At 47.1% G+C, this 72,089-nt stretch overlaps 1 protein-coding gene and 2 long non-coding RNA genes across 3 annotated transcripts; all 3 read left to right on the top strand.

Annotated features, from left to right (window-relative positions):
* Nucleotides 1–26,388: 26,388 nt before the first annotated feature.
* LOC123113170 (elongation factor-like GTPase 1) lies at nt 26,389–29,910 on the top strand. Its single transcript, XM_044534326.1, has one exon. The coding sequence runs from the start codon at nt 26,618–26,620 to the stop codon at nt 29,753–29,755; it is 3,138 nt and encodes a 1,045-aa protein (XP_044390261.1). The 5' UTR covers nt 26,389–26,617; the 3' UTR covers nt 29,756–29,910.
* Nucleotides 29,911–33,404: 3,494 nt separating this feature from the next.
* LOC123113169 (uncharacterized) lies at nt 33,405–36,803 on the top strand. Its single transcript, XR_006455967.1, has 3 exons — nt 33,405–33,692; nt 33,806–33,987; nt 36,415–36,803. It is a non-coding gene; the product is annotated as an uncharacterized lncRNA (long non-coding RNA).
* A 4,290-nt stretch (nt 36,804–41,093) lies between these two features.
* On the top strand, nt 41,094–44,249 carry LOC123116901 (uncharacterized). The gene is made up of 3 exons (XR_006457228.1): nt 41,094–41,632; nt 41,733–42,469; nt 43,207–44,249. It is a non-coding gene; the product is annotated as an uncharacterized lncRNA (long non-coding RNA).
* The last annotated feature ends 27,840 nt before the right edge of the window (nt 44,250–72,089 follow it).

Below are 72,089 nucleotides of genomic sequence, written 5' to 3'. Positions count from 1 at the left end.
TGCAAAGCTCGACTTGTCGCAAAAGGTTTTTGACAAGTTCAAGGAGTTGACTACGATGAGACTTTCTCATCTGTAGCGATGCTTAATTCTGTCTGAATCATGTTAGCAATTACCGCATTTTATGATTATGAAATTTGGCAAATGGATGTCAAAACTGCATTCCTGAATGGATTTCTGGAAGAAAGGTTGTATATGATGCACCCAGAAGGTTTTGTCAATCCAAAGGGTGCTAACAAAGTGTGCAAGCTCCAGTGATCCAGTTATGGACTGGTGCAAGCCTCTCGGAGTTGGAATAAATGCTTTGATAGTGTGATCAAAGCATATGGTTTCATACAGACTTTTGGAGAAGCCTGTATTTACAAGAAAGTGAGTGGGAGCTCTGTAGCATTTCTAATATTATATGTGGATGACATATTGTTGATTGGAAATGATATAGAATTTTTGGATAGCATAAAGGGATACCTGAATAAGAGTTTTTCTATGAAAGACCTCGAAGAAGTTGCTTACATATTGGGCATCAAGATCTATAGAGATAGATCAAGACGCTTAATTGGACTTTCAGAAAGCACATACCTTGATAAAGTTTTGAAGAAGTTCAAAATGGATCAGTCAAAGAAAGGGTTCTTGCATGTGTTACAAGGTGTGAAGTTGAGTCAGACTCAATGCCCCGCCACAACAGAAGATAGAGAGAAAATGAAAGTCATTCCCTATGCTTCAACCATAGTTTCTATCATGTATGCAATGCTGTGTACCAGACCTGATGTGTGCCTTGCTATAAGCATAGCAGGGAGGTACCAAAGTAATACCGGAGTGGAGCACTGGATAGCGGTCAAGAACATCCTGAAATACCTGAAAAGGACTAAGGATATGTTTCTCGTTTATGGAGGTAAAAACGAGCTCGTCGTAAATGGTTACGTCGACGCAAGCTTTGACAATGATCTGGATGACTCTAAGTCACAAACCGGATACATATTTTTATTAAATGGAGGAGCTGTCAGTTGGTGCAGTTCCAAGCAGAGCGTCGTGGAGGGATCTACATGTGAAGTGGAGTACATTGCTGCTTCAAAAGCAGCAAATGAAGGAGTTTGTATGGAGTTCATACCGATCTAGATGTCATACCTAGTGCATCGGGTCCAATGAAAATCTTTTGTGACAATACTGGTGCAATTGCCTTGGCAAAGGAATCCAGATTTCACAAGAGAACCAAGCACATCAAGAGACGCTTCAATTCCATCTGTCATCAAGTGTCGAAAGGGTACATAGAGATTTGCAAGATACATACAGATCTGAATGTTGCAGACTCGTTGACTAAGCCTCTTCCACGAGCAAAACATGATCAGCACCAAAGCTCCATGGGTGTTAGAATCATTAGTATGTAATCTAGATTATTGACTCTAGTGGAAGTGGGAGACTGAAGGAAATATGCCCTAGAGGCAATAATAAAGTTATTATTTATTTCCTTATTTCGTGATAAATGTTTATTATTCATGCTAGAATTGTATTAACCGGAAACTTAGTACATGTGTGAATACATAGACAAAACATAGTGTCCCTAGTATGCCTCTACTTGACTAGCTCATTAATCAAAGATGGTTATGTTTCCTAACCATAGACATGTGTTGTCATTTGACGAACGAGATCACATCATTAGGAGAATGATGTGATGGACATGACCCATCCATTAGCTTAGCATTATGATCATTACATTTTCATTGCTACTGCTTTCTTCATGACTTATACATGTTCCTCAGACTATGAGATTATGCAACTCCCGAATACCGGAGGAACACTTTGTGTGCTACCAAACATCACAACGTAAATGGGTGATTATAAAGGTGCTCTACATGTGTCTCCGAAGGTGTTTGTTGGGTAGGCATAGATCAAGATTAGGATTTGTCACTCTGTGTTTCGGAGAGGTGTCTATGGGCCCTCTCGGTAATACTCATCACTATAAGCCTTGCAAGCATTGTGACTAATGAGTTAGTTGCGGGATGAAGTATTACGGAACGAGTAAAGAGACTTGCCGGTAACGAGATTGAACTAGGTATGATGATACCGACGATCGAATCTCGGGCAAGTAACATACTGATGACAAAGGGAACAACATATGTTGTTATGCGGTTTGACCGAGAAAGATCTTCGTAGAATATGTAGGAGCCAATATAAGCATCTAGGTTCCGCTATTGGTTATTGACCAGAGATGTGTCTCGGTCATGTCTACATAGTTCTCGAACCCGTAGGGTCCACACGCTTAACGTTTGATGACGATTAGTATTATGAGTTATGTGTTTTATGACCAAAGTTTGTTCGAAGTCCCTGTAGCAACCAGACCTCAAACAGTCTGATCTTTGTGCATCAGTGTCATCCCTAGATCGGTAATGATGACACGCACAGTACTCGAGGATTTATAACAGAGTAGTAATCACACACTTATTACATCGAATGTCTCAAAAGAGAACTTATTACAATAATATGGCTTAAGGCTATCTAAGAACGATAACAACGAAAGGCTTGGAAGAATAAGTGAGTCCATCAAACTCCAACAGCATCACTGAGTGAAAGATCACGACCTAAGTCACCTTACTCGTCGTCTGAAAAGTCTGTAACATGAAGGTTGCAGCCCGAAAACGGGTCAGCACATGGAATATGCTGGCAATGTAACACATAGAGTAATGAACAGAATAATTACTATCGCTACATGCAATATGGCTGATGGAAAGCTCTACGGTTACAATTTTGCATAAACCCAATTTTTTCCTACAACAAAGGAATAAATTTTATTTAACTATCATGGTAGTTGTTAAACATTGAGAAGGTTCACCCAACTCAATCCCAATTAAGCATCATCATTAAACCCAAACAAATTATATTAAGTAACATGTTGAGATCCATATGATAATCCAAGAACTAGATACTCAAGATGTCCATAACCGGGGATACGGCTAACCATGATTAGTTTGTACACTCTGTAGAGTTTTGTGCACTTTTCCCCACAAGACACAATCTCCTCCATTGGATTTCTCGCACTACATGGTGTTTGAGAAACGGATGACCGAGACACAGTCTTTCAGAAGCGTTAGCACCTTACGATGGGTAGACAGTTACACCTACTTTCCCCTAAATCTGCTAGCCTACCACAGTAAGAGTTCACACGACTTAATTAACTATGCTAGAGCCCATAATAGCTTGTGGTTGCACACGAAAGTTTCGAGCATGAAAAATCTTATGATCCCTTTGAGCCTGGGTGGCGGTCCATAGGAGAATCACACGGTACCCCAGGATTTCCAAAAAAACAGACAACACCGGGTTCCCCAGGTGTCCCAATCCACCCAAATGTGTATTTAAGTAGCCACCTTAAGTAAACAATTAATTAACGATACTCACATCTGTCATGGATACACTCACCCAATCCATGTCTACTAGCATAGCATAGCATAATAAGTAATACGTAGAAGTAACTCCCAAAGGTTTGATAAATAAACAGGTGAATAGGTACTACCTCATCTACTTCCCAAAACCCACATATTAATCAGATCCTAATCATGCAATGTGTGAGAATTGATCTAATGTAATAAAACTGGGTAGTAAAGAGGTATGATCAAAGTGTTACTTGCCTTGATGATGATCCGTGAAACCTAGAGACTCGTAGTAGCACGCTTCGCACTCCGGGTACTCTATCGCAAACAAACAAACAAGCATAGAATAAGCACTCATCTAGAAGTACAGGTAAGACTCAAATAAGAGATCTAACTAGAAAGTTCAACTTAAGAACTCCGGTTTGCAAAAAGAATCAAATCGAACGAAGCAACGAAACTCAAATTGCAAAAGAAACAAGATCCGTTTACTAATCTGGACCTGGGTCAAATTTTATAGTACTAAAATCTTGTTCAAGTTGGTTAAACAGAAAGAGGGCTTAGAAATGAAGATCTAGGCGCTTGAATCGTCTGATTCCAATAAGCGAGCGAAAAGATAAACTGAAACTAAGATTCGAGCTGAAATCGCGATCGAAAATAATCGCGGAAAAACCCTGGACAAAGAAAACTGACGAACAGGCTAATGAACGGACGTTCGCTATCTGCGACTAACGAGTGAACAGTGTACGTTAAAACGAATGAATGGGCGGACGCTCTCTAAATAACTAAACCGAAGAAAAAACTAAAATCGATCTAATAAAAAAACAAACTAGGGTTTAAACTAAAACCGATCGGTTTTACCTAAACCGAAAAAAAACCGGGGATCCCGGTCGGATCGGCGGCAGCTCCGGCGACGCGGCGGTGCTACGGGCAGCGTGCGGGCGGTGTGCAGCGCGCGAGGCGGTGGCGGCGACGGCGGCGTGCAGGCGGCGCGAGCGGCGGCGACGGCGTGCGGGCGGCAGTGGCTACTGCTACTGCGGCTGCGGTGGCGGGTGGGTTGAGGCGGCAGGGGGGCGGCATATAAAAGGGGGGGCGGCTCAGCTTGGGCAGGGGGCCAAGCGGCGGCGGTGTGCTCTCGGACTCCGGCCGGAGTCCGGCTCGGTCACGACGCCGGGCGCGGGAAGGCGACGCGCAGCCGGGCCGGCGGGGCTTCGGCCCAGTTCGGTCCGCGAAGAGTTTTTTTAAAAAAAATCGGTTCCGCCGAAACTTAAATAAATACTAGAAAAATAAATAAAAACCTAAAAATGCCAAAAAAAATTCACCGTCTAAATAAAATATTTAGAACGAGATGAACATTTTCTTGGCCCTAAAATGCAATTTTGAAAACATGCAATTTTTCTTATTCAAATAAAATTGCAATAAAACTTCCAAATAAAATACTTATTTGATTTTAAATATTTTCTCTCCAGTATTTCATTTATTTTGGGAAATTCATTTTATTCTCTCTCTTTTATTTTGCAAATGAAATATACGGAGAGAAAAATAATTAAAACCAAACGATCCTCTTTTCAAAATTTGAGAAAACTCAAATATGAACATAACGAAATCCCCAACTCTCTCCGCGGGTCCTTGAGTTGCGTAGAATTTCGAGGATCAAACAAAATGCAATAAAATATCATATGCAGTTATGATCTAAGATATAACATGCCAAATTGAAAATTTGGGATGTTAGAAACCTACCCCCCTTAAGGTGAATCTCACCCTCGAGATTCGGGTTGGCTAGAAAATAGGTGAGGGTGGTCCTTCTGTAGGTCTTCCTCTTGTTCCCAGGTTGCTTCCTCCTCAGTATGGTGGCTCCACTGAACTTTGCAGAACTTGATCACCTTGCTGTGTGTGACTCGGCTGGCAAACTCGAGAATCCTCACTGGTTTCTCCTCGTAGGTCAAATCGCTATCCAACTGAATCGCTTCCAGTGGCATTGTATCTCTTAGAGGAATATCGGCCATCTCTGCGTGGCACTTCTTCAACTGGGAAACGTGGAACACATCGTGAACTTCTGACAATCCTTCGGGCAACTCCAACTTGTAGCAACTTCTCCCATACGTTCCAAAACTTTGTATGGTCCCACAAATGTGGTGCTAATTTTCCCTTGACTCCAAAACGCTTAACTCCTCGAAGAGGGGACACTCGAAGATAAACTCTATCTCCGACTTCGTAAACTATCTCCTTGCATTTAGAATCTGCATAGCTCATTTTGCCTGGACTGGGCTATTTTGAGTCTATCGCGTATCAACTTAACCTTCTCTTCAGACTATTTGATCAAATCTGGTCCAAACAACTAACGGTCTCCAACCTCATCCCACAACAATGGCGTCCTGCACCTCCTTCTGTACAAGGCTTTGAAAGGGGCCATCTTCAAACTAGCTTGGTAGCTGTTACTGTAAGAGAATTCTGCATATGGCAAATTGTCGTCCCAACTAGATCCATAGTCTAGTGCACAAGCTCTCAACATGTCCTCCAGAATTTGATTGACTCTCTCGGTCTGTCCATCTGTCTGCGGGTGAAAGGTTGTACTGAACTCTAGCCTAGTACCCAAAGTTTCGTGCAACTGATTCCAGAACTTTGAGGTAAATTGGGTTCCTCTATCTGATACAATGGTCCTCGAAACTCCATGCAAACATACGATCCTGGTCATATATATCTTTGCCAACTTAGCACTGGTGTAAGTGGTCTTCACTTAGATGAAATGGGCTACCTTCGTCAAACGATCGACTACAACCCATATCGAGTCATAGCCTGAACGTGTCCGGGGCAATCCCGTGATAAAGTCCATGCCTAGCTTATCCCACTTACATTCGGGTATCGGCAAGGGCTGTAGCAATCCTGCTGGCTTCTGATGCTTTGCCTTCACTCTCTGACAAACATCACAAACTACTACATACTCCGCAATATCCTTCTTCATACCGGTCCACCAGAAACTGTCCTTCAAATCCAGGTACATCTTGGTGTTTCCTGGGTGAATCGAGTACAGCGAATCATGGGCCTCCTGCAGTATCAACTTCCTGATCTCCGGATCATTGGGCACATATACGCGGTCCTCAAACCATAAGGTATCGTGTTCGTCCTCATGAAATCCCTTGGTTTTTCCTTTGCTCATCCTTTCCTTTATCTCGGCAATCTCCTTGTCCGTCTTCTGAGCTTCTCTGATCTTTGCCATCAAAGTAGACTGAACTTCCAATGCTGCTATATAGCCTCTCGGAACTATCTCCAAACATAGCTCACGAAGATCCTCGGCTAACTCCCTGGGTAACTCTCCGGTCAAGAGTGTATTAACATGGCTCTTGCGACTCAACGCATCCGCTACTACGTTAGCCTTTCTGGGGTGATAATGCAGCTTCATATCATAATCTTTGATGAGCTCCAACCATCTCCTTTGCCTAAGATTCATCTCCTTCTGCGTGAATATATACTTCAGACTCTTGTGATCCGTGTACACCTCACAGTGATTTCCGATGAGAAAATGTCTCCACGTCTTCAAGGCATGCACTACGGCTGCTAACTCCAAATCGTGTGTAGCATAATTTAGCTCATGTGGTTTAAGCTGTCGTGAGACATATGAAACCACTCTTCCATCCTGCATAAGTACTGCTCCAAGTCCTCGACGAGAAGCATCGCAATACACCTAATAATCCTTGCGTTGATCTTGAAGAACCAACACTGGGGCTTTAACCAAGTGTTTCTTCAACTCCTGAAAACTGGCCTCACATTCCTCAGTCCAATTGAACTTGGTATCCTTCTTCAACAATTCTGTCATGGGTTTTGCAATCTTGGAGAAATTCTCAATGAACCTCCTGTAGTATCCTACGAGTCCAAGAAAACTCCGGATCTCTCCAACTGTCGTGCGTGCTTCCCAATTTGTCACAGTGACAACCTTGGTGGGGTCTACTGCTATTCCTTCTCCGGATATAACATGTCCGAGGAATCCAACTTCCTTCAACCAAAATTCACACTTGCTGAACTTAGCATATAGTTGATGTTCTCTGAGGTTTCCAAGTACCAAACGCAAATGCTCCTTATGCTCTTCTTCATTCTTTGAGTAGACCAGAATATCATGAATGAACACCATGACGAACTTATCCAAGAACTCCATAAATACTTTGTTCATCATGTTCATGAAATAGGCTGCTGTGTTAGTCAGACCAAATGACATAACGGTATACTCATATAGCCCGTACCTTGTGCTAAAAGCTGTCTTAGGTATATCCTGCTCTCGAATCTTCGGCTGGTGATATCCTGACCGCAGATCGATCTTGGAAAATACTTTAGCTCCTTGCAACTGGTCAAACAAATCATTGATCATCGGCAGCGGTTACTTGTTCTTGATCGTCACCTAATTCAATTCACGATAATCAACAACCATCCTTAATGATCCATCCTTCTTCTCCACTAGAAACACTGGTGATCCCCAAGGTGACGAACTTGGACGAATATAGCATTTATCCAGTAACTCCTTAATCTGCTTCTTAATTTCCTACGAATCCTTTGCGGGCATCCTGTACGGTCTCTTAGATATTGGCCCTGTGCCTGGCAAAAGTTCAATCAAAAACTCAATGTCTCTATTCGGTGGCATGCCTGGCAACTCCTTGGGAAATACGTCAGGGAAATTCTTCACCACCGGTACTTCCTCCTGTACAACTCCTGATAAGGAATTCACTTGAGTCCTCTTAGGCATATACCTGGATACATACCTAATCCTTCTTCCTTCTAGGGTGGTGAGCAAAATTGACTTACTGGCGTAGTCAATGTTTCCTCCATACATCGATAGCCAATCCATACCCAGAATCACATCCAATCCTTGTGACTCCAGAATTATCAGATCCGGGGGGAAACATGCCTACCTATGGTCAAGGGTATCTGAAAACATCCTTGACTTGCCATATGTTCCGCTCCCGGTGAAGTTACTAACATAGGTGTTCTAAGGACTTTGGTGGGCAACTTATACTTATCCACAAATCCCCTTGATATGTATGAATGCGATGCACCAGTATCAAAAAAGAACAATTGCAGTAAATGTCTTAACCAAAAACTTACCTATTATTGCATCTGGTTGTGCTTCAACCTCCTCCACGCTAACGTGGTTCACTTGTCCCATGTTGAAAGGGTTGGGCTTCTTCCCAGAGCTTTCATTGCCATTTCCACTCTTAGCTTCAGGGCATTCATTGGCATAATGTCCAGTCTTCTGGCACTTGTAGCAAGTGACTTGACTTAAATCCTTCTTGGCGGGCGTTCCTGGGTTGAAACGATTCTGAGCGTTGCTTCCTCCATTCCCATTCCCATTCTTGGGACCACTATGGTTATGCGGAATCCCTCCATTGGAATTATGACCTCCATGGTTATGGTGAATGTGTCCTCCCGAGTTCGGGGTAAAATGGGGTTTCTGCTGAGCTCCTGAATTGTACTTCCCTTGTCCATACTTCCTCTTGCGGTTGTCTATCTGCTGCTGCTTTCCTTCAATCATGAGCGCACTATATACCAACTCCTGGTAGTTGTTGAAGTTTTCCACCATCAACTGCATGCTCAGCTCATCATTCAGTCCTTCCAGAAACTTCTCTTGCTTAGCGGCATCTGTAGCAACGTCATCAGGGGCATAACGTGCTAACTTACTAAAGTCATCCACATACTAGCCTACTGTGCGTCCTCCTTGGCGCAAGTTGCGAAACTCGCGCTTCTTCATGGCCATAGCTCCTGCTGAAACATCGGCAGTGTAAAACGCCTACTGAAACTGATCCCATGTGACAGTGTCGATGGGGTAAGTGGTTGTGAAATTCTCCCACCATGATGTTGCGGGTCCATCAAGCTGGTGTGCGGCAAAATGCACTCTCTCCGTATTTGTGCATCTTGCAGTGGTCAACTCCCTCCCAATCTTGCGGAGCCAATCATCTGCAACAATCGGCTCGGTGTTACTGGAATACACCGGCGGATTCAGCCTTAGGAAATGGGCTAAGTGATCAACAGGTGGTGGTGGTGGTGGGTTGTTGTTGTTGTTGTTGTTGCCTTGGTTCTGATTCTGGACTAGCAGCTGCATCAGGGCATTCTGCTGCTGGATCAACTGGGTGAGCTCCGGTTGGAAAGCAAATCCATTATCACGTCTCGGAGGCATCTGATGGGTTTAGAAAAGGTGAGAAAACAGAATAGAATGAGGTCTAGAGGGAAAACACTACCCATATGCTCATGAGACAAACACAATCAATATCACTTCAAACAATTCAAACAAGGGAATACAATCGGTCTAACTATCGTTACAAAAGTGCTCGGACTATACTATATACATGGGGGAATACTACTGCTGATATGGTGGTCAACTAGAAAGCTTGATCGGTGGAAGACTCCATGATATCTGCTCCAGCTTCATCAACATAGTCTTCATTGCTATCGTCGGGATCTGAGTCGGTGTCATCGATGATGATGTAGTTCTCTGGACAAGTGGAATCATCGTCTTCTCCTCCTGGCGCGGGGTCTCCCATGAACACTCCTAGTTTCCTTGTCAGATCGTCATTCTTCTCCACGAGTATCGTCATTTCCTCCTCGTATCCATCTCGTGTAGACTTGAGTTCTTCTTCCAGCTCCATGATCCTGGTCATTGCCTTCTTCAGATCTATCATGTCTGCGCACATATGATTCTTCTAGCGATGAATGTGCTGGTTTAACTCCTGGATAAAAGCTGCAATGGACCTGTCCTTCCTGGTGCTGATCATCTCCCATTACTCATCTCGGCGTCCACAAATCTGGTAGATAGTATCCTTGAGATCCTAGTGGTAAACTTCTCCAATGCGTCCTATGGTGATGTGGGCTGCCATGCTTTTTCCTAGACTCCAGGTTGGTGCATCAAAGGAAAACTCTATGGACTCAGTGACTGGCATGAACGTCCTTCCTCGAATTTGAACTTGAATCATCCAACGCTCCTCTTCTGGTAAAGTGGCGATGTAGGTCCCGGTGAAGCTTGGTATTCCTATGCTCAGGTACCTAGTGACTTCCTTCAAGTGTCGTCCAAAAGGTGTATCATCATTCGATTGCGCGAACTTGTTCCTTGCATCCTCCATCCTATAGAGTAGAAAAGGAAGAGAAGTCAAAAATGAGAAGAGAGTAGTGATCTAGGGCTTTTAGCTTAGTTGTCGTGTCCTACAGTCAGCATGTGCTCTGATACCATCTTGTAGCGACCAGACCTCAAACAGTCTGATCTTTGTGCATCAGTGTCATCCCTAGATCGGTAATGCTGACACGCACAGTACCCGAGGATTTATAACAGAGTAGCAATCACACACTTATTACATCGAATATCTCAAAAGAGAACTTATTACAATAACATGGCTTAAGGCCATCTAAGAACGATAACAGTGGAAGGCTTGAAAGAATAAGTGAGTCCATCAAACTCCAACGAACATCACTGAGTGAAAGATCACGACCTAAGGCACATTACTCGTTGTCTGAAAAGTCTGCAACATGAACGTTGCAGCCCGAAAACAGGTCAGCACATGGAATATGCTGGAATGTAACACATAGAGTAATGAACAGAATAATTGCTATCGCTACATGCAATATGGCTGATGGAAAGCTCTACGGTTACAATTTTGCATAAAGCCAATTTTTCCCTATAACAAAGGAATAAATTTTATTTAACTATCATGGTAGTTGTTAAACATTGAGAAGGTTCACCCAACTCAATCCCGATTAAGCATCATCATTAAACCCAAACAAATTATATTAAGTAACATGTTGAGATCCATATGATAAACCAGATACTCAAGACATCCATAACCGGGGACACGGCAAACCATGATTAGTTTGTACACTCTATAGAGTTTTGCGCACTTTTTCCCACAAGACACGATCTCCCTCGTTGGATTTCTCGCACTACATGATGTTTGAGAAACGGATCACCAAGACACGGTCTTTCAGAAGTGTTAGCACCTTACGATGGGTAGACAGTTACACCTACTTTCCCCTACATCTGCTAGTCTACCACTGTAAGAGTTCACACGACTTAATCAACTATGCTAGAGCCCATAATAGCTTGTGGTTGCACACGGAAGTTTCTAGCATGAAAAATCTTATGATCCCTTTGAGCCTAGGTGGCAGTCCATAGGAGAATCACACGGTACCCCGGGATTTCCAAAAAATTAGACAACACTGGGTTCCCCAGGTGTCTCAATCCACCTAGATGTGTATTTAAGTAGCCACCTTAAGTAAACCATTAATTAACAATACTCACATATGTCATGGATACACTCACCCAATCCACGTCTACTAGCATAGCATAGCATGATAAGTAATACGTAGAAGTAACTCCCAAAGGTTTGATAAATAAACAGGTGAATAGGTACTACCTCATCTACTTCCCCAAACCCACATATTAATCAGATCCTAATCATGCAATGTGTGAGAATTGATCTAATGCCATAAAACTGGGTAGTAAAGAGGTATGATCAAAGTGTTACTTGCCTTGCTGATGATCCGTGAAACCTAAAGACTCGTAGTAGTACTCTTCGCCCTCCGGGTACTCTATCGTAAACAAACAAGCATACAATAAGCACTCATCTAGAAGCACGGGTAAGACTCAAATAAGAGATCTAACCAGAAAGTTCAACTTAAGAACTCTGTTTTGCAAAAAGAATCAAATCGAACGAAGCAACGAAACTCAAACTGCAAAAGAAACAAGATCCATTTACTAATCTGGACCTGGGTCAAATTTTATAGTACCAAAATCTTGTTCAAGTTGGTTAACCAAAAAGAGGGCTTCGAAACGAAGATCTAGGCGCTTGAATCACCTGATTCCGATAAGCGAGCGAAAAGATAAACTAAAACTAAGATTTGGGCTGAAATCGCGATCGAAAATAATCGTGGAAAAACCCTGGAAAAAGAAAACTGACGAACAGGCTAACAAATGGACGTTCGCTGTCTGCAACTAACAAGTGAACAGTGTTCGTTAAAACGAACGAACGCGCGGACGCTCGCTAAATAACTAAACCGAAGAAAAAAATAAAACCAACCTAATAAAAAAACAAACTAGGGTTTAAACTAAAACCGATCGGTTTCACCTAAACCGAAAAAATAGGGGATCTGGGTCGGATCAGTGACGGCTTCAGCGAGGCGGCGGTGCTGCAGGGCGGCGGTGCTGCAGGTGGCGTGCAGCGCGCGAGGCGGCGGCGGCGGCGTGCAGGCGGTGCAAGCGCCGGCGGCGGCATGCGGGCGACGGCGGCGGCTACTGCTGCTCTGCGGTGGCGGGGTGGGTTGAGGTGGCAGGGGGCGGCATATAAAAGGGGGGCAACTCGGCTTGGGCAGGGGGCCAAGCGGCAGCAGCGTGCTCCCGGACTCCGGCCGGAGTCCGGCTCAATCATGGCGTCGGGCGCGGGAAGGCGGCGGCGCTGCCGGGCCGGCTGGGCTTCGGTCCAGTTCGGTCCACGAAGAGTTCTTTTTAAATGGTTCCACGGAAACTTAAATAAATCCTAGAAAAATAAATAAAAACCCAAAAATGCCAAAACAAAATTTCACCGTCTAAATAAAATATTTAGAACAAGATGAACATTTTCTTGGCCCTAAAATGCAATTTTGAAAACATGCAATTTTTCTAATTCAAATAAAATTGCAATAAAACTTCCAAATAAAATACTTATTTGATTTTAAATATTTTCCCTCTAGTATATCATTTATTTTGGGAAAGTCATTTTATTCCCTCTCTTTTATTTTACAAACGAAATATACGAAGAGAAAAATAATTAAAACCAAACGATCCTCTTTTCAAAATTTGAGAAAACTCAAATATGAAAACAACGAAATCCCCAACTCTCTCCGTGGGTCCTTGAGTTGCGTAGAATTTTGAGGATCAACCAAAATGCAATAAAATATGATATGCAGTTATGATCTAAGATATAACATGCCAAATTGAAAATTTGGGATGTTACAGTCTCGGATGAGATCACGGACATGACGAGGAGTCTCGAAATGATCAATACATAAATATTGATATATTGCATGGCTATATTCGGACACCGGAAGTGTTCCAGAGAAGTTTCGGATAAAACCGGAGTGCCGGAGGGTTATCGGAACCCCTGGGGGAACTAATGGGCCTCGATGGGCCTTAGTGGAGAAAGAAAGGGGCGGCCTGGGCAGACCGCGCCCCCCTCCCCCTTGAGTCCGAATTGGACTAGGACGGGGGCGGCGCCCCCCTTTCCTTCTCCCTCTTCCTCTCCTTCCTTCCCCCTCTCTCCTTCCTGGTGGAAACCTACTAGGACTTGGAGTCCTAGTAGGATTCCCTTCTTGGGGGCGCGCCTAGGAGGGCCGGCCGGCCTCCCCTTGCTCCTTTATATACGGGGGTAGGGGGGACCCTAGAACACACAAGTCGATCTTTTAGTCGTGTGCGGTGCCCCCCTCCACAGTTACACACCTCGGTCATATCGCTGTAGTGCTTAGGCGAAGCCCTGTGCCGGTCACTTCATCATCACCGTCGCCACACCATCATGCTGACAAAACTCTCCCTCGGCCTCAACTGGATCAAGGGTACGAGGGACGTCATCGAGTTGAACGTGTACTGAACACGGAGGTGCCGTACGTTCGGTGCTTGGATCGGTTGGATCGCGAAGACATTCGACTACATCAACCACGTTAACTAAATGCTTCTGCTTTCGGTCTACGAGGGTACGTGTACACACTCTCCCCTCTCATTTCTATGCATCACCTATATAGATCTTGATTGATCGTAGGAAGTTTTTTGAAACTACTGTGTTACCCAACAGTCCGGTGTCGGTAAGGCGTTCGATGTTTCGGCTCTGGTCAGGACTTGTTGGTCGTCTGATCGGGGTCGGTCGTCCGATCAGTCGGTCATCCGAAGGTCTCCATTCTTCCGATGTTTTGGCTCGGATGTGGTGGTGCCGGTCGTCCGGTGTCGCTCGGTCGTCCGGAAGCTGGGAGGTGTCGATCGTCCGATGTTGCTCGGACGTCCGGGCACTGGAGCGTGCACTTGCTAGAACTTGGCTGGCCGGTCAGAGCCTCCAGGCGTCGGACGTCTGAGAGATGTCGGTTGTCCGATGACTAGGAGTTTCGAGCAGTCCTTCTTCTTGTCCATTGAACTTGGTGTCCTCACCATCTTGTCCGTTGGGTGTAGCTGATCAGTGGATTTCCTCCAAATACAAAATCACACATAGGGTCTCCGCGTGAGGTAGTAGCCATGTCTCATAAGTAGAAAGTAGGAGCTCGGAGAGGAGCGAGTTCACCTTAATTATCTTCGATAGCCTTTGCTCGAGCTCTTGTCATTGGTCCAAGTGGTGTCGTGGGAGATGTAGATACGTCCATGGGGATGATCGTGGGATGCTCCGCATCATCTCCCCCCCCCTTGGGAAAGATCCAACCTCAGATCAAAAGCTTCATCACCATGGTATGGCGAGAGGTCTTTGATATTGAAGATGTCGCTCATGTTGTACTTGTCGTGTGGGAGGTCGATCTTGTAAGTGTTGTTGTTGTAGCGTGCTAGCACCTTGAAAGTTCCATCAGCTCTTGGTAGGAGTTTGGACTTGCGTTCGTTGGGGAAGCGGTCCTTGCGAAGCTGTAGCCACACAAGATCTCCAATGTTGAATATCATGGGTTTCTTGTTGATGTTGAGCTTGGTCGCGAGTCGTTGTACTTGGCGCTCGATGGTGTTCCTTGTATCTTCTTGCATCTTCTTGAGGTAGCTTGCTCGTGCACTCGCGTCCATGTTATTGCGGTCTTGTAGTGGAAGAGGGGGAATGTCCAATGGGGACAACGGGTTGAAGCCGTAGACGACCTTGAAGGGGGACTTGCTAGTTGTGGAGTGTCTTTCACGGTTGTAGGCGTACTCGGCGATAGGTCGGCACTCCTCCCACTCCTTGATGTTCCTCTCGATCAGCACGCATAGTATAGTGGAGAGTGTTTGGTTCGTCACCTCTGTTTGGCCGTCTGTTTAAGGATGGTATGCCGAAGAGAACAAGAGCTTGATTTCGAGCTTGGCGCATAGAGTCTTCCAAAAGTAACTCAAGAACTTGATGTCGCGGTCCGAGACAATCGTCTTTGGCACTCCGTGGAGGCGCAAGATTTTCCTACAAAAAAGATTTGCAATATGTGAAGCATTGTCTATCTTGTTGCATGGGATAAAATGAGCCATCTTAGAGAATCGGTCCACAACAACAGACACGGAATCCTTTCCATTTTGAGTTCTAGGCAAACCAAGTACAAAGTCCATGCTAATGTCTTCCCAAGGTTGATAAGGAATAGAAAGGGGCATGTAAAGACCATGGGATTGAGCTTTTGACTTAGCTTTGAGACATGTAGAGCATAGGTTGGTGAAGCATGAGACGTCCCGGAACATCTTGGTCCAAAAATAGTTCTTGGAGAGTGTAGCGAATGTCTTGTCGCGTCCAAAGTATCCCATGAGTCCGCCTCCATGAGCCTCTTGCAAAAGGAGCAAACGAAGAGAAGACTCGGGAATGCAAAGTTTGTTAGCTCGCATAAGATAATCATCCTTGATGTAATATCGTTCCCAAGATGTATGCGTCAAACACTTAGCATAAGGAATAGCAAAAGTGGGATCATGCGCATACAAGTCTTTGATGTGCTCAAAGCCAATGACATTCAATTCAAGTTTATTCACAAGCATGCATATGCAGGAAAGAGCATCCGCCACTACATTTTCCTTACCTTTGATGTACTTGATGACATAAGGAAAAGACTCAATGAATTCACTCCATTTAGAATGACGCTTGTTCAACTTAGCTTGACCCTTTAAGTACTTAGGCGTTTCATGACCGGTATGAATGATAAATTCATGAGGGCGAAGATAATGTTCCCATTCACGCAAAACTCGCACTAAAGCATATAGCTCTTTGTCATAGATGGGATAACTGAGTTGCGCTCCGGAAAGTTTCTCACTAAAATATGCTATGGGGCGCTTCTCTTGCAATAACACACCTCCTATGCCATTACCACTAGCATCACAATGAATTTCAAAAGGTTTGTCGAAGTTGGGTAATGCGAGCACGGGAGCATGAGTAAGCAAATTCTTAAGCTCATTAAATGCGGTATCTTGGGATGGTCCCCAAACAAATGGCGCATTTTTCTTACTCAAGGAATGTAAAGGTGAAGCAATTGTGCTAAAATCCTTCACAAATCGATGACAGAAACCAGGTAAACCAAGAAAACTACGCACTTGTTGCAAGTTGGTTGGTTGGGGCCAAGTCTTAATAGCATTGATCTTAGATTCATCTACATGTGAACACCCTTAGAAGACACAACAAAACCCAAGAAAACAAGCTTATCAACACCAAAAAGGCATTTGTCCATATTAGCATAAAGGCGCTCTTTCCTAAGGGTTTGCAACATGGTTCTAAGATGGGTGACATGATCTTTAAGAGATTTGCTAAAGAAAAGAATATCATCAAAATAGACCACAACAAATACACCAATATAGGGATGAAGAACAAAATGCATGACTTGCATGAAAGTACCGGGTGCTTCGGATAAACCCATTGGCATAACTAGCCATTCATGTAAGCCAAATTTGGTCTTAAATGCGGTTTTCCATTCATCACCTTCTTGGATGTGTATTTGATAGTAGCCACTCTTAAGATCAATCTTAGAGAAAATGGCGGCTCCGCTAAGCTCATCAAGCATATCTTCTAAGCGTGGAATAGGGTAACGATATCTAACGGTGATAGCATTGATGGGACGACAATCAGAAACCATGCGATAAGTACCATCTTTCTCTGGAACAAGAATGACCGGAATGACACAAGGGCTCAAGCTTTCACGTACTTGACCATTGTTGATGAGTTGTTGTACTTGCCGTTGGATCTCCTTAGTTTCCTCGGGGTTGACGCGGTAGGGAGCCTTGTTAGGTAGAGGTGCTTCCAGGATGAGTTCCATTCGGTGCTCAATGCCTCGTAGTGGAGGTAGACTCGGAGGTAGCTCGTCAAGGAAACCATCTTGGAATTCCTGCAAAAGAGAAGACAACACTAAAGGTAGATTGTGAGAGGTGTTAGTTTTTGGTGCCTCGTCCTTGCACACGAGGACATAGTGCATAACACTTGATGGGTTCTCACACACTTCTCTCATCTCACTTTTGGTGGCAAAGAGGACTAAGTTTTTCTTGTCGCTCATCGTGAAGGCACTCGATTTTGGCTTGTGGCGCTCACTCTCTTTTGGGTGGGTCACTCTCTCACTCTTTTCTCCATGATGGGTGGCTTGCTTGTCGGCAATCACTTGACTTGGATACATAGGTCGTAGCACGTACTCCTTTCCTTTCATCTTGAAGCTATAGTGATTGGTACGCCCGTTGTGGATGATACCTCAGTCAAATTGCCATGGTCGACCAAGAAGGAGGTGGCAAACGGACATCAGGATGACATCACACTCCAAAGTGTCTTCATATGCTCCGATCTTGAAGGAGACTTTGACCGTATGCTCGACTTTGATAGTGCCGGAATCGCTTAGCCAATGAACCTTCTAGGGGTGCGGGTGCTTCATCTTGACCAATTGTAGCTTGGAGCATAGTCCGTCACTTGCCAAGTTATGACAACTCCCTCCATCGATGATGACCTTGACGGACCTTCCATTGATGCTGGCCTTGGTGTGGAAGATGTGGCATCTTTGGTCTTCGTCTTGTTGATGTTGAAGAGTCAAGACTTTGGAGACAATGAGAGCGAGGCTCGAATCCTCATCACAAAAGACTTGATCGTCTTCATCTTCTTTCACGCGCCGGTGCATGGCCACTTGCTCAAGGGCTTCCATCTCCTCTTCACTCATGGAGTCATAGGTTCCATCGTCATTGAGGATCATGGTGCGCTTGTTGGTTCAAAGGACTTGTGGCCTCGGCCGCTGCATGTGAAACACTTGATGGAACTTGTCTTGACGGTCTCATCGATTGGAGTAGATGATGAAGCGTGCGGCTTGAAGTTGCTTGTAGTAGGAGGACGACTTGAGGTTGTCGAAGTTTTCTTGTAACTCGACTTGTCGCCGTTGCTTGTAGATGGTTTGGTTGAGGTAGAAGGTGTTGGAGTCATTGAAGCTTGGGTGTTGGAGAAGTCGTAGCTCTTCAACGAGTACTTGGTGTACTTGAAGTCATCTTGCACTTGACGTTCCGCTTTGGTAGCTTGATGCACGAGCTCGATGAGGTTGGAGTAGGGTTGGAAGTCGGCAATCTTCTTGATGGGATGATTGAGGCCATTCAAGAAACGGGCCATAGTTTGCTCATCATCTTCCGTGACATTGGCTCTTATCATGGCAATCTCCATTTCCTTGTAGTATTCTTCAACACTCTTTGTTCCTTGCTTGAGGAGTTGGAGTTTCTTGAAGAGATCGCGGTCTTAGTATGTTGGCACAAAGCATGCACACATGACATCTTTCATTTCCTCCCATGTGGTGATTGGTGGTTCACCTCTTGCTTCTCGGCGCTCAAGGACTTGTTCCCACCATATGAGCACATAGTCTTGGAAATCAAGGGATGCCATAGCGATCTTCTTCTCTTCCTCATAGTTGTGCAAATGGAAGATCTTGTCGACCTTCAATGCCCATGAAAGGTACTCTTCGGGATCATTGCTTCCATGGAACTTGGGCATGGTGAACTTGAGTTTGCCGTAGCGTTGCTCTTTATTGTGTTGGGGTCGAGGGTGATGATGACGCCCTTGACGTGGAGGATTGTCAACCTCATATTGCTCTTGGTGTGGAGGATTTCCAAAGTCATCATGCTCTTGATGAACTTGAGGTTGTGGAGGAGCTTGTCGAGCTTGTGGAGGAGCTTGAGGAACTTGACGAAGCACTCTTGCTTGGTAGTTCCGCTCTTGAATTTCTTTGCGAAGTGCTTCCTCTTGATTGCGCCTATCTCCGTTGCGGTTGGAAATGACTCGACTTGATTCTTGAAGGGCACGTTGCGCCTCAAGAGCTTGTGCTTCACGTTGTTGTTGTTGTTGTTGTTGTTGTTGTTGTTGTTGTTGTTGTTGTTGTTGTTGTTGTTGTTGTTGTTGTTGTTGTTGTTGTTGTTGTTGTTGTTGTTGTTGTTGTTGTTGTTGTTGTTGTTGTTGTTGTTGTTGTTGTTGTTGAAGATGTTGAGCCTCGGCGTCTTGTTCGTCTTGATGTTGTCGTGCTCGCTCTTCCTCTTGGAGACGTTGACGTTGCCGTTCTTGAGCTTGTGCAAGAGGAGCTTGTGATGGAGTCTTGGACTACGGGGTCCTCGGGGAGCCGGCCTATGTGACATGGGTCGGACTGATGGGCCGTGAAGATACGAGATAGAAGGCCTTCTCCCGTGTCTAGATGGGAGTCTCCTTTGCGTGGATGGCAAGCTTGGCGTCCAGATGTATAGTTTCCTTCCTCTGTAAACCGACTTTGTACAACCCTAGTCCTCTCCGGTGCCTATATAAACCGGAGGGCGTAGTCCATAGAGGCAATCATAATCATAATCATACATGCTAGACATCTAGGGTTTATCCATTACGATCTCGAGGTAGATCAACTCTTGTAACCCTTATACTCATCAAAGTCAATCAAGCAGGAAGTAGGGTATTACCTCCATCAAGAAGGCCCGAACCTGGGTAAAACATCATGTCCCCTGCCTCCTATTACCTTTGATCCTTAGGCGCACAGTTCAGGACCCCTACCTGAGATCTGCCGGTTTTGACACCGACAGCTTGGTGTTGACGATGACGATGTGCTTGCTCGTCCAATTGCTCTTGTGGATGATTGTCGTCTAGAGTATTGCGAGTTGCTTTACGGTCTTGGCGCGCGGCTTGACGTAGAGTGTTTGATGTCGGTGTACTTGAGCCAGAGAGGGTGTCGTCGGAGTGTCGACTCGAGCGGCTCCGTCTTGAGTAGGACGAAGTGGTAGAATGGCGGTTTACCAACAAGGCACAAATCTCATCCATTCTTGCATCGTTCTCTTGTTTGTGTGCGTCGAGCTTGTTGTCAAAGTAGTCTCTTGTTTGTTGCTCGAAGAGTCACAAGTCGGTGGTGAGATTGTCGCTACGCTCGCCCATTGCTTGTTGTTCTTGATGCAAAGCTCGTTGTGCAACGAAGAGGTGGCTCTTGGTGACATAGGATGACATGTCGTTGTCTTGCTCGATGAAGAGTGGGTTGATAGAAGAACTTGGCCTATCCATCATTCCAAGCAAATATATGAGTGGTAGAAAGAGAAGAACTTATACCAAATGTACCTTGACCGATGTTGAAGATGGATCGGTGATCACTCAAATGTGGAACAAGGAAATAGCACAATTGGTACCAATTCTTGTTGGTTCTCACACCTACACAAGTAAAAGCTTATGGTGGAGCTCGGTTAGGATGGTGGCACAAAATTTGATGCAATTGTTCGTGAGCTTCAATAAAGTTTGAAAAGATTTATAAATTTGCAAATGCAACAAGTAGACCAATAGCGAGATATGGTACACGGAAACACACACGCAAATAGATAAGTGGGGTCGTGCAACCAAGGAATGAGCCGAAACCCCAAAAAATCTCTTGTTGCACAACACTAGAGAGACGCTAGCATGATTGCACAATAGGCGGATACAAAACTTGTGCACAACCTACTAGGCAAAAATGCAACGAGTTCTATCCCAAGTATGTTATATGTATGGTATTCCGGTGATATGATCCAAGATGACCGAGTATGACAATCTTAATGTAGCATGATGCTATGCTTCTTGCTTATAAGCTCTTTGCTTATCTTTCCTTTTTGCTTAAAAGCTTGTTTGGCTCTTTCTCTTTTGAGCTCTTTTCTCATGCAAAACTTCATGAACCAAGATAGCAATTGTGTATGCGATGACAACTTTGTGACACAACAGATGCTACCAAGATATGCACCACTATGATATGGTATGTATGCTATGGGGAGTATGCTCACTAATGTGCACAAGTCACGTTGCCGGCAATACTCAAAGGCTAGTACCGATGGGTAAGCAACGCAAAAGTAAGGCTATGGTGGTTATCAATGCAATGGCAAGGAATGTACCATGAAAAGATATCATTATACCAAAATGATATGGAGGTTACCGTTCTTGCTTACGGTCGAGGTGTCAAAATTGTAGCGGTCGAAGTCGATGATGAATATGAGCTGCAGTGTTGTCGTTGTCGAACCGTCCCTAAGTAGTCGAAACACGATAGGAAACGGAAACCGCAACTCAAAACTCAAAGACCAAAGCGTGTCAAAATTTGTCGGAGTGCGAAACGGGCGAGTGATGGTGGTTGCGGAAAGCGGTGGTGGCATGCAAGTGCGTATGCGGAAGTGGCGGTGGAACGGTGTAGGTAACCAAACTAAAAATATTCAGTTTCGTCAGGGGTGGTCGGACGACCGATGCTGGTCGGGCGTCCGGTGCCTGGGCGATTTTGGGCACAGGATGAACTCGGGATTTTGAGATGGAGATGGCGAAAATGGTCAAATCCAACGATTTTGTGGATGGAAATGGTGGAGATGATGGGGGAAAGTTAGATCCATACGTGGCAGATCAAACCCAACAAAACTTCATCACACCAACAAATCATAAAAAAAAATTGGGGGTATTTTTGGTGGGGATTTTCGAAATTGGAGAAGAACACAACATAATCAAGCTAGAAAACAAGGGGTAGGGGCTCCAAATACGTGATCAATGTGGCTCATGATACCAAGATGACCATGAGCAAGTTGGCTCTGATCCAAGATGATGTAGGGTAGAATCCTGGATGCCCGATCTTTCACGATTGGAGGGGATCCTACGAAGAACACGAGGGGAAAACGAGAGGAACACGAGGGGAAACACAAGAGAAATCACTCAACCAACAAGATCCGGGCACACATATGCTAGAACCTCGAAACACAAAGAGTGATACATGATTCAAGGTCAACAAAGGACGATACAAAAGGTCTTCTCCGTGAGGAGGTCTTGAAGGGTCTTCCGTGATGGGGTCTTGAATCCGCTTGGGGGATCTTCTCCGAAGAGGTCGTGAGCTCGGAGGAGAAGTAACCAAGTGGATGAGTAAAGCTCTATCTCAAATATGAGCTATCACATTGCTAACCCTAGAAAGAGGGCGGAGGAGGTCTATTTATAGTCTTAGTGGACGAAAGGGTAAGTGGCTTCGGTCCAACACGCGGGCGGTCACACAGGCGTCGGACGTCCGATGGTCACCGGTCGTCTGAAGGCTCGCGAGGGTCCGAACGTCTGGTGTCGATCGGGCATCCGATGTTTCGGCTCTGGTCAGGACTTGTCGGTCGTCCGGTCGGGGTCAGTCGTCTGGTCGGTCGGTCGTCCGGAGGTCTCCGTTCTTCCGATGTTTTGGCTCGGGTGTGGTGGTGCCGGTCGTCCGGTGTCGCTCGGTCGTCCGGACGCTGGGAGGTGTCGGTCGTCCGGTGTTGCTCGGACGTCTGGGCGCTGGAGCGTGCTCTGGCTGGGACTTGGCTGGCCGGTCGGAGCCTCAAGGCGCCGGACGTCCGAGAGACGTCAGTCGTTCGATGACTGGGAGTTTCGAGCGGTCCTTCTTCTTGTCCGTTGAACTTGGCGTCCTCGCTGTCTTGTCCGTTGGGTGTAGCTGATCCGTGGCTTTCCTTCAAATACCTGATCACACATAGGGTCTCCGTACGAGGTAGTAGCTATGTCTCATAAGTAGAAAGTAGGAGTTCGGAAAGGAGCGAGTTCACCTTATCTTCGATAACCTTTGCTCGAGCTCTTGTCATTGGTCCAAGTGGTGTTGTGGGAGATGTAGATACGTCCATAAGGATGATCGTGGGATGCTCCGCATCATGTGTGTTAATAGTTTGATTCAAGGGCTCTTTCTTTCTCTCGGATCTTAGGCATGACTTTGGGTGCATTTTTGTATGTGTGCATGCAGTTGATTTTCACAATATGTCCAAGATGCACCCCGTCTTGATACTACTCGGCGCATTTTTTCTTAATACTACCGTCCTAGAAGTTTTGCCTAAATAGGTAACTCGGGATAGAATAGTAGTACAAGATGTTGTTTAGTTAAGGTCTGTTAATCTGAAGGAGCAAGAAACTGATGCGTTGAGACGCACTTTGTTTCAGTTTGCAACATAGTTTAGTCGCACTAAAATTTGTTACGCCAACTTCTTCAGTTCACAGTTGTTGCTTGCTTGCTGCACCTGCATCTACGATTCTATACCGATCGAGCACTAGCTGTTAGCTGTTGTTCTCATGATCCTGTTGGAACGGAGTCTGCTTTCATGATCATTCTCGTCATCTCAATGTCTGCCAGGACGGTGTCGGCCTTGCGGTTGAAGTCCAGCACCTAGACGACATAAAAAGAAACGTAATAAGTACGCGCTGTGCTAAATGAAGTGCTTGGGAATGTCACTAATAAGGATGGGCAAGCTTAAAACAATGAGGTTAGGATGTGATTGCCTAGAAGTTCATATATGTTGTGCTTCATGTCATCTTTAGTGCTTACCAACTTAACAAGAGTATGTGCATGTTATCAATGGCAAAACACTAGATTCGATGTCAGGATTACAAGTCACACATGCGCTTGGACACCTTCAGGTTACGATCAGAAACTCTTGTATTTATGAATGTGCACATATTGAATGCAAAGTAATATTTTTTACCACCCATGTGTTCATGTGGCAGATTGCAAAGACCGATGACCTGAAGAGCTCCAGGAAGTCAGTTCTGCAACTCCATCTTTTTGAAAGAGTTCTGGAACTTGTGATGGAAAATGGAGGACTCATGTTGCTATAAAACTAATCAATGATAGGTGTCTCACTGGGAAGTCATCTGAGCAAGACAATTGTCTTGAACAAACAACTATACATCTAACCAGGCCAGTGGCGTCAGCAAGGCGGACGACTGCAGTGCTGTGGAGGTGCGATCTATCAGGTATCTCACTCTATTTGTGGTCAATTTTTTTGGTTCATGAATTCAAAACAAGCGTGAAGAGATGAAGATACTCACGTGAAGGAACCATGAGATGAGAACAGGCTGAGATGGAGATTAAGAAACTTGAGGTATATATATATATATGGTTTCCACATATCTATTGATGAACAATTGACCACGGTAATTATATACTAATGCAGCTGCTGCAAGCTTCCTGTTTTATCTAATATCTTTCACTGTGACAACCTATCAGTTTTTCAGCCACCTCTTTATAGGTTCTATAGGGAACTAATTTTTGAGTTATTGGTGTTGTCCCTTTTAGTTTTCTACTCATACACTGTTGCTAATTTGGAGTAAGTATAGTAAATCTACTGACTTGAAGGTCTTTATTATGTAGCCCTGCTTCTTCATGCTTGCATTTGTCCGTGTTTCTCTTGTATTTCCATCATTGAGAAGTTAAGATGTTGGTTTGGACGATATTCTGATGTTGGTTAGTGAGTAGGATATTATGATGTTGGTTGACCGTGTCCATGCTAGAGTTCATTGCAAAATATACATTGGAACTACCAGCTATGATGCTAGACGATGATGATGGTTTACTCCATTTGATGCGAGATGAGCTAATCAGGTGCTCAATCTACAAGGTTAAGATGCTAGATTATGAAAACGATTCTTTTGAGGATAAAAGTACACCAAACATTCTCTCCTGACAATTAGAACAACCACATTACCAAATATTTATTCAGTTCAATTTCAATTTGTTAGTGATATTATTGTTTGTACTTTTTTTTTGTCTGTGATGATTAGCGTCGATTTAGAGGTTTTGTATTTAATTTTGTGATATTTCCCAAGTTACCACAAGTTTGGTCTGGCCAACTAACATTGATTGTTTTATGTTCAATCATCTCTTTAACTCATGCAGATTACATATATATGTTTCATCATCGCATCAATTGCCAAGTCGATTGGTGCGTATTCTTGTCCGGGCTGAACCAAACTTTATGTAGATGTTGAGGTTGATGATACTACATCGGCTCGGTTATTGTTTCTTCGTAGTCATTCCAGCATGTTTTCAAAAGGAAAGAGAATCATGCAGGCGGCGGCGGAGTTGACCATGCTTCTCCATGGCCAATATACTTCATGTCGTGCACAATGTTGTCTTGGAATCGGGTAGTCAAGTGATTATGGAACTGATTTCCTTGCTTGCGAACAAGCTTATCTGTTGAGCCACTCTTCAGTGTAAGCTAATATGGTCAGATTTTTTTTTATTAAATCAAGGAACGCGGTAGCTCATGATTTAGCAACTCCGGGTACTAAAGCTTTGTGTTGTGTTGTGTTGTGTTGCATGAGCACATTTTGACCTGCCCATGAGGGCCTATTGATATTTCTTGTAAAGGATTGTTCTCTTGGTATTAAAACATTGCTTTCCATTTGAAACTCAAGTTACTCCCATGATCCCTCCCCGCTGGAAAAAATAACTGGTGATCCCATCTACTAGCGGCTTGAAAGTTTAGCAAAATAATCACAATTTTGACTTCTCAGCATAACAACACTGAAGCCTAAACATGACGTGGTTACGGAGGTGTAATGACCAGCCATGAGTTCATGGATGCAATGCGGTGTTTCCTTTGCTGTTCATACCAGGGGTGTCTATGGTCGCAAATTAATCGAACTAAGACTAAGTGACACACTATATGTTTATACAATGTACTCTCTGTTGTGTATGTAAAAACTAAAAAGGGCCATTCAATCGAATCATAAGATGTGTCTTGTAGAGACGTGCGTGCACGTGCAAGGCTACTAGTAAAAAATAAAAATCATCAAAATAGAATATGAATTTTTTCATTGAACACCAAGGTTATTTTTTTTTTGAAATGTGAAAGATTGTTTCCTATCCTGTATAAGAATAGGAATCCATTCCTACAAACTAAAGGGCCTCAAATATATTTTTTCTTTTACAAAATTGCTATCTTTTTCTACAAATTTCCTGTAAACAGGCTTTGGTTTTTAATTTTGTTCTCTTTTTTGAGATTTAGCAGCGCCTTTTCGTTGCTGCCAAGTTTGGTCGATCAAACTTGAGCGCCAAGTTCCTTCGGACCGGGCCAGAGCCACTTGAATCCGACCGGTATACCCCTTTGCCCCTAAAACTATCAGTATTTACGGTCAAATTGCCACTAGGAGGAGACAATCGTTTCGGTCCGCTCCTCCTCTTCCGCAGGGACAAATCCCCTCGTCCCGACACGAGCGCTAGGGTTTCTCCCCGCCGCCGCCGCCGCTCCCGCTCCTCTGCCGCCGCCCATCCGCCCGGATCAGCCTCCCACCCCAAACCCGCGTCAGCCGTCGCCGGCTTCCTCGCCGCCTCCACGTTCCCCTAGCCCGACTTAACCAGCACCACCTCCCACCGCGATGGCGGCGGCGGAGAGCACGGCGCTGCCGGCGGACCCCCGGCGCGTCCGCAACACGTGCATCCTGGCGCACGTCGACCACGGGAAGACCACGCTGGCGGACCACCTCGTCGCCTCCTGCGGCGACGGCCTGCTCCACCCCAGGCTCGCCGGCCGCCTCCGCTTCATGGACTACCTCGACGAGGAGCAGCGCCGGGCCATCACCATGAAGTCTGCCGCCGTGCTCCTCCGCTACGGCGACGGCCCCGCCGCGCACCGGGTCAACCTCATCGACTCCCCGGGCCACATCGACTTCTGCTCCGAGGTCTCCTCCGCCGCGCGCCTCTCCGACTCGGCGCTCATCCTCGTCGACGCCGTCGAGGGCGTCCACATCCAGACCCACGCCGCGCTGCGCCAGGCCTTCCTCGAGCGCCTCCGCCCCTGCCTCGTCCTCAACAAGCTCGACCGCCTCATCACCGAGCTCCACCTCACCCCCGCCGAGGCCTACACGCGCCTGCACCGCATCCTCGCCGACGTCAACTCCATCTACTCCGCGCTGCGGTCGCACTCCTACTTCTCCGTCCTCGCCTCCCTCGAGGACCAACCGTCCTCCAGCTCGTCAGCCTCACAGGACGATCTCCCGGAAGATGCTGATGACGACGAGGAGGACGCCTTCCAGCCCCAAAAGGGCAATGTCGTCTTCGCCTGCGCCCTCGATGGCTGGGGCTTCCGCATCCACCACTTCGCAGAGTTGTACGCCACCAAGCTTGGCGCCAGCGCCTCTGCTTTGCTGAGAGGATTTTGGGGGCCGCGATACTTGGACAAAAAGGTGGATAAGAAGGGTAAGAAGAATTTTATGATTGTGGGAAAGAAGGCGGTGGAGGGTACTGACCGGGAGCCCATGTTTGTGGAGTTCATTCTGAAGCCCCTATGGAAATTGTACGAGGGAGTGCTGGGGCAGGACGGGGAGATAGTTCAGAAGGTCATTAGCAACTTCAAATTGAACATTCCGCCGCGGGAGCTGCAGAACAAGGACCCAAAGTTAGTTTTGCAGTCTGTGATGAGCCGGTGGCTGCCGCTGGCAGATGCAGTGATGGCAATGGTGGTCGAATGCACTCCTGACCCTGTTGTCGCCCAAGGGGCCAGGGTTGCAAGGCTTATGCCAAAGAGGGAGCTTGCACCAGAGGATGCTGCTGGTTGCGCTGAGGTTGTCTTGGAGGCAGAGAGGGTCAGAAGGTGTGTGGAGACCTGTGACGCGGGTGCAGATTCTCCGGTGGTGGTGTATGTGTCGAAGATGTTTGCGGTGCCATGTAAGATGTTACCACCGAAGGGGGTGCACGGCGAGTTGTTGAACCATCAGGATGCAAGTGAATCAGAGGAGTGTTTTATGGCATTTGCGAGAGTGTTCAGCGGGGTTCTTCGTGCAGGGCAGAAGGTTTTTGTGCTGTCGGCATTGTATGATCCACTGAAAGGGGATGCAGTGCAGAAGCATGTACAGGAGATTGAGCTGCAATACTTGTATGAAATGCTGGGACAGGGCTTGAGGCCAGTTGCCAGTGTGAGTGCTGGGAATGTGGTTGCAATTCAGGGCCTTGGGCAGCATATATTAAAGAGTGCCACGTTGTCATCCACCAAGAATTGCTGGCCCTTCTCAAGTATGATGTTCCAGGTGTCTCCGATGCTTAAGGTTGCAATTGAGCCTGCCAACCCGACGGATCTGGGAGCTCTTGTTAAAGGGATCAAGCTTCTTAACCGAGCAGACCCATTTGTTGAGTACACTGTCACGCACAGGGGTGAACATATCCTTGCCGCAGCTGGGGAGGTTCATTTGGAGCGGTGCAAAAAGGATCTGGAGGAAAGGTTTGCAAAGGTTAAATTGGTCGTTTCAGACCCCCTGGTCTCCTTTAAAGAGACGATCGAAGGAGAAGGTGCTGGCTTATTGGAAGGCTTGAAGGCTCCGCATGCATTTGTTGAGAGGACTACTCCAAACGGGAGATGCACTGTGAGAGTTCAGGTCCTAAGACTTCCCAATGCTCTGACTAAGGTCCTCCAAGAAAGTGATCAATTGCTTGGTCAAATAATGGAGGGGAAAACATCAAAGAGGAATGCAATGTTAAACCCACAAATTTCTCAAGATGATTGTGATTCTGTTGCGATGCTTAGGCAGCGCATGGTCAGTGCCATAGACAGTGAATTGGAAGCCATTTCTGAGCAAGTGGATAAAGAAAAACTTCAGAAGTGTAGAAAGACATGGCTTGGGTACCTCAAAAGGATCTGGTCCTTGGGTCCTTGGCAGGTTGGCCCAAACTTCCTTCTCTTGCCTGATGTTGAATCAAGTGATGGTGTGATAACCATGGAAGATGGAAGGCAAGGTATTCTTGTGCGTGGTAGAGCAGATTTTTCTGAGAGATTGGGGTTTGTGAGTGGATCTGATGCTGAAGCTAACCATACTCCTGACAGCAGTAAATCATCAGCAGATACTCCTGAATCGTTACATCTAGAATCTGTGGCACTAAGGAACAGCATTCTTTCAGGATTTCAGTTTGCCACGAACGCAGGGCCTTTATGTGATGAACCAATGTGGGGTCTGGCATTTATCATTGAGCCTTACATATTTGCTGACAACTCTGATGCTGCCCATCAATCTGATCAATACAACATCTTCAGTGGCCAAGTAATAACCGCAGTTAAAGAAGCATGCCGTGCAGCCGTTCTTCAGAACAACCCAAGGCTTGTCGAAGGCATGTATTTCTGTGAATTGACCACCCCGACTCCGCAACTAGGTTCAACATATGCAGTTCTTGGCAGGAGACGAGCGAAGATTTTAAAAGAAGAAATGCAAGAAGGGACTTCAGTATTTACAGTGCATGCTTACTTGCCTGTTGCGGAGAGCATTGGATTTTCTAGTCAGCTCAGGACATTAACATCAGGTGCAGCCAGCGCGCTGCTTGTTCTTAGCCACTGGGATGCTATTCAGGAGGACCCTTTTTTTGTCCCAAAGTCACAGGAGGAGATTGAAGAATTTGGAGATGGGGCAAGCATTGGGCCAAACTTGGCCAAGAAACTTATGAATTCTGTGAGGCGGAGGAAAGGATTGCATGTTGAAGAGAAAGTTGTGGAGCATGGCACGAAACAGCGAACTCTCTCTAGGAAAACATAGCTGTACTTTTTTGTTAGGTAGGGAAACTGTATCATTGTCCCGGTTTGTGCTGGTAAACTGCAGTACAAGACAATATCAAATATGGAATCTATGTGACCATATATGGCTTTGATGGTTTTTCATATATATATTACTGGTATGTTTTGCTTGAGAAATTATTACTGGATTGTTCTGTCACATGTGATATATTAGAGAATGGTTAGCTGCCTGTTATGGATTGCTGATATTCCTATCATGTTGACTACCCTATTTTGATCACATGCCACAAGTTATGCAGGAACTCTCTAGATTTTTTTTGTTTTACCCGATCTCTTGTTTCTTCTTCTTTGGTACTGGGAAATTCTGACTTGTTCCAGAAATCTTACGTTCCGCTTTAATTACTGCAGTTTCTTTTAACTCTCAAATTGTTATCACTTTACCTTGAGTTCACAACAGTTAGCTATTCTTGATATAGACTGTTAGAAATAACTAATCGACATGTTTGGTAGGACAGTTATGGGGAACTTCCGAACTTGTATGATATTTCTGACAATGATTTCTGTTTTGTGCTATATTGAGTTGTATATTTTCTCTTGCTTCAGTGAGCTGAAGAACTTGCCTAACTGTATAACTGAGTTGCTTGCCGAAGTCCGTCAAAGTGACTAATAGTACTCGTTAACCTTCAGAGTTATCTTCTTTGAGATGTCTTTATTAAAACCTTAACTTGTCAAACAACCAATTGACATCCCTTAGATCGGTTAAACTCGTTTCTATGCTTACACCAATCTTCAGGTGTACTTTGGTCAGAATATCTGCTTTCCACTTCAATTATTTGCTATGTTTTGATTATGGCGGCGAAGGGGAGCCTTGGCGCAGTGGTAAAGCTGCTGCCTTTCAAGTCCTGGAAACAGCCTCTTACAGAAATGTAGGGAAAGGCTGCGTACTATAGACCCAAAGTGGTCGGACCCTTCCCTGGACCCTGCGCAAGCGGGAGCTACATGCACCAGGTTGCCCTTTTTTTTGATTATGGCGACATATTTTACATTCTCTTTGGCAGCGTTGGTTCTGATCATTCATGGCACAGTTTATGTATGTTATCTGTCGTCCTGGTGCTTATTCAATAAAATTCATTCACTTATGAAACCAAACATTCAGCATTCATCAGGACCTGATTAACTTGGAGGGAGATGAGTGTGTTACTAACCTTTGGAGAACATCCTATGGCCTGTGTAGGGAGATGATTTCTTTGTACCAGGAAGGAATTACTGGTGTTGTATTATTGTACTTGTTCAGGGGCATGTGCAGCTGCTGCAGCTCCTGACTGTAGGTGAACCTATGACAAATTGACAATGGAAGAATGGTAATTTTATGTGTTCGATGACTTATTTGATTGTGGAGGTGAGATAAATAAGCAGAAAAGTGTTTTCGTTCTGTTTATCTGTGAGTATATTTGATACAAGTGCAAATATATTTGGTTAAGTATGCATTATATCACTAGTATAACTGAGTTTCCGAGAAGACTAAGCTATGTCTCATCTGTTGCATATCTAACTTATGTATTAAATAGCAACCTACCACTTAAATGATGGCAGTATGTTCTTCTGCAAATTTCTATTGATTATGCATATCATTAGTATAATTTATGTGGAGTCAAGACATATATAATGCCATTTTATAAGCATTCCTAATCCTACTAAAGATGCCATCTCTGAGAACCCCACATGCCAATGATGGTTACATCTCAACGCAGGCATTTCACCTGAGGGCTACCGCACTCTAGAATTAGTTTGAGCGCAGTTCTTGAATCTTATTACTCACATGTATTCTTTTTGCGGGTTTATGGAGGTACAGCTTAGCAGAGAAGTCTATACTGAAACCCCACTGATTTGTATAAACTGATTGCATCGTGTGTTGTCTTGTCTGTGGTTGCAGCCATTATCAGAGCAGGGTGGTCTTGTGTGGTGAGCGAACCATGGATATTATAGCTCTAACAGGAGGAAACTTGCCCCACGATTTTCCTTGAAACCTTGATAGGACCACAGCTACATGGAACACAGGAGTGAAACAATCCATTGTCCAGCAGCTCCTTTGACGGCAACTGGATTGGCATTCTGGTTAAGACCTACTGTACTAAGGTTACTGCAGTCATGACCACATTGAGACTTCAGGTATGCATTGCTCACTGCTCCATACTACTCCCTCCGTTCCAAAATAGATGACCCAACTTTGTACTAACTTTAGTACAAAGTTGGGTCATCTATTTTGGAACGGAGGGAGTACATGTTTATACTTCGTTCCTTGCCCTCCTCTGTAGTCTGCAGGGGATTCAGTGAAAGCACTGCATGCCGCTAGTATATTAACAAAGATCTCCTTGGGATCGCTGAATTCTATGTGAAGTATGTTGCTCTTGGTTCAGCTGTCGACGGATTGACCCGTTTTTCCTCTTTCAGTTTGTCAGATACAGTAATAGCTAATTTAGTTCTGGGCTCCGTGTCGTCGGATTGCAGGATAAAGTCCGTGTGGTCGAGAGCATATCCTGTTTTCAAACCGAAGTGCTTCTGCAATTGGTGCCTACGTGAAGACTGTCGCTGAGTTACTTTGTCTGGACATCTTCAGACGGGAGGTGAAATTGCCATGTTGTATTTCTCATTCCCTGATTTTTTCCATTTTGGGCGCCTAGACTGCAGCGTAGTCAGTTTGCCATCACCATGATTAAGCTTAGCCCCTGACAATGGTTGTGGTATTCTTCATGTACATACAACTATATGTGTTGACAGTAACAGTAGCTTTGTGGCGAGCTACCGTCTATGCCTTGTCCAAAAGTAGTTTATGCCCTGGCACCACTGGACTGTTTATTTGGTCTGCATTCATCTCGCCCCCGTCAAGGATTTTTTTTTTTTTGAAACAAGTCAAGGAAATTTACTTTGGCAGGCAGGCAGGCATCCGGTTTTAATATATGTTGACTGAACTGTTCTTTGATGTGTTTATTACAGTCGAACACTCACCACAATAGTTACATTATCTATGTACAAAGCGGATGGCCTGCCGAGACGTCCTCCAAGAGCCAGGTAAATATGGTGATGTAAGATGCTGCAAACCCAAGGGAGCTTAGGGGTGTGCCCGCGGCGGTTGCTAGAAGCAAACATGGTGTGGGCGGGGACATGGACGGCCTGGATCCGGAGCTTATAAATACATGTCTTATAGACGACAATGGTAAGAATGACAACAGTGAATGCAAAACGTCAAGGGCGCGAGGTCGATGGCAAGCGAACGCGAGCCGTCAGATCTTGGCTCCTCCCTTGGATCATAACCGTTCGTTAACTGAACCGGTACGCATCCTTGCCTGAAGAATAACAGCCTTGTGTTCAGGCCTGACAATGCCTGATCCTGGGCGCCAAACATGTCGGCAAGGAGGAAACTCCCACTCTGGATGTCACGCATCGATGATCAGGGCAGGGCAGAGCAGAGCTATTTACCTCTGCTGTAATGGCGTCGCGTACTGCCGGTCTGTGTTTTCGCCATAGCTAACAGCGATAGCTCTGCTTTGGAAGTAACCACGTGTTGCTCCAACGCATCTGCCCAAAACCTAATACTATAATAATCTAACAGTTGGAAGGAGACGCCCAGATCCGCAAGGCAAGTGCGTCCGCTCGCCACAATACTTGTTGTTTGATCCACAATCTGTTTCGTTGTTGGCGTGGGACACGGCAACCAAGGGGTGGCCGTGGCGGACCCGGACACGCGGTCGCCTGTTATGTAATAAACCAGGCAAAGGTTAGGGTGAGGTGAGGATCCGCAGAACTAGAAAGCGACATGGCGGCCGCGATGAGGCTCTGTGCCCGCACGCTCCGGCGAACGCAGCAGTCGGCGGCAGCCTCGACGCAGCAGCGGCGGGTCTCGCCAAGGTGGTTCGGCAACACAAGGGTGTGTCTCGCCAAGGTGGTTCGGCAACACAAGGGTGAGTAATTATTACTCGATTACATCCGTTCGTTCGAGCGAAAAGTAATTCTGGACGGACATAGGGAGTAGATTGGACTAATTACTCGGTTTTGTAACTGTCCAAATTAACAGGCCACCACGGCGGAAGAGCAAAGAGACTTGGCGCGGGCTGCGGAGATGAAAGAGGAGCTCTACAATACGATCTCTGACATTACAAAGAAGTACAAGGTTCGTGGACAGACAGGCAGAGACAACAGGCTGCTGCTCGAGCGACTCTCCATGCAAGTCGAGCCTAGACCCAGTGACCCCTACTGGTACTAGTTTATATTTGATCTGATCTCAAGCATTTACAGCTATATATCTACATGTGCTTCTTTTTCATTCTGGTTCGGATGATATCATCTGACCTGACCTGAGCTTTTACTAGCAAAAATGCCCGTGCGTTGCGACGGGAAAAAAATTACATGCCCATCCACCACTCACCTTGTGGCGCAACTGCCAGTTGGATCATTGGAGGAAGTGTTCTACTAACCATCGCAGAGCCTTGCTGGTTAAATCCTTATTGTCCAAGGCAGCACGGATGATTGTCTGTGTGGCTAGTGGCATGCCATCTGGAGTGATAGCCACTCCATGACCGAACCTGCCCTCTACGGTAGACTCAGCACCGCCGCTTGCCCGCGGATGTTGGTGGCATCTTCCTATTATGGCCGTGCTCGATAAAAACTTTTTATAGTAGGAATATTGAATTTCATCACGTGATAGCTGGCGGTGTGTTTATACATCATACACATCATAGTGAGTCTGAACTTCTGTTGATGGATCCCCTTTGTTCTTCTCGGAATTGTAGATGAATTGCTCGCTCTAATTTGATTCGATCCTAGACGAATTTACTAAATATTGGACGAAACCGGGCGAGCAAGGACCTCTTATTTTTCTTATTACTCTATCCCTCTGTGTGTGAGTAATACATACTCCGTTTTTATTTACTCCGCGTATTAACTTTGATCAAAGTCAAGCTTTGTAAACTTTGATAAAGTTTAGAGAAAAAATATTAACATATACAATAACAAATCAATATCATTACATTCATTATTGAATGTACTTTCACATCATATAGATTTCTTATGCTAAATGTTTATATTATTTTCTATAAACTTGGTCAAACTTTGCAAAGTTTGATTTCAGTCAAATTTAATATGCAGACTAAATAAAAACGGAGGGAGTAACTAAATAGGTCAAAAGACCTACGCATTTACTAATTTCTAGAGTTTTCTGTATTTAAGTAGCACCTTTCAACAGTAGCATTATATATTAGATGAGGTATACTACTTTTTTTCATCTCAAAGACAAAAAAGTATCATTATACTGCGATTACTGCCAAGCTCGTGGATCGATCAGAAAACCAGCCCGGTGCCCACCAACACAGCCAACGCCCTTGCCATCACTAATTTTCTACTTTATCCTCCCAACACAGCCAACGCCCCCAGCCTACCACGCCGCTCCTCGGTGCTTCTAGATGGAGGAGCACCACAGGTTGCTCCACCTTTGTCGCCTCTCAAGTCCCAACCCACCTCCGTCGCCTCACCTAATCCCCACCAAAGCTCCACCCTCGGCGAGCCAAATCAAGGATGACCAGGGCAAGTTCCTGCCTCCACCGCATCAGAGGCTTCACCGCGGGTCCGTGGCCACCTTGGCCAAGCCCGGTGCTGCACGCCGCTGTTGCCTTTCTGCTGACGGGCCGCTGTTGCCTCTCCCTGTTTCCCCTGCAAAGCTTCCCCTATGTGTCCTCACCCTCTGCCTCATCTCAGTCTCCCGGGGCACGCTCTCCCTGTCCTTCTTCCCTCGTTCTTCCACCTGAGAAGGCGCCTCACCAGCGCCCGGCCTCGCCGTCGCGCCTCCCCACGCCTGCGCACGCTCCGCCCCGCTGGTGCGCCGCTCGCCGGAGCCGAGCACCGCCGCCGCCCTACCCCGCTTCCCCCTGCTCCCCTTTCCTCTTGTCTCTCTCTAACCTCTCTCTCTCTCCCATGGACGCCTGGAGCTCCCTCGCCGGCCGATGCGCCGCCTTGCCCCGCGGCCTACAGATGCGGCCGGCCACCCCGCCGGAGCCGAGCGCCGCCGCCGCCCCAGGTGAGCAGCGCCGCTGCCCTACCCCGTTTCCCCTCGCTCCCCCTTCCTCTTGTCTCTCTCTAACCTCTCTTTCCCCGCCCCAGGTGAGCAGCGTCGCCGCCCTGCCCCGTTTCCACCCCACGGCCTACAGATCCGGCCGGCCTCCATTGCCCTTGTCGTTCCCGTGCCCGGATCTGGCCGGAGTTCACCGCCACCGTGCCCGCCCGTGTCGGCAACGTGGCGGCCTCCTCAGCCTCGAGGGCGAGCTCCCAGTTGACCGCGTCCGCCGCCGCGACGCCTCGGTCCACCGCGGCCTTCAACGCCCGCCGCGACGCCTCTGTACGCCGCGCTCTACAATGCCAGTCGCGACACCTCGCCCCATTCCTGGGCTCTGGCGGCGCTCACGTCCGCCGCGACGCATCCCCTGCCTTGCTTGTGCGGTGTCGACGTCGGCGACAAGCGGCTCAGTAGAGGCAGGGTGTTTTTTGCAAAAAAAAACAAACGTTATCTACAATTTAAGTAGGACTGCGCGTTAATTTCGGGAAAATAGGGGGACTTTTTTGCAAAAATGACAGCGACGGACGACCAGAAGCATTAGCTGCTTTATTAGTAGGGAAAGATAGGGAAAGATGTAGGCGGTCTTGTTGTAGAACGGAAATAACCAATCATATCTTGATCACGGTTGGATCATGCTCTCTTATGATGATGGCTCCTTCTGCTTTGGGTTGGCTGATTACAGCGGTAACCCCTCGAAAAAAGAATTGTTGGAGCAATGGTGGGACGCAGTATTCGGAAACTAGACTTGGGTCGAGGAGCTCCGGGATTGGTGGAGGCAGCGCTAGCTCAAGTCAAGTATGATGCACATCAATGACTGATTACTCAAGACGATCAACCGTTTATCAGCTAGCCACCATAGTTTGTTAATTAATTGTTTATCAGCTAGGGGTGTAATAGTTGAAGTCCATTAGCATTATAGTTCAACTATGTAAATGTTTGAGAACACCAACGCACAAGAATGATGCTATAATTAAGGGGGGCGACTTAACGTTGTTGAGTAGATAGGCAATTTTTTGACTAATTTAATTCATGAATAAATCACTCGCATGGCACTGACCGAATTAACTACATGCTGATATTGGTTCACAAAAGCACATACTACGCTAACAGTAGATACATCTATGCATAACGCTAGTATGGCTACGGCAGTAATAAACCGAAATGGGATAAATGAGTTATACCCTCCGTGGGCCAGGCAGAAGCCACGGCGGCGGTGGCGGCAGGAGCGGCGTCCTCAGCGGCCTTCTTGTCGGCTTCAAGTTTCTTGGCGGCGGCACGTTCGGCGTCGGTGGAGATGGTGATGACGAGGGCGACGCGGACGTGGAGGAAGTAGACGAGCGGCGAGCAGTCGCGTAGTCGCTCCCAAAAATCTGATCGCCCCTCTCCCGTACAGGATCCGAAGAGGCGGGGTTTCGGAGACTCACTCCCGTCAACCGTGTACGCGTGAACGGGATGGAGTCGCCGGTTGCAGCAGTAGCCAGTAGCAAAGGAGACTCCGTTACTGAACGGCAAAAATAAGCGCATAGGTGTGAGCTCGCCTCGGCTCATTCCCGCAGCGCGGCGCGGCGTGACAAGGCGGGTAGCGAAGGAGGAGTGCACGAGGGCCTCTTTTATTCTCAAACTCCAACATCATGTGCAAGAGAAACCCTTATAAGGAGGTTCAACTCCTCTTCAACTTTCGGGGTGGACTAAACTTCCCACTACACCTATTAAACCCATGTGTGCCCTCAGAGATTTTCAGAAATTGCTAGGTGGGCCTAAAGCCCACCCCATATTTCAGCAAACGTCATGTAACTAGAAAAAAAAGTGAATTGTAGGAACACCGGTTTACAATTTTTTTGCCAGAAACCACTGATTCTCGCTCAAATCTTTTACAGAAAGGGAAACTCTTCTAATCACCCGACGGATCATGTCGTTTCATCCGCCACTTCCCACGCATGACGCGTGTCCCCTATGGGCCGCCCACAGCTCCTCTAGTTTTACCAATGTTTCTCCTCCACTTGTCTTGTTTCCCGTCTCTTCCATTTTCGTATCTCATTCTTCACGCGGCTAAGAGGAAAGGAGCCAGCTACTGAACTGCTACGTGGCCGCCGCGCAGGCGCTAGAAGCCGTCAGACTTCATCACCTGCTCAGTGAGGCACGTCGCCCCGGAGCCGCTTCCGTCGCTGCCTGTTGTTCCAGGACGTCGCTGTCCTAGAGGAGCACCGGTGTCCATGGCTACCGCCTTCTCAAGCTCAGCCACAACCGTCAGCAACAGTTCCTGCAACACGATCTTTGTTGCAGGAAAATCTACAGTATTTCTGCAATTAGACCTTTCTTGCAAAAGTTTCAACAACATCATTCATGTTTCTGAAACATGGGAAATGTTACAGCGAAAACACGATGATGCGCGATGCAAGTGCAGCGATTTTTCTGCAATATGAACTCTATTGCAAAAGTTTTCTGAAACATAACTTCTATTGCAAAAGCTTTCTGCAACATAACTCCTGGAATAAACTTTTTCGCAAAGTGATCTTTGTCATAAAAGTTTCTGCAACTTAAACTTTGTTATAAAGGTGTAGAGCGCCGCTCGGTACTTGACGATGCAGATCGCGGATGCGTAGCACTGCCCAAAAAAAGTATGCAACATTATCTCTGTTGCAAAAAAAAAAACTAGAGCAAAACCTCTGTCGTAAAAGTTCTACAACTCGAACTCATCCTTGTTGCAAAAGCTACGAGTTGGATCTGAGGGCTAACCCACCTTGAATCGAGTGGTTCGCGAGGGGGCGGATCTTTTAAAAAGATCCGTCGGCTGACGTGTAGCGCTGCCCTTGCAGAAAACACTCATCAATCTATTTGGGCATTTTTTACCTGATTATGACATGTGAAGTCTGCATTTGATGACGTGGCGTGAGGATTCACTGTAGACGACGTTAGACCCCAAAAGCAAATTCCATCGCAAAATAATCCTGTACAACGGGGTCGTACGTGCGACCCGGCCGCATGGGGAGGCTGGCAGGTGGGCCACCCTCACGAGGTGCTCTCTCACAAGCGGGTCGTACAGGATTCGCCTCCAATTCCATCCCCTACCCGATCCAATCAGGATGGGCCGTTCCCGCATTGCCACCGCAGCCCAACTACATCGCCTCTGCGGCCTGGACCAAGGTGCTCGCCGCAGGGGCGACGGGTGGCACAGCACCTAAGCAAGAAGACGACGCGCATCACCGGAGCAAGCAAGCGTCACGCCCTAGGAGCAGAATGTCACTTTTGCGCTCCGGCCACATTGTTTAAGAGCACTGAAGAGAGATGTTTTTTAACACAAGGAAGGCGCCATCAAGCGCCACAATTTCATTCAACTCATAGACAATGTACATCATGAATTACATAGCCCTGAACCTGAAAATTGAGAAGGGACTGCAGAAAAGGGCAAGGTACATTGGCATGAGAAGAACGTGAACAACTAAAGACAGGTTCTACTCTCGAGTTGAGAACCTGATGAGCACAATTGTGAGCAATTCCATTGGTATTCCTGAAGATGTGATAAACAACATTAAGAGAATGGGAGATTAGAAAGAACTCGCTAATTGGTTGTCTGCACCTCCCGCTGATGTTGGTGTTATTGATATCTCTTGAAGCAGCCATCTTTGCTAGTGAAAGATTGTCAGTGAGAAAAGAACCTTGCTGAAGTTGAAGCCTGCAAGAGATTTTAGCTGCAAATAGAAGTGCATAAACTTCAGCAATAAGAGGTGAACAAACATCATGAATAGAGGCTTGAATCATTATTCTTGAGTCAGAACCCTCTTTGGGGAAGAGGATGTGAACACCAATACCAGTAGCCGGATTACCACCATACCCAGGCACATTCTTCTTATGCCAAGAAGCATCTGAATATATTTTGGTACCTGAAATACCCAAGTCAGATTTGAGGGTGGAGCCTTGTTGTACTTGTTCTTGCCCTTGAGAGAGTATGGTTGTAGATTGCTTCTCCTTCGAAGAAGGCAGCTCCATATTTAGGTTTTCTTGGGAATCTTGCATATCTTGGACAAAGGCGATGGCTAGAGCAGCTTGGTGAACCTGACGGGGATGTGATTCTTTCCTACAAAAAAGAACATCGTTTCTTGCTTTCCACAAACACCACAAGAAGGTAAATATATTAGGAATAGATGCCTGCGGATGGTTCATGTTAATTAGAACCTGAATAATATCAAGAACAGAATTATGATTGAGAGTAAGAATATCAGATCTAATATACCAGGGGTGCCCGAACCAAAAGGCTCTAGCAAAGTTGCAAAGAAAGAAAGGATGCATTTCATCTTCATCTGAATCACATCTAGAGCATGTAGAAGAAATATGAGAGGAAAACCTGTCAGCTCTAAGACCAGTTGGGAGAGCATGCCTAAGTATGTGCCACGCAAAAGTTTTAACCCTTGGAGCCATGAATTTGTGCTTCCAGACCTGCTGCAAAATATCTTTGGTTGATTGGTTCACCTGTCCTGGTTGATTTGCCTGCAAATTATGACTTTGTTGTAAACACAACTTATATGTACTCTTAGAATTGCACTTACCAGAAGGAGTGGGCTTCCAACAAAGGATATCCCTACTATCATCAAGAACTATAGGAGTTGCAATAATAGCCGAAGCAGTCGGTTCCTGAAGAAGGTTAGTAATGAACTCAGAATTCCAAACTTTTTGGCCTGGCAGCCAAAGATCAGAGACCTTAGCTGGGTAAATAAAAGCACTATGCTGGATATATATGTTCTCCGAAGTGGTACACCAAGGTGAACTCCAAATAGAAATGTTGCCTTGGGTGATCTGATAAAAAGAATTTGTTGGAGCAATGGTGGGACTCAGTATTCGGACAGTAGACTTGGGTCAAGGAGCTCCGGGATTGGTGGAGGCAGCGCTAGCTCAAGACAAGTGTGGTGCACATCAATGACTGATTACTCAAGACGATCAACTGTTTATCAGCTAGCCACCATAGTTTGTTAATTAATTGTTTATCAGCTAGGGGTGTAATAGTTGAAGTCCATTAGCATTATAGTTCAACTATGCAAAAATATTTGAGATCACCAACGCACAAGAATGATGCTATAATTAAGGGGGCGCCTAAACGTCGGGTAACTCTGATTCTCGGTCAAATCTTTTGCATGAAACACTCATTTGTCTATTTGGGCATTTTTACCGTAATTACGACATGTGAGGGCCGCATTTGATGACATGGCGTGAGGGTTCACAACAGACCACGTTAGACTAATCTTTTCTCTACTACCTACAAGAATTGTAAGGTTCTGTTTCCCCCCTTACGTGGTCAGTTTGGTCAATCCATCGTCCCTACTTCCGGCCTCCTCCACTTCCCACTGATGGCATGTCCCGATTTTTTCTCCTCTCACCTCATTCGCCTCCTTGTCGCCTCACGCAAAGAAAGCACGCACCCACCTAGCGCCATCAGCCTATCCCCATCACGATCTGGCCGCCGCCACAACGTCGATATCGCATCCGGCGCCGCCCGTCGCCTCCCTCTCCCATCTCGCGCTTGTGTCTCCAATCTCCCGTCGGACGTGCATGTGCCTGCCCCTTCGCATCAGCGACCACTTGCCAGCGACGACCCGAGGTCACCGTCGCGGGGACCAAATGATTCGTTGCCGCAGTCCAGAGCTACTTCGTCGACGGCGTCAATGGAGGCTTTGGCGAGAGCTCCTGGCCTTCCGCCGCCGCCGCCGGGTCCATCTCCCAGGCTGACATGCGGCCGATCGGGACTGCGTCGGATCCTCTGTCGCTGGCCCACGTCCCAGTCCTCTCCTTCCTCTCACAGTTCATGTAGCCCCTACATCCTCCCCCGATTCTTCAGGTTAGTCACGAGGAACTCATAATGTGCAAGTTCCTGATTTCAAATTGGTTGTGTGTTCTTGTGCTGCAGGAGGTGGCACCACATGAGGAACCGAGAATAGAATGAGAAAATCTCATATGTGCCAGTCTGCGCATCGCGTTCTCACGCCAAGCCCAAGCTCTTCTTGCTGCACTGTTGGCAGATTCATATGTACAATATTAGTGTTCATATCAGTCTGACAGATTCATGTGTATCTTTTCAGTATTCAAATTCAGGGAATTCAAGTGATACATATATTGTTTGGAATTTCGTTGCTATGCCATGATCGGTTCCATTTATCCACCATTTAATGTTTTTATTTTTCTGTCGTAAAGTAGTTCCTTCTATGGAATTGTAGTAAAAAGATTATATTCAGCTTCGTTAATGTCCAGATGCAAGTTGATGAATTACTGTTCATTTTACTTGAGAAGAAATAATTCACATGTTCAAGAACAACCGCTGGATTATAATTTTATAAGCCTTTGTACTGAATGCAAGCATACACATTGATTAATGATAGATATGTAGTATCCAGTGCAGTCTAAAATTACATCGCCACACCCGCCAGCAGGAGCGGCAGCAACAGCATGGTGTCGTAGTTTGACCTGGTGGTTGTCCCGAGGGGCACGACACCGCCAGTGGAGATGTAACAGGTGAAGGAGGAAGACGTGGGGACGAAGGTGGCTGCGTGGTAGATCAACAATTGGTTCGATAGCGAGGTGGTTGTCGTCAACGGCTGGGAGACGAAGCAGGTAGACAAGGCCTTTTCCTGGCTGAACAAGATTGAGGTGGGTCTGGCTCAAGAGGAGCAAACATCTCTGTTTATTTTCATATTTTGCATTCCGTTTTCTATTAAAACAATTCACTGAGCAATTATACTTGCTTTGAGTATAATTTGCATATTCGTATGTCTACGTGCAATTTAGCATCATCTTTCCTTACAATCGAAAAACATGAAGATTTAAATATTTTCAGATATGGAGCAAAGCCTTGCAAATCAACACAATAAATAATTTGTCTTGCAAGAATTTTATGAGACTAAGTAAATGTTCGACCATTGATGCAATTGTTCTATGTATGATTCACGATGATTATTTGGCAAACTTTTTCTCTCCCCCAAAGAAAATAAAAATCAAATGGAAGTTCATCATCCATATGTTCTTGCTCTGAGAAAAGGCTTGAAAGGAACTAATTCACTTTGGAATTTGTCTCACTTTGAGCTTAATTTGCATCTGCCTGCAATCTTGCGTCATCTTTCGTTTACATTCTTCCATTAACTTTGTGTAGAAAGGACATGTCTCTACATGTATATAGAATTCCACCCCAAATTTCCGGATCGCCTTTTTCAATAAAGCATGTGTTAACAATAACGTTTGTATCAATACTAAGAGATGTAGTTTTCAAGATTATAAATATTTAATTCGTCTTTTGTATGTGAACTTTTGACCAGTGGAAGGTCCACCATAATGGTTCTGTACTAATAATAAATTTAAGACTTCTGATGCAAATTTTGGCATGATGATAGGTTCACTTTGGACTTTGTCTCACTTTGATGGGAGCTTGAATTCTTCACCACGTTACGACTGATATTCCTGGAATTTGTGATCACAATGTCAGTGCTGCCATTGTCATGCAGCTCAACCTGGGACCGAGCACGGATGCCACTGCATATTGCTAAAATTTACAGGAAATGCGGAAAATAGAGTTACATCAACTGAGCAATGCACATTTCCCAAAATGTGTACCACATTGTTATTGAGATAATTATATGTTGGTGTATGGAGGGAATTTGTGTGGGAGCGATTGCAGCATTGGGAGAAGGCACGATACATTCAGTTGACACCCTAAAAAAAGACTTTAGAGTCTAAAGTATAATGACACGGAATAAGGTGTGGGATCGTCTCTTCTTCTAATCTATGGGACTATGAAAGAGTTGCTTGCTATTGTGCTTCTTTGAAGACGCTTTCACAACAACTTTTATCACCATCGTTGGGCATACACATCGTTAGCAACACAGTGCATGTTTCTCCAGGAACCATTTGCTTACTTAGTAATATTTCTGTTCATATTATAGGATGATATGCTTGATACTTTCCTTTTGTGATCATTGTTTTAGTTTGCGCGGGCTGGTTGTGGATTACATTGACCTTTACCAAATACATTGGCCTGATCGGTCAGTACAATGAATTCATTCCATGCCAGAAGCTCCAACTGCCATGTCTTTTTGCTTGCATCATGTGCATCCTGGAGTCCTAATATAACTCATGCTTACCCTGCAGTTATGTTCCCCTGTTTGGAGAGATGGAATACAATCTAAGCTACAAGTACACGCTGTACGGATAGAAGAACAACTAGAGGCACTTGGAAAATCTATTGTAATTGGTATTGTACTGTAAAAATGTAGTCCCTCTGTAAACTTTTATAAGATGTTTTAGGTTACAACTTACAAAAATTTACAGAGGGAGTATATTCTATGCCTACATCGGATTGTACGCAATGATAACTCTTTCTTTAGAAGAACCCTTCCTGGTGTTTGTACCATCAGTGTGAGTTATAACATGTTGTACCTTGCCATTAAACTTATGTTCCATATTCACCCTAAAACTTCTCTAAAGCTACTAAACTTTCTCGTGTTTTTTGAAGCTACCATGTATCCCTTTGCCTAAAATTTGATTGATAGCCAGATGTGCCATTAACAGCGGTGATGAATTTGGAATGGGGAGTGGAGATAGTGGTGAAGAAGACGAAGAAGAAGGTTGATTTATAACATGAAACAAAAGTTGACAATATTGTTTAATGTGCATGAGGATTTTAGAGATATACATGTCTCACCTGCTTTGTTATGTCCCGTTGCAACGCACGGGCAATTAACTAGTTTTTCAAAAAGAAAAGAAAACTTCCCCTCAAAAGCAAATTCCATCCCCTACCCCAATCCACCGTTTCCGTATGGCACCACTGCCCAAATGCATCGCCACCGCCGCGGAGGCAGGCGCACAGCACCGAAGCAAGAAGACGATGCTCATCACCGGAGCAAGCAGCGTGACGCCGGCGCGCAGCACGGGGGGGGCAAGCATCACAGGAGCAGAATGTCACTTTTGCACCCCGGCCACATTGTTTTAGAGCAGTGAAAGAGAGATTAGACGAGCCTTGGAGAAGCCTAACGATAAAGGGAGTCTTGGAGTGACAGGAGGCATATGCAGGTTGGGTACTTGGGTGGATCTGAAGTTTGTTTTCCACTTTTCCTTTCCATTGTTGGGTGCCCAACTAAAAACGTGCCCTCTCTACATCCTTGTCAGAAAAGAAGAGACCCCGTCGTGCTGCTTGGTGCTTGCGCTCCTGCGTTCGCCAGTTAGGTGGCCGTCCGGCAGAAGCACGCTGCGCACCATGGTCTGTGCTGCTTGGGTCGGGTGACCCAGAGCAGACAGCACGTGAGGACGCCACGCCAGATGGAAGCCGACCCAGCAAGGTAGCAACCCGACGTGCGGTCGACGTCGTCAGTTATTAGGTGCATGCACTGCACGAGCACGACGCCGGCCGGCCGGCTTCTCTTTCGCGATCCGGCAAACAGTTTGGTTTATTTGGTTTGGCCCCGCGCGCCGTTGGGTACGAATGCTCTCATCTTTTTCGTTAGCTGCTGCCTGCTGGATCGATCGATGGCTACTTCCCCTTTTCCATTTTCCTTCATCCTTTTGCTGCTTTTAGCTGAAGGAACGTTGCTTAGCCACCGTGGGCCTGGCTGGCTCTTTCGTAGCCCGTCTTGGGGAGAATTTGGAGAGGAAGAAGCGGGAGTGCAACGGGAAAGTGGAGAACCTATAAGCCATAGTCCAACGGGACTGGATTGTTTGGTTGGCAGCATGACTACCCAAGATGCTGCCACACTGCAAAAAGAGAAAGACCCAACCCAACATGATGGACCAACCGTTTGCTGGTCAATTAACAAGGCCAAAAGCGCGAAGCATCCCGGAAGACGAGAGATGGCTTGGATGGGAATGTCTGTGCGCCCACGTGTAACCTCTACTTGACCATGGACCGCGTTTGAAGAATATATTAGCTCTAGTTCTAGGACGGGGGAGCTAGTATATAGCCGAGATTAAAACATACGTACCACAAACGTGATTTCCCCCGTAGGATGGAGTGGAATGTACCGAGTGATTTGTCGATTGATCAGAGCCAACGTCTACCTTATTATTACTATTACTGAACAAAGCGACAGAATTATGGTGAATTATTCGATTCCCAAAGAAAGCGACAGAGACAGAGGTACGTTATGGTCGTCGGAACGGACACGGAAATGCTTCTTCGGGGCTGTAGCCAATCATGATAATGCAATCCATTCAAGGTGGTACTAACATCATACTACAGTCTGCATACATGCATGGTCGCGTGTTCGCCGTGCAACGTCACAGGAGCACAAGGACCGACCATGATACATACATATTCCGTCCGGTCCGGCGGAGATAAGCTCCCCTACTACGTCTCTCTCAAATCCGATTGCTCAACGTGCAAGGCTCAACTCAACGTACGAATGAAAGCAGTAATAACCTGACAGCTGCCGCTGAACCCTGTTGGACTTGGCCATACACGCTCTCCCGGAGATCGAGGAGATTCGGTCAGAGTCAGATGGAAAAAAATTATATGAAACCAGGTCTCATATAAATCAGGTGAGATCCGCCCTGATGAATGACATGTGGCATTCACAAATCACAAAGCATCTAATCTCTCCCCCCCTGATTTCAGGTGGGGTGTAGGGTGAATGCTTTGTGATTTGTGGATGCCACGTGTCATCCATCAGGATGAGTCTCACCTGCTATTCCGTGAGACCTGGTCTCATAGAATTTTTTTCCCAGTCAGACCATGCATTTTGGTCGCTGTCCGGGATTAACTATCCGATTGATATCCATCTTGAAACAGTACTGTATTCCTTTCCCAGCAGTTTCTTCTGCAGCAGAGGATTAAATCCCGCGCAATTAATCCCCAAATCATTTACCATAGGTAGTATTCTGTTTATTCTGCGTGGACGCCGTGGAGACCATTGATATATGGAATTTTTTTTTGGCGAAAAATATATAGAAGTTAGTAGCAGTAGTAGTAGTATGAAGTAACAGTTCATTAGACCACAGCGAGTTGCCAGATGTTCACTTTCCAGTCTCTAGTGTTCCGTGCTAGTTGGCGAGAGTAAGTTTGTATAATCTGCTTCAAAACGAGAAAACATACTAGACATCGGTTTACCATGCAATTAACCATCATTTTTGCAGTACCGATGAAGTTAGCTGAAAGGTTGCTGTACAACCATAGTTGCGAAATAGTTTGCGTCCTTGTTTGGCAAACAGTAACATATCCAACCAACTACTAAAATATCAAATAGGAAGGATATATGTATACTACTACAGTAACAACACATCTTTTTATTATGTTTAAGTAGGGATGTAATTTTTACCTTTATGTAGATTATATACTAAAAGCATAACCGCCAAAAAGGAAGATGTGAAAACCGTCCAAACTAAGGAGAATATCATGATCCACCTCAGCGCCAAACATGGCCTAAAACTTGCAGCTCTCAACATCCATAACTATCTCTTTTTGAAGAAAAAATATCCATAAATATCTCAAGAACATCGCCTTCTAAGGACTCAAACCAATCACGATCATCAATTAATCCATAGGACAAAATGGATCTACTCAAACATCATAAGATAGCCATATATCATTGGGAAATAATAAATAGTGTTAAGCATCATGTTTAAGTAGAGATTACAGCGGGTAAGAGAGGGGGGAAGAGTTGGTGATGAAGGCGGTGAAGTTGTTGGTGAAGATCGCGGTGATGATGATCGGCGTTCCGGCGCCACCGGAAGCAAGGGGGAGAGAGCCCCCCTTCTTCTTCTTCTTCCTTGACCTTCTCCCTAGATGGGAGAAGGGTTTCCCCTCTGGTCCTTGGCTCCCATGGCGTGGGAGGGGCGAGAGCCCCTCCGAGATTGGATCTATCTCTCTGTCTCTCTCTGTTTCTGCGTTCCCTGATCCTTCCCCTTCACCATTTCTTTTATATCCGGAGATCCGTAACTCTGATTGGGGTGAATCTTTCGCCCAGATTTTTCTCATAAAATTAGCTTTCTTGCGGCAAAAGAAGAGCGGCAACCGCCTTACAGGTGGCCCACGAGAGTGCCAGGCGCGCCCAGGGGGAGGGCGCGCCCCCCTGTCTCGTGGCCACCTCAGACACTGTTTCGTGTTGATTCTTCCTCCGGAAAATTCCAAATATTCCAAAATAATACTAAGTCCGTTTTTATCCCGTTTGGATTCCGTTTGATATTGGGTTTCTGCGAAACATAAAACATGCAAAAGACAGGAACTGGCACTAGGCACTGGATCAATATGTTAGTCCCAAAAATAATATAAAAAGTTGCCAAAAGTATATGAAAGTTTAATAATATTGGCATGGAACAATAAAAAATTATAGATACGACGGAGACGTATCAAAGGGAAAGAGCTCCTCTTCCTCTTCTGCATACCCAAACCCCCACACATCTGGATAACGTGTGTTTTCTCATCACTCGTGTTTGCTTTCTTTACCGACTGGGAGCGGATAGTGAAAATGTGCTTGAAAAGACCACAGTGCGGTCGACAACCCAGAAAATTCTCGCACATGGACACGAACGCAGCTAGGTATGTGATGGTGTTGGGAGAAAAGTGATGGAGTTGGGCTCCGAAGAAGTTCAAGGAACCCCGGAAAAAAGGGTGCGGAGGAAGCGAGAAACCACGGTCGACATGGGTGGCGAGCAGAACGCACTCACCCGGTCGCGACTGCGGCTCCGTCTCCCCCTCCGGCAACCGCGCAGCGCCATTGGCGATCAGTCCGGACTCAGCCAGCTCGTCCAAGTCATCCTGCCGGAGCGAGGATCGGATCCAATCGCCCTGGATCCAACCCGGCGGCAGCGCCGACCGCGACGACGACCCTCGATTCTGCTTCTTGCCTTTCGCCGCCCCCGTCGCCTTCTTCACGCGTTCCAGCGCCGCCGTCTTGTCCTTCACCATGGTGGTGGAGCGGCGGCGTCGAGAATGGAGGAGCCGGATGATGAAGCCATGTACCTAGGGTAGGGTCATGGACCTATCCTAGATACCCTCCCCAAGGACATCTCTAGAAGAAACTACCTTTCAATCGACCTGGAAGGATTTCACTCGACGTACTCGAAGACACTCGACCATGAAGCCACTCACTCGACCCCTAGGAGATCTAGAGTCACCCTGCACACGAACGGTATGTCATTAAGTAGTCTTTATGGTCATGATAGCACTTTATATATGGCGTTACCAGTAACGCCAGACCTTAATGTACTTTAAACCCTACATAACTAAGGGCCGGAGGGGTCTGGCGAACTCTATATAAGCCACCCCCTCCTCAGTGTAAAGGGTTCGCACCCCTGTAACTTATACGCACATAATCTAGTCGACCGCCTCCGGGCTCCGAGACGTAGGGCTGTTACTTCCTCCGAAAAGGGCCTGAACTCGTAAACACCTTGCGTACACAACTGCTCCATAGCTAGGATCTTGCCTCTCCATTCCTACCCCCTATTCTACTGTCAGACTTAGAACCACGACAGTTGGCGCCCACCGTGGGGCAGGTGTCTTAGCGACTTATTGGAGAAGTTGCGATTGTTCCGATCACCTTCATCATGGTTTCTGGCGGAGTTTTGGTTGAGGGCCGCGAGATCCATCTCGACGCGCTCACGTTCATCACCGACGACTCCGCTTGGCTTCAGGAGGCTCCACTCGACATCAACACGCTCCTCGTCCGCGGGGCGACGCACTTTCGCGCGTGTGTCCGCGGCGTCCTCATGCGGCAACCGTCGGCCCTGTATCGGTCGACCCTTGTGTCGTCCTCCCTCCCTGTCTCCCACCAGCGCAAGCGCTCTGGTCGGTCGAGGCTTCAGCGGTGGGTGAGGCACGCGGTGGCCCGCCAGTCGACCACCTCCCAAGTCGCGGCGATCGAGCCCGACGAATCTCTCTACGGCCTGTTCGATCTGTCGACTGGCTCCGTAGAGACTGCATCTGAGTGCAACAGCAGTGATCCAGCGGCGGAGGTCTTGATGGTTAATGGACCGCGCAGTCCTCCCGGCTTCCCCTGCGCCAACGGAGGCGACGGTGGAGGCGACCCAGCGTAGGTCCACGAAGAGTATCAACCCGAGCCACTCACTTCGCTGCAAAGGGAAGATCTTCGCCACCGGAACATGGATGCGCTGCATACTCCTACCGTCGAAGAAACCCCCGAGGCTCAAGCCTTAGAGGACGCGTGTTTGGCCAACTTGGCTGAGCGCACTCGACTGGAGAACCTCCAGCGAGCACTCGACGAACATGCACGGCAACAGGTCCCAGACTCCAGTCGACGTCAACTCTTTCCATCACCAACTCAGGTATATCGAACTCTAATTCAGAATCTAGCAGCTGCAGCCCGCATAGCAGAGTCGATTCAGCCCTCTCAGTCAAAGGCTGGTAGAGGCCTGATGCAGATCAGAGATTTACTTCGGGCAGCAAGAGATCAAAATTCAGCCGTATCACAGTCGTGAAATAGGATTCACAGCAGATCCATCGCTGCGAATACAGTCCAGTCGGCCCATAGCCCGAGATCGCCCCTGAGGCGTGAGGGACGTGGAGGTCGGTGTGATCAGTATGATGACTGATTCGATCGCGATGATCGACGTCGAGTGCCCACTCCTCCCCCAAGGGGTGGGTCATACGCCCCTCGACAGCAAGATGACAGACGCCAGCACAGTGTTGGGCGAAGGGTTCCGGTCGACCCCAGAGAACCAGGCTTTGATGCGAGATCCATTATCGTTCAAGGTTTGGTCGATCGGAACAGAGCTCACCGAGAAGGCCATGACAGAGATGCGCCCACCAGCAGCAGAGTTCATGTCTCGGGACCAGAGTGTTTTAGCAGAGCCATCGGGGCCACGGTGATTCCTCCCAACTTCAGCTTGGCGACTGGAGTCAGTACGAGTCCAAGCCCGATACTTGGCTTGAGGATTACCGAGTGGATGTTCAGATTGGCGGTGGCAATGATGAGGTGGCCATGAAACACCTACCTCTTATGTTGGAGGGCTCGGCCAGAGCATGGCTGAATCAGTTGGCACCTAGCAGCATTTACACTTGGGAAGATCTTGCCCGAGTGTTTGTCAGAACATTTGAAGGAACTTGCAAGCGACCAGCAGGGTTGACAGAGCTGTAGGTTTGTGTGCAAAAGGCTAATGAGACTCTGAGGGATTACATCCAGAGGTGGATCACATTGCATCACACGGTGGAAAATGTATCTGATCACCAAGCAGTATGTGCCTTCAAGGAAGGTGTTAAGAACAGAGAGCTAAGTTTGAAATTCGGTCGGACAGGAGACATGACCCTGAGTCGGATGATGGATATTGCCACCAAGTATGCTAATGGTGAAGAACAAGATCGACTCCGGAGTGGCAAGTACAAGCCAACCGCTCATGAAACCGGGGGAGGGAACTCCAGTCGGAAACAGAAGCGGAAAGCCGAGCCAGCTGCTCCTGGAGAAGCCTTGGCCGTGACTCAAGAAAAGTTCAAAGGAAAGCCCAAAGGATCTTGGAACCCTAAGAAGGTGAAGGACAAGGAAGGAAATGACGTGATGGATTTGTCGTGCCACATCCACACGAAGAAAGATGAGGAGGGTAACTTCATTTACCCGAAACATACCATGTCGGCTCTTGATCCAGCAATTTCAGGGGAAACAGCCCAAGGATAAGGAAAAGGAGTCGGACAAAGTTGAGGACAAAGAGGACAATGATGAAGGATATCCCCATGTCAATTCCACCCTGATGATTTTTGCTGATGTTGAAAGCAAAAGTCGATTGAAAGTTATCAACCGTGAGGTGAATATGGTCGCTCCGGTGACGCCCAGTTATCTAAAATGGTCTCAGACTGCCATCACATTCGACCAGTCTGATCATCCGACGCACATAGCCACCCCTGGGAGGCAAGCTTTGGTGGTCGATCCAGTCATCGAAGGCACCCGACTGACTAAAGTTCTGATGGATGGTGGCAGTGGCCTAAATATATTGTATGCAGAAACACTGAAAGGGATGGGCATTCCAATGTCCAGACTCGGTACCAGCAACATGAGTTTCCATGGAGTCATTCCTGGGAAGAAGGCTGAGTCACTTGGCCAAATTGCTCTTGATGTGGTTTTCGGTGATTCCAAGAATTTCCGAAAGGAAAAGTTGACGTTTGAGGTTGTGGATTTCCAGAGTGCTTATCATGCTATTTTGGGCAGGCCAGCTTATGCACGTTTCATGGCTCGACCATGCTATGTGTATCTCAAAATGAAGATGCCTGGTCCCAAAGGTGTGATCATTGTTACTGGCAATCGAAAGAAGGCGGAGGAGTGATTTCAGAAGGGCTCGAAGATCGCCGATGCTCAGATGGCAGTGGTAGAGCTGCAGGAATACCAGAAAATTGCAGATCCGAGTGATTTGTTACGAGCCAAGAAGCCCGCTACAGAGTCAGTGTTTCAGTCGTCCGAAGAGACGAAGCCCGTTCACATTCACCCGACCGATACCAGTGCTGGTCCGACTCATATCTCCACAACACTCGACTCCAAATAGGAAGAAGCGCTCATCCAGTTCCTCCGTGAGAACTGGGACATCTTCGCATGGAAGCCTGCTGACAAGCCAGGTGTTCCCAGGGGGCTGGCTGAGCATCGCCTGAGAGTCGACTCAAAAGTAAAATCTGTCAAGGAACATCTTCGACGGTCCGCCGTCCAGAAGAGAAAGTGTTGGAAATATGCCCTAGAGGCAATAATAAATTAGTTATTATTATATTTCCTTGTTCATGATAATCGATTATTATCCATGCTATAATTGTATTGATAGGAAACTCAGATACATGTGTGGGTACATAGACAACACCATGTCCCTAGTAAGCCTCTAGTTGACTAGCTCGTTGATCAATAGATGGTTACGGTTTCCTGACCATGGACATTGGATGTCGTTGATAACGGGATCACATCATTAGGAGAATGATGTGATGGACAAGACCCAATCCTAAGCCTAGCACAAAGACCATGTAGTTCGTATGCTAAAGCTTTTATAATGTCAAGTATCATTTCCTTAGACCATGAGATTGTGTAACTCCCGGATACCGTAGGAATGCTTTGGGTGTACCAAACGTCACAACGTAACTGGGTAGCTATAAACGTGCACTACGGGTATCTCCAAAAGTGTCTGTTGGGTTGGCACGAATCGAGACTGGGATTTGTCACTCCATGTAACGAAGAGGTATCTCTGGGCCCACTCGGTAGGACATCATCATAATGTGCACAATGTGACCAAGGGGTTGATCACGGGATGATGTGTTACGGAATGAGTAAAGAGACTTGCCGGTAACGAGATTGAACAAGGTATCGGCATACCGACGATCGAATCTCGGGCAAGTACAATACCGCTAGACAAAGGGAACTGTATATGGGATTGATTGAGTCCTTGACATCGTGGTTCATCCAATGAGATCATCGTGGAACATGTGGGAGCCAACATGGGTATCCAGATCTCGCTGTTGGTTATTGATCAGAGAACGTCTCGGTCATGTCTGCATGGTTCCCGAACCCGTAGGGTCTACACACTTAAGGTTCGATGACGCTAGGGTTATAAAGGAAGTTTGTATGTGGTTACCGAATGTTATTCGGAGTCCCGGATGAGATCCCAGACGTCACGGGGAGTTCCAGAATGGTCCGGAGGTAAAGATTTATATATGGGAAGTCCTGTTTTGGTCACCGGAAAAGTTTCGGGTTTTATCGGTAATGTACCGGGACCACCGGGAGGGTCCCGGGGGTCCACCAAGTGGGGCCACCGGCCCCAGAGGGCTGCATGGGCCAAGTGTGGGAGAGGACCAGCCCCAGGTGGGCTGGTGCGCCCCCCCCCCCCACACAAGAGCCCAAGGCGCCTAGGGTTTGGGGAGGGGGCGCCTCCACCTTGCTTGGGGGGCAACTTTCCCCCTCTTCCCCCCCTTGGCCGCCACCCTAGATGGGTTTGGGGCTGCCGCACCCCTTGGGGTGGGAACCCTAGAGGGGGCACAGCCCCTCCCTCTCCCCTATATATACTTGAGGTATTTGGGGCTGCAAACACAAGAGTTTCCACCTCTCCCTGGCGCAGCCCTACCTCTCTTTCTCCTCCTCTCCCGCGGTGCTTGGCAAAGCCCTGCAGGATTGCCACACTCCTCCATCACCACCACGCCGTTGTGCTGCTGCTGGATGGAGTCTTCCTCAACCTCTCTGTCGGTGTCAAAACCGGCGGATCTCGGGTAGGGGGTCCCGAACTGTGCGTCTAGGCAGATGGTAACAGGAGACAAGGGACACGATGTTTTACCCAGGTTCGGGCCCTCTTGATGGAGGTAAAACCCTACGTCCTGCTTGATTGATATTGATATTGTGGATGTTTACAAGAGTGGATCTACCACGAGATCAAGGTGGCTAAACCCTAGAAGCTAGCCTATGGTATGATTGTAATGGTTGTTGTTGTCCTGCGGACTAGAGCCATCCGGTTTATATAGACACCGGAGAGGGCTAGGGTTACATAGAGTCAGTTACAATGGTAGGAGATCTACGTATCCGTATCGCCAAGCTTGCCTTCCACGCCAAGGAAAGTCCCATCCGGACACGGGACGAAGTCTTCAATCTTGTATCTTCATAGTCTTGGAGTCCGGTCGATGATGATAGTCCGGCCGGTGATAATTCGGCTGATGATGGTAGTCCGGCTATCCGGACACCCCCTAATCCAAGACTCCCTCAGTAGCCCCTGAACCAGGCTTCAATGACGATAAGTCCGGCGCGTATATTGCTTGGCATTGCAAGGCGGGTTCCTCCTCCGAATGATAGAAGATTGTGAACACCAGGATAGTGTCCGGCTCTACAAAATAAATTCCACATTCCACCGTAGAGAGAATAATATATACACAAGTTCAATCTGCTGACGTTTTTTGCGGCATGACGTCACGCCACTACCAAGCCATTACTTGAATCGTTTTTTACTCTACCACCTCAGCGCATTTAGCGAAGCGGTTTCCTTGGCACGTCTTGTTGAAGCAGAGATCGTGTTCCCCCTTAATCCGGGATTCTCATCAATACAGACATGGCTAACCCAACCGCGCCCGTCACCACGCCCCCTCTATCGAAGGCGAGTCCCAAACGGTCATGGAGACGGCTCTTGGTATTCTCCCTCTTTATAACGGGACCAAGGCTCGTTTCTTTTCTTCAATCCTCCATCGAATCCTCTCCCCGCTCCAAGTTCCAGCACCTAGAGCTCCATATTCGAGCGCTTCGGACTTTCAACGATGTCCGGTTCTGACCTCCAGGGCCGGTGGATGCCCTCCTCCGTCATGGAGGAGGACGTGCTAAAGCTGCGGGAGGCCAAGTACCTGGCTTATAAGATTTCACACAGGTTGCCTGCCGAAGGGCAGGCCATCCCCACCCCCGAGCCCGGCAAGTATGTCGTTTTTGTATCCCACCTCTGTCGAGGTTTAGGCTTCCCGATGGATCCTTTTGTGAGAGGGCTCATGTTTTACTATGGGTTGGAATTCCACGATTTGGCTCCGGAGTCCATCCTCCATATTTCTGCATTTATTGTCGTCTGCGAAGCCTTCCTCCGCGTCACCCCTCACTTCGGCCTGTGGCTGAAGACCTTCAATGTGGCACCAAAGATGATCGGCGGGCGTCAAGCGGAGTGCGGCGGGGCGGCCATAAGTAGGAGGGCCGATGCCCCGTGGCCCGCTGGCTCCTTCCAAGAGGAGCTCGGCCCGTGGCAGCAAGAGTGGTTCTATATTACCGTTCCGAGGGGCCGCAGACAAAAGCCGCCACCCTTATTCCGCCCGGGACCTCCACGACGGTTGATGTCGTGCATCAACCAAGGGCTCAACTGGGGGCCGTCAAAGGACGTGCCCCTTCTGCAGGGCCGGATTCGAGATCTCCAAACGAGGGAGGTTGATATGGTGGTGGTAATGCAGGTTATGCTGATTAGGCGTCTCCCGCCCTGCAAACACCGTCCTCTCCGGCTGTGGGAGTTCAATCCGGAGGGCCCATGGATTCTTCAACACTTCATGGGTATGACACCCCTGGAGATGTACAAATTATTCTTCGGATCGCAAGAGGCACGTCCGGAATTGACCGAGGATGCTGGCCTAAGCTGCAATCGCCTGGATACTCAAGTAAGTAGTTCCAAGTCCGGACATACTGTTTGTTTGCCTTTCGATGATTCTCCTTATGACCAACTTCCTTCTAAACAGGAGTGGATAGCGGAAGCAAAATTGATATGGTGTCCGGCCCCCCTCCCCGAGACCACGCGCGGATTCCGTGCTGGTTCGGATGCTTGAGGTTGCGCCTCCAGAGGAAGGCGAAGGGGAAAGTAGGAAAGCTACTGCCTCGCCTAAGGAGGCTCTTGAAAGAGGGGGGGATCGAGAATCCCTCCCTCCAAGGGGAGAAGAGGACTGCCTCCGAGGACCCGGGGACAAAAGCCCCTAAACGGGGGAAGAAATCTTTGCCAGAGGGTCCTGCGTCCGGGGAGGCCCCGGCCGCACAATCTCCCCTAAAGAATCAGCCCTCCAACGAGCCGTAAGTAGAAATAAAGGAGTTTTATAATAAGGGACATCCCTATTTGTGCTTCTGAGGATAACTAAAGTTTTTACCTTGTAGTTCGGATCTCCGTCCTTCGCAAATGAGCTCGTTTTCGGGGGACCTTCGTCCGGAGATGATAGAGAGCGAGACGCCTCCGTCCGGGGCACCGTCGGATAGGGCGGACAAGCCTGAAGTGTCTTCATGGAGGGAGCCCCCTGGTTTGGCAAAGTCGGATAGTTCGGCGCCAACTGGTGTACGGCTGAAGGATCTGCTTGAGAAGGCGTCTATCTCAGAAGATCACCACGCATTGATGAGCATGGCGATTGAAAGGATTTCGTCCGCCGAAGGCGGGTTGCATAATGCCGTCAGGAGTTTGCTGGCGGGGTTTGAGGTACGTAAAAATGACACACCTTTTAACAGTTTTGCATATAGAATGCGCCCTGTATAGATAGTAGCCCCTGAGACTCAGTAGGTTGTCGAAATCGGCAGCGTGCCGAGGATCAAAATCGCAGGTTTAAATTTCCGCCGTGCCGATGCAGGTGGCGGGTCGTCCGGGGGCTAGCCGGACTGATGGAGTTGCTGAACTAAAGCGGCAACTCGCTGTTGCGGATGCGGACATCACGCTGGTCAACAGGCGACTTGATGAATCGCAAGGTAAGTGTTTCTGTGCGGTCATTTGGTAAGGGAGCCGAAGCCAGCTCCTTACAACATGTGTGTGAAATGCAGATAGTGCCGCTGCCGTGGAGAGCCTTCGGACCGAACTTGCTCAAGCCAAGGAGCAGGCCAGAAGGAGTAATGCGGCGGCCTCGAGGGCGGCCGAGGAGTTAGCAGCCGAAAGGGTCGCACACTGCCGGAGCAGGGAAGAGATGGCCGAAATGGCCGTGAGGTTAAAAGATGCTACCGACCGCAATGAGGCTCTTGGGAAGGAGCGCCTAGCGGGGCAAGAAGACCTGGGGAAGGCCACAGCCGAAGCCAAGGATGCCCGCTCTGCAATGCGGGCTATAAAGGAAGAGTTGCGCCAGGCCGGAGATATTGTAGCTGGCAAGCCTTTTCTGTTGTGCCGAAGGTTTACGGATCCAAAGTATGCTCAGCTGGGCCAACTGTGGGGGTCCAGAGGACCCTTATATGGACTTAGCAGCGAGTGCGGCGGATGCCGTTGTGCATTTTCGAAGCCAGAAGGATCACAAGACGGAAGAGCTGTTTTGGTCTCAATTCCATAGTCCGGAGTGTTCACTTCCGCTGACCGACCGTTTGGCCGAGTGGGCTGAGCTAAATAGGTTGTCCGCGCTTGCTATGACGGACATAGTGACCCATGTCTGGCCGGATAGGCCCGAGCCGAAGAGTTACTTTGGCTTATTGCAGCAATTTCTTTGGGCGGTGCCGCATATCAAGGCGATGAAGCGGTCGGCCTGCATAGAGGGTGCGCGGATGGCACTCGCCCGTGTGAAGACACATTGGACAGAGATGGATGCCACCGCTGTTGCGACCCCGGGTTCGGACGATAACCGGTTACCCGCCGAGCACTATTTTGGCAAAGTGCTGCGTGGTGCTCGTGTAATAGAGTCGCAGTGCTCAAAAAATGTTACGTTCGAATGAACGTTTTTATGATGTAAAACAATATTTATGATGTAAGTGCCTTTTATACTTGTGCGTTCAAGTAATAGAATATCTCCTATGCGGCCGTTCATGTATACGTGTGTACAACCTAAAAGATGGCAGTCGTCGGCTTCAGCCCCCACGCACGAGGTGCAGGGGTGTTCGCAAAAAATAGCGCGTTTTCACACTTAATCCAACGTCTCGGTCCTGTAAAGGAGGTGGTAGCGTAGCAAACGAGGCAACCGGACTATAATGCTTTATCACTTTCACTTAGCCATGGAGTTCGAGGGTGGGGCTACGACATAGCCCATAGGGGCACCGCGCTCTTCGAATTTGGGGCGCTTATGTGCCTGATCGGGAAACGTCCCTTCGTCAAAGCGGAGGAATTCTAAACATTCCCATGGTCGATCGAGTGGTTGACCAGTCTCTCGCTGTATCATGACAGTCGCTTTTCGGCTTTCTCTACTGAGGTGCTCGCCCAGCCGAACTGGGGCACAATCGTAGTAGTTCTCCTGGTGCCGCGTTAGCCGGTGATACGGAACGTGAGGCAGCAAAACACAGGAGTCGGGCAAACCCAACATTTGACCAAAGACATGATTCGGAGCTGATGCATATAAGGCCTAACTCGAGACGCCGAACACTCCCGAAGGTGTTCGGTCTTTACAATAGCGGGCAAAACAATGCCCTAAGCCCCTTGTGTCCAGGTACGGGCAAGTTCTTCTGGCGCGGCCGATGCCAAAACGTCAGTCTCCACTCTGGTTATAATGAGAAACCAGGGGATTATAGCAACAAGAGACAATAAGAAAGGTTTACATAGGGTCTTAGTCTGAAAAGAGTCCTTGCAACGGGTCCCTACTGCACGTCTGTGCCTGTGTCTCCGTTGTGCCGTATCCTGGACGGGTGTGCACGCTGTTCATCTGTAAAAAGAGAGGAACTTAGTTTGAAAAGAAATCGTGCGAGAAAGTGCATAAAAAATTGAAATATAGATTAATAAAGTTGAGCCTATGCTAGCTCATTATGGCTTATATGTACAAACCCTTGTGAAGGGGTGTGCGACTAGGTAGCCCCTAGCTTATTTATTCCGGACTCGTCCAGCCGTGTCCGGGGTCTCAGGCGACCTTTTAATGGAATGATGCCACGTAGACCGGGCATTTTAAGCGTAAGAGACGCATAATGTGGTATTGCATTGAAGCAGACGAAAGCTTCCCGTCCCAGTGATGCTTGATAGCTACTTTTAAATGGGGCGACATGAAAGGTTAGCTTTTCTCGTCGGAAGTTGTCAGGTGACCCGAACACAACTTCTAGTAATAATGAACCTCTGCACCTGGCGTAAGGGCCTGGCGCCACTCCTTTGAAGGAAGTGCGGCTATGCCGAATTGTAGTAGGGTCTATCCCAACTTGCGGATTGTGTCCGGATATAGCAGGTTTGAGTCACTGCCGCCGTCCATCAAAACCTGCGTGAATTGCAGTCCGTCTATTATGGGATCCAATATCAGGGCAGTCTATCCTGCATTCCGGATACTTCTGGACTAATCCAGATGGTCGAAAGTGATTGGTTTTGACATCCAATCTCGGTGTTCCGCTGGGGTGGACCGTGCGACACTTGTCTTAGCGAGTGCCGTGTTGGTTTTCCGTACTATCACATGAAGCGAGTTTACTGTTTTGACTTCTTGTGGGAAAGTCTTTTGACTTCCGGTGCTCTGCTGGTGGGGTTCGTCATCGTCCTCGCTTGGCGCATCAAGCCCCTTGTGTCCGGCGTTGAGTCTGCCGGACTGTTTAAAAACCCAACAATTTCGGTTGGTATGGTTTGCAGGCCTTCCGGAGGTACTGTGGATTTGACATATCCGATCTAAAATTTTGTTTAAATTTGATAGCTCGTCGCTGTTGTCCTTAAGAGGCAGTGTTTTATTGTTTGGCCGCGAGCTTTTGAATCCGGCGTTGACCGCCGTGCCCTTTGGGCTTTTTTCTTTATTCCGGTGCTGATCTTTCCTGCGCCGTGATTTTCCGTTTCCATCTCTGATCTCGGATGTACTCGGGTTGCTGGTGCTGCATCTTGCTAGCCAGCTGTCTTCTCCTGCGCAAAAGCGCGTCATGAGGCTTGTTAGCGCGGCCATTGTTCTTGGCTTCTCTTGGCCGAGGTGTCTGGCGAGCCATTCGTCTCGGACGTTGTGTTTAAAAGCTGCTAAGGCTTCCACGTCCGGACAGTCGACTATTTGGTTCTTTTTGGTAAGGAACCTGTTCTAGAATTTGCGCGCTGACTCTCCGGGCTGTTGGGTTATATGACTCAGATCGTCTGCATCCGGAGGGCGGACATAAGTCCCTTGAAAATTTGCTCTAAACGCGTCCTCAAGCTCTTCCCAACTTCCAACAGTGTTTTCTGGGAGGCTTTTGAGCCAATGCCGAGCTGGCCCTTTGAGCTTGAGGGGTAGGTATTTTATGGCGTGGAGATCATCTCCTCTAGCCATGTGTATGTGTAGTATGTAATCTTCTATCCAGACTCCGGGGTCTGTTGTGCCGTCGTATGCCTCTATGTTTATGGGTTTGAACCCTGCTGGAAATTCATGATCCAGCACCTCATCGGTAAAACATAGCGGGTGTGCGGCGCCCCTGTATTTGGGTGTGCCGCTGTCTTCGAACACTTGTCGTGTTGTGTTACTTCCTGGGGCCCTCTTTTTTGGCCCATAGATGGACCTAGTTGGGCCGTCCGTTTTCCCAGGATCATAAGTCGGCTTGTGTGCGGCGCCGCTTGTCGCTTTTGGCCTGTCATCTGGCCGTCTATCCGGCCAGGCGGCCTCTTTATTTTTTGACTGTGAGGGCTCTATGGCTTCCTCGTCAAATTCTCGCAGCAGCTTGCGCTTCGGGTAGCTCTTTGTTTGATGGCCATTGCCATATTTGTCTGCGGTCTTGAGTACTTTGCTCCACTTCATTCTGAGTATGTCTTCCGCTGTTTTGAGCTTCCGTTTTTCCTTCTTCAAACTTCTTGCAGTGGCGACGAGTCTTTTGTGAAGGTTCTTATGCTCCGGTGTTGTGTCCAGACTGTTGATTGCTCCGTGAAGGGGTTGATTATCTGGTTCGTCCTGTTCGGATGGTTGCTTGGTTGTATGTTTGTCGTCCGCTGGTTTGCCCTGCTCTATCGCTGGGTCGTTAGGAATGCTGCTTTGATCGAGGCGGGACTTAGGGCGGCGTCTACGTCGCCGTTTTGGTTGTTTATCGGCGGGATTATCCTCTGCTGCGTCCCGTTGTTCCTCGTTATCGCTTCCCTTTGGGGTGTCCACCATATGTATGTCATGTGATGAGGTGGCCTTCCAGTGCCCTGTAGGCGCTGGTTCTTGATTGTATCTGGCATCGTCATCCATACCGTTGATGTATTCGGAGTCGTAGTTTAGCACGTCGGTTAGATCGTCGATGGTGGCTACGAAGTGGGTGGTGGGTAGGCTCTGAATTTCTTCATTGTCCGCGTCCCGACCATCCTGGCCATAGTTCGGCCAGGGCTCTCCGGATAGTGAGAGATGCTTCAGCGAATTTAAGATATCGCCGAAGGGCAAGTGCTGAAAGGTGTCCGCAGCGGTGAATTCCATGATCGGCGCCCAATCGGATTCGACTGGCAGGGGCACAGGAGGTTCGGAGTCCGGCAGGGGGTCTGGCACCTCGGAGTCATGGGCTTTATGCGGGACAAGGTAAGTGTTCGGCTCCATCGCCGTGGAAGTTGCAGCTCCCGAGGCGGTGTCCAGCCATCCGTCCTTGATCCGTGCGATCGGCTCCGGACTATGGGTCGGAGCGGATTCGTGTGCGGCCTCCAAGGTGCTATCCGGCGGCAGAGTTAGGTCATGCCCGTCATGGCAGCGCGGCACGCTTGGCTGGGGCTCAGATCCATCGAAGATCAAGTCCCCGCGGATATCGGCCGTGAAGTTTAGGCTTCCAAACCTGACCTGACGGCCAGGGGCGTAGCTTTCGATCTGCTCCAGATGGCCAAGTGAGTTGGCCCGCAGTGCGAAGCCGCCGAATACGAAGATCTGTCCGGGGAGAAAAGTCTCACCCAGGACTGCATGGTTGTCGATTGAAGAGGCCATTAAGCCTATCGGTGACAACACAGAGGAACTCTCAATGAAAGCACCAATGTCGGTGTCAAAACCGGCGGATCTCGGGTAGGGTGTCCCGAACTGTGCGTCTAGGCGGATGGTAACAGGAGACAAGGGACACGATGTTTTACCCAGGTTCGGGCCCTCTTGATGGAGGTAAAACCCTACGTCCTGCTTGATTGATATTGATATTGTGGATGTTTACAAGAGTGGATCTACCACGAGATCAAGGAGGCTAAACCCTAGAAGCTAGCCTATGGTATGATTGTAATGGTTGTTGTTGCCCTACGGACTAGAGCCATCCGGTTTATATAGACACCGGAGAGGGCTAGGGTTACACAGAGTCGGTTACAATGGTAGGAGATCTACGTATCCGTATCGCCAAGCTTGCCTTCCACGCCAAGGAAAGTCCCATCCGGACACGGGACGAAGTCTTCAATCTTGTATCTTCATAGTCTTGGAGTCTGGTCGATGATGATAGTCCGGCCGATGATAGTTCGGCTGATGATGGTAGTCCGGCTATCCGGACACCCCCTAATCCAGGACTCCCTCACTCTCCCTCTCTCCTTGCTGGATCAAGGCATGGGAGACGTCACCGAGCTGTACGTATGTTGAACGCGGAGGTGCCGTCCGTTCGGCACTAGGATCTCCAGTGATTTGGATCATGGCGAGTACGACTCCTTCAACCCCGTTCTCTTGAACGCTTCCGCTTAGCGATCTACAAGGGTATGTAGATGCACTCTCCTTCCCCTCGTTGCTAGTTTCTCCATAGATAGATCTTGGTGACTCGTAGGAAAATTTTGAAATTCTGCTACGTTCCCCAACAGTGGCATCATGAGCTAGGTCTATTGCGTAGATTCTATGCATGAGTAGAACACAAAGTAGTTGTGGGCGTTGATTTTGTTCAATATGCTTACCGTTACTAGTCTTATCTTGATTCGGTGGCATTGTGGGATGAAGCGGCCCGGACCAACCTTACACGTACTCTTACGTGAGACAGGTTCCACCGACTAACATGCACTTGTTGCATAAGGTGGCTAGTGGGTGCCAGTCTCTCCCACTTTAGTTGGATCGGATTCGATGAAAAGGGTCCTTATGAAGGGTAAATAGCAATTGACATATCATGTTGTGGTTTTTGCGTAGGTAAGAAACGTTCTTGCTAGAAACCCATAGCAGCCACGTAAAACATGCAAACAACAATTAGAGGACGTTTCACTTGTTTTTGCAGGGTATGCTATGTGATGTGATATGGCCAAGAAGAAGGTGATGAATGATATGTGATGTATGAGATTGATCATGTTCTTGTAATAGGAATCACGACTTGCATGTCGATGAGTATGACAACCGGCAGGAGCCATAGGAGTTGTCTTTATGTATTGTATGACCTGCGTGTCATTGAACAACGCCATGTAATTACTTTACTTTATTGCTAACCGGTAGCCATAGTAGTAGAAGTAATAAGTTGGCGAGACAACTTCATGGAGACACGATGATGGAGATCATGGTGTCATGCCGGTGACGATGATGATCATGGCGCCCCGAAGATGGAGATCAAAAGGAGCAAAATGATATTGGCCATATCATGTCACTTTTTGATTGCATGTGATGTTTATCATGTTTATGCATCTTATTTGCTTAGAACAACGGTAGTAAATAAGATGATCCCTCATTAAAATTTCAAGAAAGTGTTCCCCCTAACTGTGCACCGTTGCGAAAGTTCGTCGTTTCGAAGCACCACGTGATGATCGGGTGTGATAGATTCTAACGTTCACATACAACGGGTGTAAGATAGATTTACACACGCGAAACACTTAGGTTGACTTGACGAGCCTAGCATGTACAGACATGGCCTCGGAACACAAGAGACCGAAAGGTCGAGCATGAGTCGTATGGTAGATACGATCAACATGAAGATGTTCACCGATGATGACTAGTCCGTCTCACCTGATGATCGGACACGACCTAGTTGACTCGGATCATGTAATCACTTAGATGACTAGAGGGATGTCTATCTGAGTGGGAGTTCATAAGATGAACTTAATTATCCTGAACATAGTCAAAAGATTCTTGCAAATTGTGTCGTAGCTTGCGCTTTAGTTCTACTGTTTTAGATATGTTCCTAGAGAAAATTTAGTTGAAAGTTGATAGTAGCAATTATGCGGACTGGGTCCGTAAACTGAGGATTGTCCTCGTTGCTTCGTAGAAGGCTTATGTCCTTAATACACCGCTCGGTGTGCTAGACCTCGAACGTAGTCTGTGGATGTTGCGAACATCTGACATACATGTTTTGATAACTACGTGATAGTTCAGTTAAACAGTTTAGAGATGAGGCACCAAAGACGATTTCGAAACGTCACGGGACATGTGAGATGTTTCGAGGGCTGAAATTGGGATTTCAGGCTCGTGCCCACGTTAAGAGGTATAAGACCTTCGACGATTTTCTTAGCCTGCAAACTAAGGGAGAAAAGCTCAATCGTTGAGCTTGTGCTCAGATTGTCTGAGTACAACAATCACTTGAATCGAGTGGGAGTTAATCTTCCAGATGAGATAGTGATGTTTTTCCAAAGTCATTGCCACCAAGCTGCTAGAGCTTCGTGATGAACTATAACATATCAGGGATAGATATGATGGTCCTTGAGATATTCGCGATGTTTGACACCACGAAAGTAGAAATCAAGAAGGAGCATCAATTGCTGATGGTTAGTAAAACCACTAGTTTCAAAAAGGGCAAGGGCGAGAAGGGATACTTCATGAAACGGCAAATCAGCTGCTGCTCTAGTGAAGAAACCCAAGGTTGAACCCAAACCCGAGACTAAGTGCCTCTGTAATAAGGGGAACAACCACTGGAGCAGAATCACCCTAAATACTTGGTAGATGAGAAGGCTGACAAGGTCGATAGAAGTATATTGGATATACATTATGTTAAAGTGTACTTTACTAGTACTCCTAGTAGCACCAGGGTATTAGATACCGGTTCGGTTGCTAAGTGTTAGTAACTCGAAATAAAAGGCTATGGAATAAACGGAGACTAGCTAAAGGTGAGCTGACGATATGTGTTGGAAGTGTTTTCCAATCTTGATGTGATCAAGCATCGCACGCTCCCTCTACCATCGAGTTTGGTGTTTGCGTTGAGCATAGACATGATTGGATTATGTCTATCCCAATACGGTTATTCATTTAAGGAGAATAATGGTTACTCTGTTTATTCGAATAATACCTTCAATGGTCTTGCACCCAAAATGAATGGTTTATTGAATCTCGATCGTAGTGATACACATGTTCGTGCCAAAAGATATAAGATGGTAATGATAGTACCACCTACTTGTGGCACTGCCATGTAAGTCATATTGGTATAAAACGCATGAAGAAGCTCCATGTTGATGGATCTTTGGACTCACTCATTTTTGAAAAGTTTGAGACATGCGAACCATGTCTATTGGTGTATATGCATGAAGAAACTCCATGCAAATGGACCGTTTTGGACTCACTTGATTTTGAATCACTTGAGACATGCAAATCATACCACATGGGCAAGATGACTGAAAGCCTTGTTTTCAGTAAAATGGAACAAGAAAGCAACTTGTTGGAAGTAATACATTTTGATGTGTGCAGTCCAATGAGTGTTGAGGCACGCAGTGGATATCGTTATGTTCTCACTTCACGGATGATTTGAGTAGATACTGAGTATATTTACTTGATGAAACACAAGTCTGAATTACTGAATGGTTCAAGTAATTTCAGAGTGAAGTTGAAGATCATCGTGACAATAGGATAAAATGTCTATGATATGATCATAGAGATGAGTATCTGAGTTACGAGCTTTGGCACGCAATTAAGACATTGTGGAAATTGTTTCACAATTAATACCGCCTGGAACACCATAGTGTGATGGTGTGTCCAAACATCATAGTTGCACCCTATTGGATATGGTGCGTACCATGATGTCTCTTATCGAATTACCACTATCATTCATGGGTTAGGAATTAGAGACAACCGCACTCACTTTAATAGGGTACCACGTAATTCCGTTGAGATGACACCGTTTGGAGAAACCTAAGTTGTCGTTTCTTAAAAGTTTGAGGCTGTGACGCTTATGTGAAAAAGTTTCAGATTGATAAGCTCGAACCCAAAGCGGATAAAATGCATCTTCATAGGACACCCAAAACAGTTGGGTATACCTCCTAATTCAGATCCGAAAGCAATAGGGATTTTTTTCTTGAATCGGGTCCTTTCTTGAGGAAAGGTTTGTCTCGAGAATTAAGTGGGAGGATGGTGGAGACTTGATGAGGTTATTGAACTATCACTTCAACAAGTGTGTAGCAGGGCACATGAAGTTGCTCCTGTGGCGCCTACACCAATTGAAGTAGAAGCTTATGATAGTGATCATGAAGTTTTGGATCAAGTCACTACCGTACCTCGTAGGGTGACAAGGATGCGTACTACTTCAGAGTGGTACAGTAATCATGTCTTGAAGGTCATGTTGCTAGACAACAATGAAACTACGAGCTATGGAGGAGCGATGGTGGGCCCAAATTTCGACAAATGGTTAGAAGCCATGAAATCTGAGATAGGATCCATGTATCAGAATAAAGCATGGACTTTGGTGGAAGCCCGATGATCTGCAAGCCATTGAGATAAATGGATCTTTAAGAAGAAGACGGACATGGACGGTAATGTCACCGTCTATGAAGCTCGACTTGTGGCGAAGAGTTTTTCACAAGTTCAAGGAAGTTGAGTACGATGAGATTTTCTCATCCGTAGCGATGCTTAAGTCCGACGGAATCATGTTAGCATTAGCTGCATTTATGAAATCTGCCAAATGGATGTCAAAATGAGTTTCCTTACCAGTTTTCGTAAGGAAAGGTTGTATGCGATACAATCAGAAAGGTTTTGTCGATCGTAAGGATGCTAAAAGGTATGCTAGCTCCAGTGATCCTTCTAAGGACTGGAGTAAGCATCTCGAAGTTGGAATGTATGCTTTGATGAGATGATCAAAGATTTTGGATTTATACAAAGTTTATGAGAAACTTGTATTTCCAAAGAAGTGAGTGGGAGCACTATAGAATTTCTGATGAGTAGATGTTGTTGACATATTATTGATCAGAAATGATGTAGAATTTCTGGAAAGCATATAGGGTTATTTGAAAGGTGTTTTTCAATAACAAACCTAGAATAAGCTGCTTGAACATTGAGCATCAAGATCTATGAGGATAGATCAAAAATGCTAAATGGTACTTTCAAATGAGCACATACCTTGACATGATCTTGAAGGTGTTCAAGATGGATCAGTCAAGAAGGAGTTCTTGCCTGAGTTGTAAGGTATGAAGTTAAGATTTAAAGCTCGACCACGGCAAAAGAGAGATAAAGGACGAAGGCCGTCCCCTATGCTTCAGACGTAGGCTCTATAGTATGCTATCTTGTGTACCGCACCGGAAGTGTGCCTTGCCATGAGTCAGTCAAGGGGGTACAAGAATGATCCAGGAATGGATCATTGGACAGCGGTCAAAATTGTACTTGGAGTAAATAAGGACATTTTTCTCGATTATGGAGGTGATAAAGAGTTCGGCGTAAAGGGTTACGTTGATGCAAGCTTTAACGCCTATCCGAGTGACTCTGAGTAGCAAACCGGATACGTATAGTGGAGCAACCATTTGGAATAGCTCCAAGTGGAGCGTGGAAGCAGCATTTACAATATGACCTAGAGATTTGCGAAGTACATACGGATCTGAATGTTGCAGACCCGTTGACTAAAATCTCTCTTGCAAGCAAAACATGATCAAACCCCAGAACTCATTGAGTCTTAATCACATGATGATGTGAACTAGTTTAGTGACACTAGTAAACTCTTTGGATGTTGGTCACATGGCGATGTGACCTGTGAGTGTTAATCGCATGGCGATGTGAACTAGATTATTGACTCTAGTGCAAGTGGGAGACTGTTGGAAATATGCCCTAGAGGCAATAATAAATTAGTTATTATTATATTTCCTTGTTCATGATAATCGTTTATTATCCATGCTATAATTGTATTGATAGGAAACTCAGATACATGTGTGGGTACATAGACAACACCATGTCCCTAGTAAGCCTCTAGTTGACTAGCTCGTTGATCAATAGATGGTTACGGTTTCCTGACCATGGACATTGGATGTCGTTGATAACGGGATCACATCATTAGGAGAATGATGTGATGGACAAGACCCAATCCTAAGCCTAGCACAAAGATCATGTAGTTCGTATGCTAAAGCTTTTCTAATGTCAAGTATCATTTCCTTAGACCATGAGATTGTGCAACTCCCGGATACCGTAGGAATGCTTTGGGTGTACCAAACATCACAACGTAACTGGGTGGCTATAAAGGTGCACTACAGGGTATCTCCAAAAGTGTCTATTGGGTTGGCACGAATCGAGACTGGGATTTGTCACTCCGTGTAACGGAGAGGTATCTCTGGGCCCACTCGGTAGGACATCATCATAATGTGCACAATGTGACCAAGGGGTTGATCATGGGATGATGTGTTACGGAACGAGTAAAGAGACTTGCCGGTAACGAGATTGAACAAGGTATCGGCATACCAACGATCGAATCTCGGGCAAGTACAATACCGCTAGACAAAGGGAATTGTATACGGGATTGATTGAGTCCTTGACATCGTGGTTCATCCGATGAGATCATCGTGGAACATGTGGGAGCCAACATGGGTATCCAGATCCCGCTGTTGGTTATTGACCGGAGAACGTCTCGGTCATGTCTGCATGGTTCCCGAACCCGTAGGGTCTACACACTTAAGGTTCAATGACGCTAGGGTTATAAAGGAAGTTTGTATGTGGTTACCGAATGTTGTTAGGAGTCCTGGATGAGATCCCAGACGTCATGAGGAGTTCCGGAATGGTCCGGAGGTAAAGATTTATATATGGGAAGTCCTGTTTTGGTCACCGGAAAAGTTTCGGGTTTTATCGGTAATGTACCGGGACCACCGGGTGGGTCCCGGGGGTCCACCAAGTGGGGCCACCGGCCCCAGAGGGCTGCATAGGCCAAGTGTGGGAGGGGACCAGCCCTAGGTGGGCTGGTGCGCCCCCCCACAAGGGCCCAAGGCGCCTAGGGTTTGGGGAGGGGGCGCCTCCACCTTGCTTGGGGGGCAAGTTTCCCCCTCTTCCCCCCCTTGGCCGCCCCCCTAGATGGGTTTGGGGCTGCCGCACCCCTTGGGGTGGGAACCCTAGAGGGGGCGCAGGCCCCTCCCTCTCCCCTATATATACTTGAGGTATTTGGGGCTGCAAACACAAGAGTTTCCACCTCTCCCTGGCGCAGCCCTACCTCTCTTTCTCCTCCTCTCCCGCGGTGCTTGGCGAATCCCTGCAGGATTGCCACGCTCCTCCATCACCACCACGCCATTGTGCTGCTGCTGGATGGAGTCTTCCTCAACCTCTCCCTCTCTCCTTGCTGGATCAAGGCATGGGAGACGTCACCGGGCTATACGTGTGTTGAACGCGGAGGTGTCGTCCGTTCGGCACTAGGATCTCCGGTGATTTGGATCGCAATGAGTACGACTCCTTCAACCCCGTTCTCTTGAACGCTTCCGCTTAGCGATCTAGAAGGGTATGTAGATGCACTCTCCTTCCCCTTGTTGCTAGTCTCTTCATAGATAGATCTTGGTGACTCGTAGGAAAATTTTGAATTTCTGCTGCGTTCCCCAACAGAAAGGCCATTGGCGAGGAGGTGGCTCGGCTCTTAGCAGCAGAGTTTATCTGAGAGATTTACCACTCCGAGTGGCTCGCCAATGTTGTCATGGTCCCCAAGAAGGACAAGTCACTTCGTATGTGCATTGATTTCAAACATATCAATCGGGCCTGCCCGAAAGATCATTTTCCTCTCCCCCGCATCGACCAAATAGTCGACTCAACTGCAGGATGTGAGCGCCTGTCTTTTTTAGATGCCTATTCCGGTTACCATCAGATCCGTTTGTATGGACCCGACGAGATTAAAACAGCTTTCATCACTCCATTCGGGTGCTTCTGCTATGTCACCATGCCATTCGGCCTCAAGAATGCCAGAGCCACGTTCATGAGGATGATTCAGAAGTTGTAAGGGCATATTTATCCCATAGTGGTTTTGGTGATTGATGACAATGCTTTTGCAGACTAATCGTGTGCGTTAAGTTCTTTCAGAGAATCATCCATTGGCACGAGACGATTTCCTCCCCTCGGTGTTTTTATTCAAGACGGTGTAGCTCCTGCGTTTCGTTGTTGGTGGACTAGTTTCGTAGGAGTCACCGTACTATTAAGAGGGGATCCGCTTTGGTAAGACTAGGGTGGAATCAACACGTACACATCCTTATCACACCCGTCGTCTTCCTTTCGCATCTTTGGAGCTGCACTTCTCTTCCATACCTGCTTTGCCCTGTGCCAGCGGTAGTACCGCGGTCTACAGCGGTAGTACCGCCGAAGCCCCCCCCCCAGCGGTAGTACCACTCCACGAAGCGGTAGTACCGCTCTAAGCGGTAGTACCGCTCCGCAGAGCGGTAGTACCGCTCACGGGCTTCGGCCATAGTACCGCGTTGTACCGCGCCTACTGCCGCCTCGATTCGAGACGGTGTTTTCTCGTGTCGGGTTTTCAGCACTAGTTGCGGCAGTAGAAGCGGTAGTACCGCTCCGAGCAGTAGTACCGCTCTACTCCCGCGGTAGTACCGCTCTGGGGCCAGTGGCCTGACTTCCTCTTCAGCGCGGTAGTACCGCTAGGTAGGGAGCGGTAGTACCGCTCTCAGCGGTAGTATCGCCCTTCCCTAGCGGTAGTACCGCCCTGTGCGGGGCTGCTCAGTGGGGTAACGGTTGGATGTGTTCCCTCACTATATAAAGGGGTCTTCTTCCTCCTAGTTGACCTACCTCTTTCCCCCAAAGCTCCATTGTTGCTCAAAGCTCCATTTTCGCCCGATCTCTCTCCCTAGCCAATCAAACTTGTTGATTTGCTCGGGATTGGTTGAGAGGGCCCAGATCTACACTTCCACCAAGAGAAATTTGATTCCCCCCACTTACCCCTAGCGGATCTTGTTACTCTTGGGTGTTGAGCACCCTAGACGGTTGAGGTCAACTCGAAGCCATACTTCATTGTGGTGAAGCTTCGTGGTGTTGTTGTTGTTGTTGGGAGCCTCCGATTGTTGTGGAGATTGCCCCAACCTTGCGTGTAAAGGTTCGGTCGCCGCCTTCAAGGGCACCAATAGTGGAATCACGGCATCTCGCATTGTGTGAGGGCGTGAGGAGAATACGGTGGCCCTAGTGGCTTCTTGGGGAGCATTGTGCCTCCACACCGCTCTAACGGAGACGTACTTCCCCTTAAAAGGAAGGAACTCCGGTAACACATCCTCGTCTCCACCGGCTCCACTCTTGGTTATTTCGTGCCTTTACTTTTGCAAGCCTACTTGTTGTTACATCCTTGCTTGCTTGTGTGCTAGTTGTTATTGCATCATATAGGTTGCTCACCTAGTTGCACATCTAGACAACCTATTTTGTTGCAAAGTTTAATTTGGTAAAAGAAAAGATTAAAAATTGTTAGTTGCCTATTCACCCCCCCCTCTAGTCAACCATATCGATCCTTTCAATTGGTATCAGAGCCTCGTCTCTTTATTAAGGACTTTGCCGTCCGAAGAGTATGGTTGACGTCAACGACGGTGCGGAGGAACACTCCGGTGTGAATCCCATCTCGTCTTCGGCCGAAGGGGGAACCTCGGTCTCTCGTGAGGAATTCAATGTGGCTCTAGACACATTGAAAACCTCCATGACGGCCGAGGTTAAAAGCATGTTTACTGAATTCCTAGAGGGACTCAAACTATCTACCTTGCCGATGAAAGTGGGTGATCCCACTAACAAGGTGACGGATGCTAACCCCGACAAGGGGGAAGCTAATAGTGAAAAGAGTCCGTCTACTAGTGGTAGAAATGGCACCGGCATCTATGCCCATGTGGAACCCCCGGTGTATAAAGGACCGATCCCCTCTACGCATTTGAATCATGCCGGTCCTCCTCCTAAATATGTGAAAAATGAAGATTTTGATTCTTGGGTCTATCGCTTCAAGCGTCATTTAAAACATGTGAATACTAACCTTTGGAGAATTATTGAAGAAGGTTTCTATCCTCATGA

Source organism: Triticum aestivum, chromosome 5B (assembly GCF_018294505.1).
Source record: "Triticum aestivum cultivar Chinese Spring chromosome 5B, IWGSC CS RefSeq v2.1, whole genome shotgun sequence".
NCBI classification, from domain to species: domain Eukaryota; kingdom Viridiplantae; phylum Streptophyta; class Magnoliopsida; order Poales; family Poaceae; genus Triticum; species Triticum aestivum.
Note: the sequence above shows the minus strand (reverse complement) of the source record. Positions and strands in the feature narration are given on the sequence as shown.

Coding starts and splice junctions, on each gene's coding strand:
- LOC123113170 (XM_044534326.1), top strand. CDS start 26,618: ATGGCGGCGGCGGAGAGCACGGCGCTGCCGGCGGACCCCCGGCGCGTC.